We start from the raw sequence: 72,089 nt of genomic DNA, 5'->3' as shown, positions 1-72,089 counted from the left end.
TTACATCTTATTCTGTGCAAGCACAAACTCTTATGCTTATCCTGAGTTACTCAAAACTCATTACATTATTGATGATAAGCATGAACTGATTCTAGAGTGCTCAGCATCTATTACTTTCCTTATTTGCTGGAGACCTATTAAACAATGTATTGCTTGGCATATGTATGTTCGGTATTGTTCAACACCTGTTAAACACTATATTGCTTGGCATATATATGTTTTTTATTGCTTGGCACATGGACATTTCCTAGATCACTTGACACATACTACATTTTGACTTGCTCGAGACCAACTATGGCTCAACATCTATTGAAATTCTGGCTTGGTATACATTGTGTACTTGGCATATATAGTGACAATGGTTAAGTATGTTGACACTCAATTGTCAAGACTATTCTTTTGACCAACATAGAAGTGGGCACATTTGAAAATATAATTTGTGAATTTTCTTGGCTTGATCTTACGTAATAAAGTGTAATGAAATATTATAATATGAGGTTGGTCTACCTTAATGGTTTTTGGATTAGTGTCTAGAACCTTCTCGACTGGTAAAAAGTGCCTATATAAGGAAGGTCCATAGGTTATCTAGGGCAGTTTGAGGTGATAGGTGCAACTATGACTTGTAGGTTGTTGTAAGGAAGACACCCATGTGGGTTTGCATATTGTAATTCTATAATTTTTTATTTGCTGTGATAATAAGAAGCCCATATTTTGTTCTTACAATTTTTTTTGTTCTCTATTTCTATTGTTTGTTGTGGTATTAAGGTGAGCACCATTAATCATAAATATATAATAAATTTATCAGTAACCTCTTTCCAAAAACTTTTCTAAAAGACACCTTCATAAAGCATCACATAACTCTATCATATCTCAATATTTTTATCTACACTCTTAATTGTAGTATCTTAGTCATTAGTGAATATGTTCCCAATTACGCATAACTAAACTAGTTGACTACACCAAATAATTCTTCCTTTATAACTCTAGTAATATTCATAGAAATAGCTTGTATGTTGAAATGAATGAAAAGCACTACCATGAATGTGACACATGTCTCCAACACTGTTATGATACTCTTCCACCAAAATATCATCAACATTCATGTTAAAAATCTCCCCCTTTGGCTTTAATGGAAACATAAATGAAAAAATATAAGTTCAATAATACTAAATATATTTCTTCCTCATCTTCCTTTCCTCACCCATTCATGCAGCCCATGAATGTCAATATACATCTCAATCTCAGATAGTACACTTTTGCATCCTTTACAATTTCATTCCAATCTTAGTCTTAGATGAGTTCTAAAGAGTTTTTCATGTTCAAATCACAACCTTAGAGTAACCATCATGCACAAGGAAGGTATTCATCTCCCCCATACATATAAATATATATACTTCCCCCATAAGGAATAATATGTCTCTCCCATAAAAAATGTATCAAAATAATGTGTTTCATGTAATAATATCTCCCCTGTTAACATTAATAATGAAGCTTTCATTATTTCAATTCTCTAAATTCAATCATTTCTAAAACAATATGTTCAATCTCAAGTGTCCAAAGACATTGTTAAATGCTAGTACCAATAGTCCTCAATGACTCAACCCAAACACATATACTCCCCCATAGGAGAAACATCAAGTATCCAATCCAAATAAAGACATAGTGCCCTACTAAAAATTGGATTGATTTAATCTCTTCATTAACTAATCTAAAGTGCATTGGGTCGTAACCCCAAGAATATCTCTTAGGTACTCAAACTTGTTCTTATCCAAAGGTTTGGTGAAAATATATACTATCTACTCCTTTGTGCTAACTTTGGAATTACAAATGGGAAGAAAGTAAACTTTTGGGGGGGGGGGGTGTGTATCATGATTTTAAACTTTGTAAAGCATATGCATCAATTATGTAAACATGTAATCAAACACACACATAGCACTAGATATGATTACCCAGAAACCCTCCAAGTGAGAAGGTAAAAATAGGGTGGGGATGACATCCACAAATCTTCACTACTATAGTAATAAAGTATATCCAATGAAGGTTACAATGGTTTGACCATGAATCATGGTCTACCCTATGAAAGGCTTGCCCAGTTAAAGGCTTACAAAGACTGTTAAGTCCCATCTTGTTAGAGGATTTCAACACCCTATTAGAAGTGTGTTTGGTTAGAGGACTTCAACTTGTAATTAAGTAAGGACCTTGTTAAAGGATTTCACATAGCTTATTAGGACTACTCTGTTAAGAGATTTAACTAAAATAACCTATTAATATGTCTTAGCATGGATCTTGCAATTGAAACTTGCTTGCTTGATAAAAAATCACCTCTACACAATCTCTAATTGATACTTCATGATCTAATGTATCAATGCTATATCCTTCTCTAACTAATTATGCAATTCACTCTTACATCTAAGTCACCTTGAATGCTTTGCAAACTATCTTGTTCATTCTTCCAATTTGATCATTCATCCCTTGTACACTTGCTAAGAATTTAGGGCTTCATCCTCCTTAAGAAGACTTTGGTGGCTTAGGGTTAGGTGTGAATCTACAACTGAGATTCATTCATTTTTCCACTTAAACCTTCCCATTTTTTGATTGGCTACATGTAATTACATAGGGAATCAACATATAGATTCATAATTATCTCCAAAAGATCATAGTCTATTCTTAAGTCAGCTTAGAAATGGTTTACATAGTTGTTTAAGGCATTACAAACAAATATGTCCAAACTGTGTCACTCAGCACATGAAGTCATTGATGCTCAACATATATTTTATTTCTACTTCTGACTCAACACCTATACTACTCGGCATCCACTATTTACTTGGCACTTGAATTCACTCGACATGGTCTATTTGCTTGGCACTAGAGTGACTCGACACTCATTGAAACTCGACATGGTCTAACATTTACATGTTGTTCTTGACATGCATTAGAAATTCAACATGAACTAAGTAAATGGTTTAAGTGTGTTGAAACTCACTTATCAAAACCAATCTAAGATCAACAATCTCCCTCTTTGACATGAGTATCAAAAACACTTAAATATACAATGTTCTACTTAACTTCTTGAGCATAACATATCCATGACTCAACTTATATATATTAAAATTCAAAAATTCAAAAGTTTGCAATAACCTATATACCTCAAAATTGATAACTCCCTCTAAGTTAATGTTTTTGTTTTGTATCCAAAAATCTGTGTTCCTTTCTAACTTCAATGCACTGTATCTGATACTCTTTCATATAACATTGGAAGAATTTGCCTAAGGGAAAAATTCACCGAGGAACTAAGAACTCAAACACAAGCACACAATAGACCAAAAAATGGATATGATCAATTAAGCAGAGTATGTCCAAATACATTGCTCTATTCAAAATGGGATGTTCAAACACACTAGGAGTGCCTGTATATAAAGACCTCTTAGGAAGCACCTAGAATGTCTCTAGAAACAACTAGAAGATAAGACAACTAAGCAACTTATCCATCACTCTAGATGAATGGATAAGAATGACAAAGTGTCATATGTGTGTAGAAGATTCCTATGTTGTAGACAACATGTGCTTAAAAGAGGTGCAAACCCCTATGATGTCATCAAGACAACTCACAAGAGTGCACAAACTCCTAAGTGTCTCACAAATAAAAATAATAAAATAATGAAAAATAATTAAATAATGCATAAACCTAAGTAAAATTAAGTGTAATAAGTAAATACTTATTTACACCAACACCCCCACTTAAGTGCAACTTAGGGGAATGCCCTTAAGCTTACGAATCAGAATGAAGATGCAGAATGGGTCCCGGCTACTAGTCCATGTAAGATACCCATGTACATAATGAAAATGCAAATCTCTCATAAAGCAAGGAAAGAGGGAAAACCTCATGGGAAAAACTCTCCCCCAAAAAGAAAGATGAATAAGGATGCATCGATGGATGGAGTAATCAAGACCCCCCCATTACGACATACATCCATGTATATACAAGAAAGAATAGAGAAGGAAAAAACCTCCTATGAGGAAAAAGTCCCCCCAAAAAGGAGAAGAAGGAGATGAGATAGTTCCCCCCCCGCCTTAAAAGTAGTGTGCTGATTAGTGAAGAATGCTCTGATGTAGAAGCTGATCCATGACCTTTGGATGATGTTCCTCCCCTTTGGAAGAAACAAAGGCAAGGGTACCTTTGAGATGCATCCCCTAGATGGGGAAGGAATCTCTATGATGACTGGTATCATTGAAACCTATTGAAAAGTCCCTATGTTGATACTAATGATGGCTTCCTCCAAAACTACTGAAGAGAAGTATAGATCAAACAAGGAATGTGGTAAAACCTACTTTAGGAAACCAAAAATCTTCTCAAATGTGAAAGAGATCTCCTATAGATGTTGTACATAAGAATCCAAAATCACACTAACCTGGAAGGATTGATCATGTAGAGCATGGAGTTGAGGGTTAGAGTGGACCCTTAAAAAAACTGTAAAAGAATCTGCTTTAGCAAAGAGAAGTGAGAAATCATCATAAAAGTCTCCCATATCTACTGTGTGTGATTCCAAGAACAAAAATAAAATGTTTGGCAATAAATCATCACCTTGAAGACCATGAGTACCCTGTAGTGCTGAAGTACATGAATTTATCACTGTGGCAAATAATGGAATATCCACCTCAAAAAGAAGATAAATGCCATCAATAATGTCTCCCACATCTTCAATGTGAGACTCCACAAACAACTGTGCAATGTCTAAGAGGAAGCCTTCACATGAAAGTAGAGTAGGAAGACATAAAGTATCTTATTGCATTGATTCCAAAGCATCTATGGCTGAAATAGGATCAGAAGGAGCAACAGGAGCTAGAGGTGTGATCTCATCTAAAGAGGAGTCAGCTACAACTAGAGGAATAATATCTTCTAGGAATGGAGGAATAGCTGGATCTCCATAATGCTCCCAAAGATACACCCAAAAAATATATGGATCAGATGACTTAATTTTGATTAGCTTTTTTAGAACTTTATATTCCATATGTAAATAGAGAGTACGCCAAATGATGTCATATTAATTAAAAGTAAACTCAAGATCTGGTGCATAGGGCAGTACATTGTGCTGATGGAGATATCTAATAGCAAGTTGACTCCATTCATGATAGTTGGTGGGGTCAATTCGATCAAATCTAACTCTTCCATGATGAACCAATCAAAGAAACCTCCAAAAAAATCAAGAACCCCCCCTAAAAAAGATGTTGTGGGCACTTGAAAGCCACTTGCCAATTTAGGGCCTACTTTTGAAAGTAGTATTTCTCTCTACAAAACCTATAATATGATTGCAAATCTGTAAAGTAGACAAAAAAATGCACTTTCAAAAAAAATGAAACCTGATTTGGAGTTCGGATGAGCCCGTACCAAGCATTTTAAGTGGAAAAATTTGAGATTTTGGAGTTACAAAAAAATTTAGAAACAAAGATTTTCACTGAATCAACATTCTGGATGCACTGGTGAGAACAGATCTGATGCTTGACACTCCCAATTTCTAGAGTACTCTAGATTCAGGCTAAGGTGATGAAGCAAGCATGGTCTCAAAATGGCTATGTGATGAGAAAGTCTCCAAGTTGCTCTGATACCATGTAAGAATTTTCCTAAGGGAAAAATTCACCTAGGAACTAAGAACTCAAACACAAGCACATAGTAGACCAAAAAATGGATATGATCGATTAATCAAAGTATGTCCAAATACATTGCTCTATTCAAAATGTGATTTTCAAACACACTAGGAGTGACTGTATATAAAGGCCTCTCAGGAAGCACCTAGAATGTCTCTAGAAACAACTAAAAGATAAGACAACTAAGCACCTTATCCATCATTCTAGATGAATGGATAAGAATGAAAAAGTGTCATATGTGTGTAGAATATTCCTGTATTGTAGATAACATGTGCTTAAAAGAGGTGCAGACCCCTATGATGTCATCAAGACAACTCACAAGAGTGCACAAACTCCTAAGTGTCTCATAAATAAAAATAATAAAATAATGCAAAATAATTAAATAATGCATAAACCTAAGTAAACTTAAGTGTAATAAGTAAATACTTATTTACACCAACAAATATGCTCTATCATAGCTGATATCTATATCTGTTTATTGCTTTTTCTTTCCAAAGTATGAAACTCAAAAATATCTCAAAAATATATATCACCCTAATGATATGACTTAATTACTAGGCTCCCCCTTTGTTATTTCTTCCTTTCTTTTATTCTCTACTCCCCCTTTGTTCATACTCTATGCTCCTTTGCTTTATCTTCCTTTCTATATTTCTCCCCCTTTCTTTTGTTAGGAATAAGGTGTCTCAACCTTGTATAATTCCTATTCTTATTATTTGTTTTGTAAAATGCATTTCTTGCAAATAATGTTGATGTGTTGACATCTTGAATTGTGTGTAAGGAGATCATGACTAAAACAGTTATGACGGATTCTTATGACACGTAAGAGCTATGTTAGGAAGATTCAATGATAGGTGAAGACATGTGGCAACTAAGATATTTGAGTACTATTTACCTTTGGGAGTAGCCCTAAAGTGAAGTGCAGGTTATAAGCATTTTTAGGGTTGCAAAGAGATGCGATGCGAAAAAGATGTATTGTTGGTACTACGAGTAGCTACTGGAGTCTTCTGTTGTTGATGTTTGAGCTTGCACTGCAAGTGTATTGTAACCTTTTTTTGAAGATAATACATTGTGTAGGTTCTGAAGGGGTGGGGTTGTTTTATTGAAAGGTTTTTCCCCACCAAAAAATCCTTGTGTTATGTGTTCCTTTCTCTGTCTATTTTTTGTATGCATGGTTGGCTACAATATTGTTGTTTACATGATATTGAATCTATAAGTGTAGAAGATTTTAATAGGATTTACATGATATTTTCCTTATGAGATTAGTGTAGGAAGCTATTTCCGCACCTGAGTTTCCTTACATCTTTATCTCTCCCACAATGTCCAATGTTATTTATTCTCCCCCTTTTTGACACTTATGTCAAATGGGCTATACATATATAGTGTGTTTGTCCAAAAATGATTTATGGACTTCCAGTATGATTTAAAAAGCTACATCCCAATTGTCACATGCAACATCCAATGACTTAATATAGATAGCAAGCTCAACAACAAGGTGTACTAGGCCATCTCGAGTAGAAAGATTGGGGTCTTTCTTCAATAGAGTCTCTACATAACCTAGTTCCTTGTGTAGTATTTCCATGTGTGGGGTGGGGGAAACCTGTATACATATCAATTTGACTCTTATGCTAGCCGCTTCTACTGTTAACACAACTAATTGACTTTGTGACTAAAGCAATTTATGAAAATGCTTCTCACTCTGAGTAGGGTTTTGAGGTAACTTTGTACCTAATATGTTGATATTTCTCTCTAAGCTTAGAATATGATGTCTGGTCTCTTGGGTGAAGAGTGTAAGATCACACAATTTGGTGTACAATGAGAATATATTCTCAAGTACTTTATTCACATCCTCAACCTTTGTTGCCAATGCAACTTGAGTGAGTGCTATATCACTAGATATCTTTTCATTTACCTTGCTCTGGAATTACTTTTCAAACCATTCTAAGAGTTTAGCATGAGTATCAATGTCTTCATTATTGAATTTTCCACTATATTTGATAGTTGCTCTAGTAGTGGCTTGGTTTCTCCAGGAGTTGGTAGACTAAATGCATCCAAAAAGATGTCTTTGATGTATTGAAGTGCTTGCTTCTACCTATGTTCTCTCCTAAGCATTTCTTGATGCTTTTTATTCTCTAAGGCTTGTTGCAAAATGCCTATTTGGTCTATTGTCATTGTATCATAATCAAACTTAGGTATAGCAATTTCTTCATCAAGAATGATATCTCCATAGTGAATTACCTTTTCAAATTTTGAAGAGCTAGGGCTTGGCATTGAGATTTTCAATGGTATGGCTTCTGTGCTCAACTTCTAAAGTAGGTGGAGTGCTAGATATTGGTAGAGTTACTAATGTTTGGATCACTTCCTACTCCTTTATATTAGGTTTTTGCTCATGTCCTTTATATTTTCTCTTGTCTATTACAATGACATGATTAGGACCTTGTTCTTGTGCTTTAAGTATAGATGAATCTATCTATCTTACTTCCTACTATCCAATAGTAATGTCTTTTTCTTCTTCTGTAGTCTACTTCTGCTCAACTATGTTAATTTTAAAAAATGTATCAACCTTAGTAGATATATCTACTATTGTTTGGGTCAAAGGATGTACTTGAGTAAATGAAGGGATGCAAGAAGGTGGTTCTTGTGGATTCACCTTGTCCCTTGTGACATTAGTTATTTCCTTTTGGAGCACATCTATACTAACCAAAACTAGATTATCACATAGCTTGGTTTATAGTGTAGATTGGTCCAATATCTTCTTCAAGTCTTTTGTAGTCAAGAGATTGATGTTTTGAGCTGAAATATCATAGACATCCTTAACAATCATAGTTTTAGTAGAGTTGACTGTGTTATGTGGGGGACTAACACTCAACACTTATGTGTCCTGCACACTCTATTTATCTTGCTGTTGTTCAGCTATTGCCTTGTCATCATTCTACTTTTTAGTTTTCTTTGCCACTATATCATCTTCCTTATCATCCTTTTGTTTTTTATCATCATCATCATCATTGTCATCCTCTTTATCATCAAGTTTACCTTTAGATAGATCAACTTCTCCTTGTTTAATAGTGGTCAACCCATAGATAAGTTTCCATAATTGGGTTGATTTCTTTACCACATCTTCAATATTATTTTGAAGGATGCCAAAGGATCTATACCTAGATGTGAAACTAACTCCATATTTCTTAGTAGCCTTACCAATTTTCCCTTTTGTCAGTTCTGGCATTACTTGAGCTAAAGTAGTTTCCCTTATTTGTTTTTCCAAATTTAAATAATAATGCCATTTTTGCTCAAACTAAGTCATATAGTTTCTCAGGTACCGAGTTGGCAAATTCTAATGGTGCTGTCTTAAATTTTGAAATCATTGCATATAGGGCCTCTTCCACTATATTCTTTCTTCTTTTCCAAGTTTCTCAAAATCAATATGCTTTAAGCTAGATAAATATGCATTATTCTTGACATTTTCACAAAAATTTTCAAGATCAAAAAGTGGTTTGTGACTTACCACTTTTAATTGGCTTATATCATCTAATTTAGTCCTTTCTTCATCTAAATCAAGCTGTGCAACATATTTTCTTCTTTGTTTCTTTTTCACTTGGCTACCTTGCTCAATTTGCTTGGACTTCTCCTTAGCCTTCTATGTTGTTGCTCGTGTGCTTGCTCTGGTGGTAGTGGCTTTTGACTTGGCTGGACTTGGTTTAATAGTTTTCTTTGCCTTAGCCATTTTTTGTTTCTTAGCCTTTCTCTTCTTTGGCTTGACATGAGTGGGTGCTTCCTCTACTTCTTCTCCCTTGGCACCTTCTGTTTCCTTTTCTTCTTTGTCCTTTCCCATGCTTTGAATGAATACAAGAGGTGCTTGATTTTATTCTTGTTCCTCCTCTTCATCCTCTTCATCTTCTTCCTCATCTGCACCTTCTCCAAATTTGGCTTTTAGCTTCTTGACTAGGTCATCTTTCATAGCTGCCAAATATCTTTGAATTTTTGTCAATTTCTTTTGTTGGGAGTACTATGATGGCTGCTGATGCTTCATCAACATTAATCTCATACCTAAGTGGCCTTAACCATCTAACCCTTTGTGTGGTAGCTTGTACCAAAGTATAATCAACATCAACTAGAAAACATATATCATTATAATATTTCTCAACTAATTAAACATGTATCCTCATTCTTTGCTTGATTAATTTCTTGAAATCTTCATACTAGTACAATTAACCTCATCTAGACTTTCAATCAAAGGAAACAACATTTGATTTCTCCCATTCACCCAGAGAGTATATTGATTCAATCTTCCATCATGTGTACCATATCTATCATATTTCTAAGGTCTACCCAAAAAAATATGACAACAATCCATAGGCATAATATCACACAAAACTTCATTGAAATAATGTGCAATCTTTTAACTTCACACTACATTGTTCACTTACTAATATCTTATGCTCATATTTGATCTATGAAAAATGACAGGGTTTAGGATGCTTCGACCTCTACAACTATAAATTTTTAACCAATCCTTCTGATGCAAAATTTGTAAAATTTCTACTATCTATGACCACCTTAGAATATTTTCCAGCCATCTTACATTTGGTCTTGAAAAGACTTCTCCTTAGGATAGGTTCCTCATCACTTCCCTTCTTACATAAATTTCTTCTTAACATCAAATTTTCTTGAGCCTCAGGTCCACTAGGTGAACCCTCAATGTCTCCTTGAACCACAAAATTTTTGTTACCTTTCCCATTTTCTAGGGATCTACACTTAAAGGATCTATGCCCTTCTTTTCCACATCTGAAACAATTACCATTAAAACCACCCCTAGAATAAGAATTACCTCTTCCTTGGTAAGAACCAATACCTCTGTAAAAATAACCACCTTTCCACTCAATCTTTCCTTTGTCATCATTCTTCCATTTAGATTTTCCCTTATCTTGCAAAGAATTATCAAATCTACCACATTCTCCATAAGATCTACCTTAGCCTCTCTGGAATCTACCACATCTACCTTTTTGTCTTTGTTCATGATTCTTTGTGAATATCTCCTCATCTTTCAAGGTATATTGATATGATTTCTCCACACTTTCAAATTTGGAAAAACTTATCTTATCTTGAATCCCAAATTTCAATCCATTTATATACCTTTCAATTTTCTCAACATGGTTATCTACATGTTCAAAGCTTATGTCCAATCTATAGAATTCCTTAGTATATTCCTTCATAGTCATGTCTCTTTGTCTCAAATTTTTTATCTTTCTCTACAAGCTAAATTGGTAATCCATAGGAAGGAAGTTGTTCTTTGCCTTGTTCACCATTTTCACCCAAGTCCTGATCTTCTCCTTTCCTCTCCTTTGTCTATCAGATTTCAAATGCTCCCACCACAATGAGGCATGACCATTCAACTTAGTAACTACAATTTTCACCTTCCTATTATCTAGAGTATTTTCATACTCAAATAAATATATATGGGAAATCCAATCCACATTGGTGTCCAATTTTCCATCATAAGAAACAAATTTAGGCTTTGAATTTTCCCTATACAATACTCTCAATAATCTTGCCTCATCTTGATCTTCCTTAGGTTCTAGATTAGGGTTTGGTGCTACTTCTTCATCATTACTCACATCATCAAGATGCACTCCTCTTCTCTGGTCTATCCATATAGCATCTAATCTAGCTATAATTTGTCTCAATGTATCAAATACAATATTGTAAGCATTTCCTCTACCTTGAATCATCTTTACAATGAGGTTCCTACAAGATTGTAACCCTCTGTAAGTTGTAGGTGAAATCCTTAAATGTGCTACCACACAACAAAATTAACTCAGGGTTCTACATAATCTAGTCTTCCACAAGAATGAAACCTCAAGCTTTGATACCACCTAACATAGGTAGAACTTGGAAAACTAGGGCCAAAGACACACCCAGCTACCAAAGTCACATGCAAGAGTAAACAAAATGGAAACATAACATAGAGATCAAAAACCAAAGGAGATAGAAGAGAAAATGAATTTATTAAATCATCAAATCATCCAAATAAATGCCTAGCTATAAGGCCTTCTAGGTTATGAACAACATTACAATTCAAAATTTGATCTTCAATGATGATCTTCACATTCTCACTCTACTTCTTCTCTTCCTGATTCAGCCAATCATGTCTAAGACTCTACCCAAGATCCCTTTAAATACTTTCATGGCCACAATTTGGCCTATTAAAAATTACTAACTAAATAAACACTTACATTAAATGAAAATCAATCTACAAGTTGCCTCTCAAAAAATAAAAACCACAAAATTAAATACACAAGGTTGACTTAAACTAGAACAAGACACAACCAGCTCTGCCAAAGAAAGAATGGAAAAAATATTGACATTCAAAAATGTTTAGCACATACATGAACTTAGCACAAACAAAAACTCAAAAACCAAAGAGAACTTGGCATCAACCATGAACTCATCATCAACTATGAACTTGACAACAACTACAAACTCAAAAAAGACTAAGAGCTTGGTAGCAACAAGGAGGTTAGAAATAACTAAGAAAAAAAAAAATGGAGGATAGCCATACAACCTAGGATACTCTTGCATCAATGTTTGCAAAAGAGAACAAGTCTACTGGTAATCAAAAATAACTTTTTATGTATTGCCTACTTGCACAATTAATGCAGAGATTGATTCAATAAGATTTAAAGGATACAAACTAGATATTATGTATCATTTGAGAGTGTAAAGTGTTAAGGAGTAGTAAAGAATGAATTTAAAGTGAATTGAAAGAAAATTGAAGGCAAATTGAACTATAAAGTTTAGAGAACCCTAGTTATGCATAGAATCAAGGTATTTTACATTTTACGAAAGAATTGAGCTATGAATTGAGTTCAAAATTTTATTATTAAATTGGAAAAGTCCTTAATTAATAATGTTGAGGAAGAAGCAAGGCCTAAGATAAGAATCAACATAGTGAACTCCCTAAAGGATGAACCTAGCATTGTATTTTCCAAAGTTCCAAAAAGAGTCATTCACTTAGAAGATGTGAGTAGCTACATTAGAAGCATGTTTGAATGGGTAGGAGAACATATTTGCAAGAAATTTAGTCTAATCTACAATCAGGATATGAGTTTTAAACAAGGGTTTAAGCATCTAAAGGACAATGACCAAGTGAAATTTCTTTCTATTACAAATTTGATAATGAAGAATGGACTAAGGTTATACACAATAGAATTCATGATGGAAAGTTTTGGTTAAGAGATAATGTAGTAGAAATCTTAGCTAACCTAATGTTGATATTCAGTCAAGTTTGTTACTAGTGACAACACTTATTTAGATTTTGTATGAATATTGAGCTCATTGAATAGTCTATAGTGTTTGCCATGTATTTCACTAGCCATCGATCTCTATAGTTGCTATCGAGTCTTCTAGACTAATTATAAGTGGTCACCAAGCATTCCAATGGTTACCAAGGGAATTTAGTTAGTGTGAAGTGCAATAGTTCAAACTGAGTAGAATTAGGCAGTGCAAAGTCTAGTAGTCCAACTCAAGCACTTTAGTGGTTACCAAGATTTGTAGTTTCTACTGAGCTAGCAGTTCATGTAAAGTGAAGTTAGTGTTAACCAAGTTGTATGATTATTATTGCACTCAACATGTAATTTAGTTTCTACTGAGTTAAACAGTATCTATTGAGTCACTAGTGAAGACTAAGTTCAAGACTACATTGAAGTGATTAGTATGGACTACAATTCTACTTCTATTGAATGCATGATGATGCTGAGTAATGATAGTGGACACCGAGTATCAAAACTTCACCAAGTTAGTCTTCGAACTTGAGTGTCTTCATTTGGGCTATCTTTGTAATATTGTTGTTAACTTGTATATTGGCCAACTTTGTAATTATGTAAATTGGATTGATATATATGTAATGTATTGTATCATATCCAAGTGCAATAGTAATAATAATGTGAAATAGAAGCATGTGAATATGAATTAGTAGTAAGCAAAGTGTATTATAAGGCCATATTAGAAAAGGAGTAGTAGAGTCATATCTATCATATAAAGGTGATCAATACTTCAAGGAATCTCTATTAGCAATTCAGTTGTAAGTCAGAGATCAACAATTTTATTCTAATAAGTAAAATCAATCCAAATCCTTTCACAAGGTAGACTTAACAGTTTTTCTAAATCTCTTAATAGAGTGCATACTTCATTGTGTGTTTGTAAAGACTCTAACAAGGTGGACCTAGTAGTTCTAATTGCTCCTAATAGGGTAGATCATTAGAAGTGATCAATATAAGCCTTAACAAACCAAATTTATGCTGCAGTATTGAAGTTTTGTGGGTATCATCCCCACCCTAGTTTTACTTTCTATTTGGAAGGTTTTTGGGTCACCAAAGTATTGTGTTCAAGTGTTATGAATGTTTTATATTTTTAATTTCTCATGCATGTAATTAAATCAGTAGATTATAATTGGTATATTGCTATAAATTACTAAATTTGATAAAGTTTTAGAGGTTACTGATTCACCCTTCCCCTCTCAGTAACCTAGCATAGTCTTGAATATTTCCAAAAATTGGTATCAGAGCTTTTTGGTTCTTAGGAGAAAGTTTAATAGCTTGAGCAAAGATCAAGAATATGGAAACATTCAGACTTGATAAGGCAATTTACAATGAAAAGTTGGATCTAGAAATGGCCATTATGCAACTCAAGAAAGCTAAGGAGCTACTTTCCAAATCCCTAAAAAGAAGGAAGGCACTTGTAAATCAAATGAATGATCATCAGTACATTGAAGAAAGAATTAAAGACTTTTTCCCTTCAAGCAGTTTAGATGAAGCAAATGATGCAATCAAAGAACTCTTAGAGAAGAATGGTTCCCTTCAAGAAGAAGTAAGAAAGCTCAAAAGAGAACAAGAAATTTAGTCACTAAGGCTATGTGAAATCTTGGAATAGAGGAACAAGATCAAAGAAGAAATGGATGGAAGAAACAATGAGATCCAGAACCAATCCCTTCAACAAGACAATCTTATGGATCAAATCTCCAATGCAAATGAGGAAATCATGAGCCAAAGAAAAATGAATGAAAGATTAAGAAATGATCTAAGTTTGGAAAGACAAATCAATGAAAGATTAAGAAATGAGCTGAGATTGGAAAAGCAAATTAGTAAAAATTTAGGAATGATCTGAATTTTGAAAAGTAACTCAATGAAAGGATAATGAAATCCCAAGTAGACATGGATCAATTAAATCAACTGAATGAGCAGAATCTTTATAGACAAAAGGGTAAAGTAGGAATTGGATAAAAAGAAGAAGGTGAATCCTCTAAACAAGGTGCCCAAAAGAATAAAAAACCTACTTGCAATCACTATGGTAAGATAGGTCATACATTAAAGAAATGTTGGAGTAATGGTAAAGCAAAATTTAATGGTAAAGAAAAATTCAATGGTAAATCCAAAGGTACTACTCATTAATGATATCTAAATGAGATTCTTAAACCTAAGCAAAACATTTGGAAGACAAGGGTTTAACCCACATTCCCCACTTGCCTTGAAGTTTTCAAATAAAATGGATCAAATACTTCCTAAGACAAGTTCACAATGGTCAGCTATGGCTTGAAAAACTTGTTTTGATTACCAAAAAAATGATTCATTGTATCATCAGCCTCCCCATGCTCACTAAAGCCAAAACCACCAAAACCCTAGGTCAGGTGGAGTTAGAAAAGAAAACCCTAGCCGAGTGGGATGAAAAAGGTACAAAAATTAGTAGTGTAATTGATGTAGAACTAAAATTTGGCATACATGTGATAGCTTAGAAGATTTATAGTTCTAGCCATCTCAACAGTGTGTCATGTGAAGCTGTTGACTTGGTGTACAAGGTTGTGAAGAACAACTTGTCATATGATCTTGCAGATTTGTTGTTAAAGTAGTTCAACAAAAACATGGAAAGTATCAAAACTTCCAAAAAAAACCCTTGCAAATTTGGTTCTCTGCTAACTTGTTTATTTTTCTATGTTCAAAAATTTTTCCCTTCAAAAGACACAATAGTATGGAGAAAAGATGTGCCAGTATTATATCCAATCAATGAATATATTTCTAAAATGGGAGAGAATTTTGTTAGCATAGTGGATAACTATTTTGATGTTTTCAAAGAGAAAATGAATAACAGATTCAGAATACCTAAGAAATTGGTAGAAGATTACAAAGATGATGTTTGTTTTATGGTAGACTATGATAGAGTCTACATTCAGGCAGTAAAACCTAGAATTGTACAGGTAAAACCTCTTCCCTATGAGGTGAATATAGATGAAGCAAAGGACATAATTGAATCTTTGATTAATGAACCTGTTGATCCAAAGGCATCATAATTTGGAACATATGATGAGGAAAAGGCAAGGATAGAGCTGGAGATAAAGCTCCCTCAAGCAGCTAAGAAAGGAAAGAGGAGGATAACTAAACTAAATAAAGCACACCTCTAATGTTAACTGAGGGCAAAGGAGAAGATATGTATGAAGAAGCAGAGGATGAGTCTGAAAAGGAAGAAGAACCCTTGATGAAAAAAGGCAAGGTAATCATCACCAAGCCATCCACTATAATTTTTACAAGGAGGTCTAGGAAGAAAGGTAGTGAAATTGTCTTTAGCAAACCTCCTCCCACCTTCCAAGAAAAATTGAAACAATTAGAAGAAGGTGCATATATAAAAAACTACAAATCTTTGAAGTATGAAACAAGATTAGAGGTAGAAAAGAAATAGGTTGAAGAGCTAGTGTTATCCAAAATGGAAAAATGGAAGTATTCGACAAATCAAATAGCCTCCCAAATCTCTAATGAATTATTAGAGAAAATAAAGCCAAGATGGGACTTTTCTATGCAAACAACAAAATATATCTATGCACAAAACCTAAGGTAGTTGTTACCTAGCATGAAAAATGCTGAGGTAAAAGAGTCCTTAAAGAAAAATGAAGATAAGATGACTTTTAGATTTAATACTTGTTTAATTTTGATTAAGGATATAGAGCACGTGGTTAAGAATGTCACAAGAATGTGGAAGAATGTTTATCATTAGCATAAACATAGTGACCTCCCAATAGATGTTAAGGATGATGATAGTGATGATGATGAAGAAGAAACTTACACTTAGCCCACACATTTTGACAATGAGAAAGTTGAAGAATATAAAGAGGAAGAAGCTACTATGAAAGGTAAAGAAGAAGATGAGGAGACTGACCCTATGAAGATAGCAACCATAGTCATTGCCTCACTTCCTCACTCTCCAATAAAATTGGCAGCCATATCAAGCTCGAAGATAGCTTCAACAAGTTTGATTGTGACCATAGCAAACACATCAAATGTCCAGTCACTCTTTGCTCCCTCACAGCTCAACACATCATTGATAGAAGTAACTACCACTTCATCAACCAAGCTATAGCATCCCTCTTCTTCAGCTACCAAGTTAACATCATCAATAATTGATACAATATGTTCTACAATTTTGTGTTCTTTTGCAGTAAGTACAATTTTGGATTCTATAATTTTGACTACTATAATTTTGGATACTTTTGTAAATACTTCAGTTTTGAATTTAGTAAGCATACCAATTAGTATTCCATCTATTGGTATTGTAAATTTTTTTACTGTTAGTCCTACTATCTCTACTATTGTTTCCATTTTGAATTCAAAGGTATTAAGTACAAGGATAGTTGAACCCAAGGTTCAACTGAGTACAAGATTTTTTGGTAGAGGAAAGGAGATAGAAGGGGATATAGACCTAGATGAGAAAATATAAATTTCCAAATGGGACTTTGATAATCTCACTACAGATCAAATGCATATAGCTGGTCAACTCCTCCAAAAGAAAGCAAAGAAAAAGAGATTGAGAGAGGAAAGAGATAGGGAATATAAAATTATTGATGATACTAAGAACATTTTGTTTGAGGCAATAGCTAGTGAGATAGATCATTCTCAACCTATTTTATTACAATTAGAAGAGGTAGTTCAAAAGTATAATGAGGATTCTAGTGGTCAAGACAAGTTAATTGAGAAAGCTGAAAACAAATTTGATAATAAAGTGCTTGAGCACATTGCTCATCAAATTTCCATTCAACAAGTTGAGCTTTCAACAATTTTGACCAATCTTGAAACCTCTTGCACTAATGTGACATCACTTTTTGTGAAGTTATGTGATGTTACCAAGTTCATAAAGGAGATAAAGAGAAAATTGACAAAGATTGATGAAGATCTGAAGGCTAGTGCAAAGCAGTTGCAACTTGACTCAAGTTAAAGCTCTGCACATCATATGAAAATCAGATTCTTGTTAGCTATGTAGGTAGAGTTGTTGAGAGAAGAAGCAAGGATCTAGTATACATTGATAGATATTTAGAATATGATCCTTCCTATCATGGATACAATGTAGAAACATACTGTCTATTAAAAAACCTTGATTCATGACAACAACTTCTCTATTGCAAACCATATGATAGAACTCAAGAGAAGTGAAAATTGCTCTCCATACATGTAATATTTTGTAAGAGAATTGGGATAAAACTCTAGCACTTATACTGAAGGTACATTCTGAGTTTCTATCTCATATTGATGTCTCCATGTAAATAAGTTTTGAATAAATCTTTTGCATTATTGTCAAAAATGGGGAGAGACACTTAGTATGCTATATATGGGGAGAGACACTTATTATGCTATGTATATTGTATGGGGGAGAATCATGCAAAGGGAGAAAGTGTATATAGCAAAGAGTTTGTAGATATAGTATAATATATATACTTACAAAGACAAATTTTGAAAAATCTCAAAAGTAGTATATTCTACCAAGCCAGTATCGCATGGTGATGTATATAAGTTTTGGCTAATAAGTATTTTTGTCACTACTACCAAAGGGGGAGATTGTTGACATTCAGTCAAGTTTTTTATTAGTGACAACACTTATTTAGATTCTATATGGCTACCGAGCTCATTGAATAGTCTATAGTATTTGCCATGTATTTTAGTAGCTATTGAGCTCTACAGTTGCTACTGAGTCTTCTGGACTAATTCTAAGTGGCCACTGAGCATTCCAATGGTTACCAAGGGAGTTTAGTTAGTGTGAAGTGCAATAATTCAAACTGATTAGAATCAAGTAGTGTGAAGTGTCATAGTCCAACCTTAGTAGTTTAGTGGTTACCAAGATTTGTAGTTTCTACCGAGCTAGCAGTTCATGTAAAGTGAAGTTAGTGTTAACTAAGCTGTATGATGATTAGTGTTTACTTAGTGTAGTCATGGTAAACATGTAATTTAGTTTCTATTGAGTTATATAGTATCTATCAAGTCACTAGTGCAGACTAAGTTCAAGAATACATTGAAGTGATTAGTATGAACTAAGCTTCTACTTTTATTGAATGGATGACAATGCTGAGTAATGATAGTGGATGCTAAGTATCAAAACTTCACCAAGCTAGTCTTCAAAACCTGAGTGTCTTCATTTGGGCCAACTTTGTAATATTGATGTTAACTTGTATATTGGTCAATTTTGTAATTATGTAAATTGGATTGATATATATATATATATATATATATATATATATATATATATATATATATATGTAATGTATTGTATCATATCCAAGTGCGACAACAATAATAATGTGAAATAGAAGCATGTGAATGTGAATCAACAATAGACAAAGTGTATTATAAGGCCATGTTAGAAAAGGAGCAACAGAGTCATAACTATCACATAAAGGTGATTAGTACTTCAAGGAATCTCTATCAGAAATTTAGTTGTAAGTTAGAGATCAACTATTCATTCTAATAGGTGAATCAATCCAAATACTTTCACAAGGTAGACTTAACAGTCTTTCTAAAATCTCTGAATAGAGTGCATACTTCATTGTGTGTTTGTAAAACATCTAACAAGGTGGACCTAATAGTCCTAATTGCTCCTAATAAGGTAGATCATCAAAAGTGATTGATGCAAGCCTTAACAAGCCAACTTTATGCTACAATATTGAAGTTTTGTGGGTATCATCCCCAACCCAATTTTACTTTCTATTTGGAAGGTTTGTGGGTCACCAAATTATTGTGTTCAAGTGTTATGTGTTGGTCTGATTTTTCACATTGCAAAAATTATGGAAAAATTTAGTGAAAAATCATTTGAGTTTTTAAATATTGCATGAATTCTGATTTTTAAATCATTTGAGTTTTTAAATTTTGTTTAAACCTTATGTGGCCATGCTTGGCTTGCAAATTGGTTTATCATTCTATTAGGAAATATCCCTGATGACACAAAGTTTTTATAATCGTTGATCTTGTTTAGATCAATGCATATCACATGCCCGCAATTTTGAGATGCAAGGTTTTTAAATAATGTGGGCATGTGACTTGGTGACACGTAGCCCTTGCCTTTCTAAAATTCTACCGAACTATGAAAGGAGTCATAAGTTGTCAGAAACTTTTGCATGTTTGTCAGTACTTTTCATGCACGTTCTAGATTTCCTGCGATATCATTGGTTGAGTTACCAACAGAGATATGCTTTTATCACCAAGAAGCGTCAATCATTGATTTCATTTGAATCAAGGGCTAGAACTTTTCTACAAGAAGGAAATGCTCTTTAGATAAATAATGCGAGCAAGCAAAAATTGGACAAGTGGCAAAGTCTGACAAGATGGGCCCACCATTCTCAATGATGATGTTGAGATGTCTTCTATAGCAAGTGTCAGACAAGTTGGAATGGTTGGAGATTTTTATTCATCACTTTAGCCAAAATGGTGATAAGGATATTTGATTCTATAACTGTTGATCTATCAAGGATCAAAGGCCAACACATACCCACAATTTGAAGCTGCACGAGAGATAAATAATGCGGGCAATCGATTTTTTTTTGATGTGTGGCAAGGTGGGGTCGAGTAATTTTAATTGTATGCTGTAGTGTGCCATACTGTAAAATGATTACTAACATGTACTGCCAAATGTGCCATTGAATAAGTTTGACTACAAATGGAAGTGAAGTCTTATCAGCTATAGATCTTTCAAAGATCTATGGTTAGTGCAATCTCGCATTATGAAGCTGCAAGTCAAATAAGAAAAGCGGGTATGTGCCTTTGCAACGCATGTCACAATGGGGCCAAACTATGGAAGAAATCTAAGTCATTCCATGTGGTTTGCCACTTGTGCTTAGCTAGAAATACTTATGATGTGGGCACAGAAAGTGTTAGAAATTAATGCAATAGTCAGATGAGTTAGAACACACAGATTGAAAGCAGTCATTTCATCGGCCCAAGTCAATGATGCAAGTGTAGAATGTAGAGTTGTTTTTGATTGTTGATCTTGTCCTGATCAACGAAGGGTTCTTGCTCATAATTTGAACTTGAGTGAAGTTTAAACAAAGTGGGAATGCACCATGCATACACGTGTCCATGGTGACATCTAAAATTTTAACTCAGAAGCTCTACAGGGTATAATCAGTGTTGCCGTTGATCTTTCAAAGATCAACGATTGGCGCAAGCCCACAATTTGAAGATGCTTGTTAGATAAGAAAGTGGGAATGCACCAGCTTGACATGTGGAAATAATGACGTAAAGAATCTGCTCGCTCAGAATAAGATATGGGACCCACTGTCGTGGAAAGTTGTCAGAAAGCACAAACTCATGTAAAGGTCCCATTGGTCAATATAGCTGACTGGATTTTGTTCAAAAGTGAATTAATCTGATTGTCAATCTTGTCTTGATCAACGAATGATACTTCCTCGCAATTCTAAGATGCAAGAAATTTAAGGAATGTGAGCAAGCACTATTGTGACACGTAGCCTTATTTTTTAAAAGCCATAAAACTTGTTGCCTTTTAAATTAGAGCCATCCGATCTAGTGAAAATCTATGGATAGGATTCAAATTTGGTTGTAATTTGGAGGTAACGATTACTGAGAGTAAATATGATTCAGATTTCATGTGTGCAATTTCAATGTATGAAAAGAAACCACAATCTCACCATTAATGAATCACCAAAGCGTAGAAAGAACATCTAGGCATATTAAATTTTCAGAGCTAGGACACAGAAATTCTTAGCTAGCACTCCAGTAAAATTGCAAAAGATGTCACATAGTGTAGAAGTGCGAGTTCTAGTGGGTAAGTACTTTGTGACTTTTTAAGAAATTCAAGTATTTTCTGTTGTAAAATTTCTAGGGTTTCATTCAAAATGCCTCCCCAAAAAGAATTCACCGAGCAAATAGATTATTTGAAACGTTCTATGCATGATGATTTTCTTGAACAATTCCCCTTATCTATACATGAAATAAATAAGGGGAGGGAACTCATTCCAAAAGATCCAAGAGTAGTTGTAGCAGAAGGTTTTTATGACAAAGCTAATTGGGTAAGAGATGCCCAGGTTTCCATGGGGGTTTGGAGTTGTTTAAGAAATGGTTTTCAGAGAGAAAACTAGACACTCCTATGAGAAATGTATGGGAGTTTGATATTGGTAAATTAACAGTCTCCACAATTTTCTTTGATAGTGATTTATTGATGGATCTGGCAAAGAAATATGATCCAATTACAAGGTGGGTAAAAAACCATGCTGGAGTGAATCTGTTTAGGGTTTGTCCTGAATTATTTAGTGAGGTTTTCAACCTCAATCCTAACCATGTTGTACATGAAACTATTGACATATATGATCTTAAAGCAAGGTATGATGCACAAAGAATTTATATAAGAATAGGGCCACTACAAGAGCATGCTGCTAAATTGGTACTTTGCCTGTAATTACAACCAGTACCCCAGAGCCATTAAGAAGAAATTTCCACCTAAGATCTCAAGAATCATATTTTTCTCTTTGAAATATTTTTGGGATAGATGAAGTTGATCAAATTCTAAGCTCTATTGTCCTTATCATGGCTCAAACTCTTCAATTTGGGATGAGCACTATTCTAGATTTTGCTACTTTTCTTGCAAAAGAAATTCACAATGGTTTGGTGGGAATAGCACGGGGAAAGGTGGACAAACCATTATGTTGGTATTCATTGCTTATGCATGTATGCTTGTACAATAGATTTACTTTCTTTTCTAAGGGTATGGAATTGGAAACAACTAGGGATGGAGAGAGGAATCTAGTGCAACTGTGGAGTGTAGATATGACTTCAAAAGCTACAGATGCCACCTATGTGAGATTTGATAGATACTTTGCTTCAAAGCTTAGGTTGCTCTTGAAAGGTGACAGCCCCAGAATCCCACAAGCATTGTTGGAATTGGTTAGACCTAAGGACCATGCACAAGGACTATTGGTTAGTCATAATTGGGGGGATATAATCCCTTATAGTGTTTCAACTATAATAAGAGTATATGGTTTTGTGGGAAAGCCTCATGTTCTACCTTTCCATGTGCCTTTGAAGATAGGGATAGTTGAGCTCTTATGGCAGATAGGCACTATAGATGAGAGGGAATTTTCTAAGAAGGGTACCTTCTTTCCAATTGTTACCATAGTGCATGATTTTATCTTTGTCAAGAAAGGGTGGAAGCACCTTAATTTGTTTCTAGATAAATATAATATGGAAGAATCTCATGCCAGATTTATTGATCCTGAGGGATTCTATGACCTCTTAAGAGAGAGGGTGAAGGCTTCTCACATGGTTAAACAATTTTACTATCCAGAGGATATAATCAGAAATATTTTCACTTTGCAAGAACAAGAATTGAGGAATGAAAAATGGACAGTATTCAGTAAGACCTTAGAATTCATTAATTCTTTTGACCCCTAGTATGACCCATTGAAAGATAAGAAATACTGGGGAGCTAAAATGCAAGCATTAATGAATAATTTTTCTTTAATAATCCAAACCATGAATGAGAAGAAAGCCATATATGTTGAGATACATCCAGACAAGGCTACAGAGGTGCAAAGAAGGATAAGCAACATAAATGTGGTGGCTCCTATCTAGTATACCTTGCAGAGAAGGGTGAGTTATGTAATGGTTCAAAGTGTACAATAGACACCCCTTCATCAAAGGTTAAGACCAAGAAGTCCCTCTACAATTAGCTCTCCAAAAAGGTAGAAATTAGAATAGGGATCTTCTTTTTCTTAGGTAGAATAGTACTCCCCAAGCTAGTCCCTAATCTGGATCAATGATGAAGCATTTTTAAGGGAGCAACTTAGACAAATGGGTGGAGAAGGGGATGTGGTTGTTACTTCTATAGATTTGGATGTTGGAGAGCCACAAGAGCCTCCTACACCTTCCTTGGACCTAACTATTGTTGATTACCAAGGTAAGGAAATTAATCTGATAGTTGCCCAAGCTTTTGAAAGGTTTATTAATGATGAGAATTTTGTAAAATCTAGGGCTTTTGCTTAGTTTTTGTGGAGATTAAACATGAGCAATTTTGAGAAAACTTGTAAGAAGATAAAAGCAGAATAGCTAGACAAACTTGATTTAGATATTAAGGAAGAGGTAAAATCTAAATTTTTGAATGATTTTTCCCAGTTTACTCCTAATTCTGGGAGGCAAATAGTTAGATAGTTAGGAGTCCTCCTTCTATCGGAATGGGATATAGCAAATGCCATTGTTTTTGATTCAGTGAGGAAATAGAAGGATGTTCAACTTAGTACTGCTGAAGAAATACTATAGGCTCATAGAGGAGTCAAATTTACTAATGACCACCAAGCCCTTGTTATATGGTCCATGAAAAAAAGGGAAAATACCAAAATGCATGAGATTCCTATTACAGAGCATACTGGTGCATTGATAGTGTTCAGGGCTGGTGAGGTAGGTAGTAAAAAAAAATTGGAATGACATTAGAGATGCTAAAATTTGGTAGCATACTATCTGGCCAAGAGGAAGATAATTTTTTCGAACTCAATGCTAGGTTTGAAAAAGTTTTGAAAGCATATGAGGAAAGGGGTATGCAAATACAGTCACTAGAAAACAAAGTATCTCAAATGGAGAAGGTCCTTAGGAAAAGAAAAGTAGGAGAATCTAGTAGAACCAGGATTGTATACCCCTCTAGGCCACCTATTGAACCTTTCAAGTCCACTCCAATTATTGAGATACCTTATACTCTAGAAAGGCCTCAGTTCTATACTACAGAGGATTTTGAAGAAGAAAATAATAACTTGTATGCAATGCATGTAGAGCTTAACAATCATCATGAAGAAAAATTGAGGTAGGGTATCATGTATTTAGAAGACAGGATAGAATGGACCACATCTTATGATCAATTATCAAGGATTTCAGCAATCAGGGATGAATTGAAGCAAAATGAAGCTATATTCAGACCCATTGTACAGAAGTGGAAAAAGAGAAGTTCAGATATCACTGCTATGTGTATATCTGTTATTCATCTAATATATAATAAGATAGAAGGAATTTTTGATTTACTAAATAAGTTGCAAGGTTTTGATGATAAGAAAGATTCTTTCTATAGAAGATTAACTAATTGTTTTTCCAAGTATTTTGTGGAAGAATTTGATTTATTCCCTTGTTCTCTAAAGTCAGTTGATAAAATAAAGGAAAAGGAAGAATGGAAGAGGCAGCTAGATGAAGCCTTCTGTGAGAGAATAAATAAGGTTATAAATGAAACAAGCCATTTTTTGTGGGCAATGACAAATGAGGAGTTGGTAAAAGTACAATTATACTATAATATCATCAAATTTTTTTTTGTTGATTTAGAGGCAAATGCAAATTCTTTAGTAACTATATAAAGAGAAATTCTAAGTTTTGATTGGTCGGAGGACACTATTTACAATAAATGGAAGGAAGAATTTATGTCTACAAAACAGACAGAAGGAAATGATGAGGTGGAAGATGATGACAAAGAAGAATATACAAAAGTAGAAGCCACCTCTATTACTGATGATAAAGACAAGGAGGACTCTCAGGTGGTAGGAGGTGACTCATCACTGTCACATTTGATGGCCACCTATCCTAAGGAACAAGAAAACTAAAGGAATCTGATCAAAGTCTTCTTTCCTTTCCAAAGGAAATAAAAAAAGCAGACCCACAAATGAAAGTTTGATGTATCGATTTTTCTATTATTCATAGTTTTGTCCTTTTGTTATAGATGTATGTAAAAATCTTTTTGAAGGACACTTGTCAGTCACATTTTCCCTTTGCTTGTTGCAACTCATGCCTATATAAACAAGTTTTCCAAGCAATGTGAGGGTCCAAATTTGGTACAATTCTAAGTCTTTGAGAGAATACAGTCGGTCCAATAGGGTGTAGCTTTCTGAGTTTATTTTCTAGTTGTACTTTTTGAAGATATATTGAAATGATAGAACCAACAAGTTGTTCTGGGCTGTCCTTTTAATTCTATTGGTCATTGAATTAGTCATCTAAAAGGATAATACAAAGGGGTATTTACACTATATTTGTGTCATCAATTTCTATCTCCTTTTTATGGGTTTGTTTACTTTGAAGTCATTTTAAATAAGGTTTAATTTGGCCGAATGCAATCTGGATGGGTTGTATGCTGATATCACTGTTGCTTTTAATTCAAGGAATTATAGAAATGCTTCAATGAATCAGTAGGGTTTATGAGTTTGTAGAAATGATATTTCATAAGAATGGAAATGGGTGATTACAATTGATTAATTCATTTACAAGTTAATTGAATTAGATCTCTCACCAATAGTTAATTTTCTGCCCAATGGATAAGGCACTGGTCATATAAATCAGAAGTGAACAAGGATAAATTCTATTGCTGCATATCATAACAATTATAAAATCAAAATAATTTTTCATTCAATTTTGTTCAAAGTTATAAATTCTGGTCTATACTCATTTATATCTATTCTCTAAGTCTTAGGTAGCTGCTATTGTCAGGAATATTTGTAAATTCAAGGAGAATGATGACCAGATTTGTTGATAAGGGATGCATATAAGTTTGAGAACATTAAAATAAGTGAAGTAAATTGCTCATGTGTTAGTGGGTAATAGATGAGAACCAAAATGAAACTAAAAGAATCTCTACATAGTAGTTTGCACTAGAATCATCCTTAGGTATACTTGCCTTGGTTTAGCAGAGCCAAAAGAATAGGAGACCATCCTTTGGTTTTTTTGAAGTTGGGTCCAAATGGTTTACTTGTATAATTGATAATAGGAATTGGTTGATCCTTAGGTTATATGAGTGTTATCATTTTGGTATTGAACATTTTGTTGTTCAATAGTTTTCAAACACCAACATTATGAATGTTTTATGTTTTCAGTTTCTCATGCATGCAATCAAATCAATAGATGATAATTGATATATTGCTATAAAGTGCTGAATTTGATAAAGTTTTAGAGGTTACTGATTCACCCCTCCCCTCTTAGTAACCTAGCATAGTCTTGAAAATTTTTGACACCTAATTCATGAAGTGAATGGTCTTTGCATTGAGGGAAATATAAATGAGTAGAATATTAAGAAGATAATTATGGATAACACAAAATAATTTTATAATAGAAGAGGAATAGTCATAACTAGGATCAAACAAGATGATGTATGGTTCTTGAGTAGAATCATTGCGATGATTATATGTTAGGTAGATTCATTCAAACAACCTATAAAGTATGTATTGAGAAAGAGAAGATCAATTTGAGTGAAATCCTAAGAGCACAACTAATTGAGAATCTTGAAAGGATTATGAAGGTTAAAGAAATAATTTAGAGTCCAACCATTGATCACACAAATGTTTTTCCATTTGATTAAGAGATTTCCTTTTATGTTAGTAGCTAAATTGATCAGTAGTGATAAGTGCATTATGGAGAAGATAATAGAGATGCATAATAGACATCCTATTGATAAAATCAATAACAGAGTAGGACTTATTATGAAATTTTTTCAAAATGAGATGAGAAGAGGATTCATAATACCACCCGCTATGATAGAAAATTTCAAAGATGATATTTATTTCATGATGGATACTAATTTATCATACATTGAAACAATAGAACCTAGAATGCTATATGTTGAGCCACCTGGCTATGAGATCTTAGAATAATAAATTGTAGCATATGAAATGATAATCCTTAAATTAGACAAGGATGATGAATTTCATAGGCTTGGAACATATGATGAGCTAATTGAATCAGCAATTCAAGAAAATATAGTAAAGACTGCTAAGAAGAAAGTTGATTCAGAAATGAAGAAATCATTGCAGGAGTTAGGCATGATAGAAGAAGAGATGAGTGTAGTAAAGAAAACTATTATAGGAATAAGGTAGATGGGTCAACAAAGAATTGTTAGGAATAACCACATGCATAAATAATAGTTACATGCAAATATAAATAATATTTAAAAATAATAGATCACTCAAAAGAGAACATAAGACACCAAGATTTAACATGGTTCACCCAAACTTTGGACTATGTCCACCAAATAGCAAGTCTAATATTATTTTGATCTAGTGATTACAACCTGATTACAATCTATAATCCCTTACAACTCAAAACCATTGCAAGAAGCAATTTTTGCATCACACATTATTAAACAATCCCTAACCCTAAGCCCTTATATATAAGTATTTTTTTTCTTTAGGGTTAAAATTAGTTATAGCATGTCAGCCATAAATTGGTGAATAATTGGCCATAAATTGATAGCATGTCGGCCATAAATTGGCCAATAATTGGCCATAAATTGGCCAAATTTTTTTTTGGGGTGATGCTTTGAACCCCAAATAATTTATGAATTATGTATAGTACTTCCCTAATCAGTCACCACAAACTAGCAATCTCCCACTTGGGAACTAATTAGACTCCACACTAGACAATAATCTCCCACTTGGAGACTGATCTTGTAGCTATACTACTACTCCTTGAGGCTCCCACTAGATCATACCATCTTGGATCATGCTATTCTTTTATTCTATTTAGTCTAGAAGACCAACCAAAGCTGAAGAAGAATTTAGCTTCTCCCTTGTGACTACATTTGTAAACATATCCATTGGATTGTAACTTGTATGTATCTTTTCCATCTTTAACTATCCATCTTCAAAAGTTGATTGAATGAGATGGTGCTGCAGCTAGATGTGTTTTGTCTTTGACTACAAAGAAAAATTCTTCACAAGATAAATGGAACTTTGACTATATGTAAATTTTTTTTATCCTTTTATGGATGTGATGATTCTTATAGGAAGAACTAAAACAATATCATATCCTCAGCTACCTCTATTGATGTAGGAGAATCCAAGGTTGCACTGGTATCCTACATGTTTTCAATTTTTTTTTACCTTGCTACTGGAACTATATTTTTCTAGTTTTTGGATGCCTATTATAGGTCATGTAAATAATTTTACACAATTATTTAGAGGCTAAAAATTGTAGGAACTGAAGAGGGCCTAGGTTAATCCCTTCTATCAAAGGAACAAGTCCTAAAACCTTATAAGTTGGGAGATATGGTAATTCTCTTGGAATATCAATTTCTAGTAGTATTGCCTAACAAGTTTTTGTGCGTGACTTTTGGGATGGATGTGCACTTATCCTTTGTGAATACACCTTTGTGCCTTTAAGGGGTTGTAGAAGACCTAAAATAATACCCTCAATTCAAATAACAAGTTCTAATCCAATTGGGACTAGGAGATATATTGGGCATCAATTTTTGGATATTTAATTTCTATTGGAGCCTAACTTGTAGCTCTTCAAGTATTTAATTTTAGTTTTTAGCATTCTAGGACAACTTGTGGCTTAGATTAGTATAAATAGGGGTCTTGGGTAGAGTCTTAAGGAAAATTATAGATAATTTTGATAGAGGATGGTAGGAGAAGGATGGAAATATAAACTTGAAGCTGGATCTTGGATTTGAATGTATCTTGTATCTGGCCGTAACATAGAAGGCCTTATAGATGGGCATGTACAATGATATTTTCATGAATCAATAAAGAATATTGTTCTCTCCCTCTCTCTCTCTCTCTCTCTCTCTCTCTCTCTCTCTCTCTCTCTCTCTCTCTCTCTCTCTCTCTCTATCTCTTTGGTGCTATTCTCTTTTATGTTTATTTCCTTTGTCTTAACTCTCGTATGGTGATTTGGGTAGCTTAGTGTGCCAATTGGCCTTAGTTACTCCCAATCTCCCTATGTCAGGTGGTACTAGAGCTTGGGGTTCATCTTATGGAGATTGGATCATGTATAACCATAATTTGGATTTGGTTATAGGATTTTATATCTACAAATTTGACCTATAACTTGCAGTGGGTTGTGATCTTGCAGGAACCTAATTTGTAAAGATGGTTTTTGGTAGAAAAAAAAATATAATGCTGTATTGGATCAATTGAGACAAATCACAACTAGATTAGATATTGTGTAGATAGTCCAGATTAGAGAAGCACATATTGATTATGTAAGCGATGATGAAGTAGTAGTACCAAACCATAATCCAAAACCTAAAGAAGATCAAGATGAGGAAAGATTGTTGAGAGTATTATCTAGGGCACATTTGAAGCCTACTATAGAAGTTGTTCCTTATGATGGAAAATTGGATACTAACGCTATGTTATATTAGATCTCAAATATGGATAAGTTCTTTGAGTATGAAAACACTCTTGATAATAAGAAGGTGAAGATTGTAGTTACTTGGTTGAAAGGTCATGCTTTAGTGTGGTGGGAGAATTTGCAAACTGATAGACAAAGGAGAGGAAAGGAGAAGATCAAAACTTGGCCAAAGATGGTGAACAAGGTAAAGAACAAATTCCTTCTTTCTGATTACCAAGTTAGCTTGTTGAGAAAGATGCAAAATTTGAGACAAAAGAACATGACTATGAAGGAGTATACCAAGGAATTCTATAGATTGGATATTAGATTTAGACATGTAGATGATGTTGAGAAAATTGCAAGGTACATAAATGGATTAAGATCTAGAATTCAAGATGAAATAGGTTTTGTGAAGTTGGAAGGTGTGGAAGAAGCATATCAATATGCCTTGAAAGCTGAGGAGATCTTGACAAAGAAGCATGAACAAAGACAAAGAGGTAGATGTGGTAGATTCTAGAGAGGTAGAGGTAGATCTTATGGAGATGGTTGTAGATCTAATAGTTATGTACATGATAAAGAAAAAATTGAATGGAAGAATGATGACAAAGATAGGACCAAGTGGAAAGGTGGTAGTTCATACTGAGGAGGTACAAGATCTTACTAAGGAATAGGTAATTCTTATCCTAGAGGTGGTTTCCATGGTAATTGTTTTAGATGTGGTAAAGAAGGATAGAGATATTTTGAATGTAGATCATTTGAAATTGGGTAGAATAATAGAAATTTTTTGATTCAAGGAGACATTGAGAGTTCACCAAGTGGTCCTGAGGCTAGAGAAAATTTGATGTTGAGAAGAACCTTATGTAATAAGGGAACTGATGAGGAACCTATCCTTAGAAGAAGTCTTTTCAAGATTTGATGTAAGATGGATGAAAAATTCTGCAAGATGATCATTGATAGTGGAAGTTCAAAAAATTTGGCATCAAAAGAGCTGGTTACAAAGTTGTAATTGCAAAGGTTGAAACATCCCAAACCTTATATGTTTCATGGATCAATGATGAGCATAAGATATTGGTAAGTGAGAAATTTATTGTTAAGTTCAAAATTGGACATTACTTTGATGAAGTTTTGTGTGATATTATGCCCATGGATTGTTGTCATATTTGTTGGGTATACCTTGGCAATATGGTAGATATGCTGTGCATGATGAAAGATTGAATTAATATACTCTTTGGGTAAATGGGAAGAAAAAAATATTGTTACCTTTGATTGAAAGTCTAGATGAGGTTAGTTGTATTGCAATAAAAGTTTGCATGGTTAATGTAAAGTAATTTGAAAAGGAAGTAAATAAGAATCAAGTTTTTTTTTGGCTATAGTTCCTAAGGGACCGAGTTTTGGTAGTAATGATTGAGCAATAGAAGTTGGTAATGATAGAGTGATAGCAGATAGTGGTAGCTGAGTACTAGAAGGAATTGTAGAATTGCTAAATGAGTATATAGATATTGTTGTTGAGGATAATATTGATGGTTAACCTCTAGTAAGAAGTATAAGTCATTGTATGGATCTAATTCCTGGAGCTATTTTTCCAAAAATAGCACCATATAGATTGACACCTACAGAGAATAATAGACAAGTGCATGAGTTGTTACAGAAAGGTTTGATCAGAGAAAGTTTGAGTCCATGTGTTGTACCTACTATATTAGCACCTAAAAAGAATAGAGAATGGATAATGTGTATTGATTCCAGAACTTTTAACAAAATCATAGTGAAATATAAGTTCCCTATGCTAAGGATGGATGGCATAATGGATTGTTTGAGTGGAGAAAAATATTTTACCAAGATTGATTTGAAGAGTAGCTATCATTAGATTAGAATCAGAGAAGGTGATGAATGGAAGACTACTTTCAATACAAAAGATGATTTGTATGAATGGTTGGTTATGCCTTTTGGTTTGGCCAATGCACCTAGTACTTTCATGAGGTTGATGAATGAAGTTCTAAAAATATTCTTGGTTAAGTTTGTGATTGTTTATTTGGATGACATTCTAATATTCAGTAAGACCAAGGAAGAATATCTTGAGCATATTAGACAAGTATTACAGAGGTTGAAAGAGGAAATTTTTTTAATTAATCTAAAAAAGTGTTCTTCTATGCAAGAAAAGATTGTGTATTTGGGATTTGTGATTTTAGTTAATGGATTGAAGATGGATCCTAAGAATGTTAAAGCAATTTTGGAGTGGTCTACACTTGAGAATGTGGGTGAGGTAAGATCATTTTATGATTTGGCTAGTTTCTATAGAAAGTTCATAAGAAATTTCAGTTCTATTTGTAATGCTATGACTAAGACAATTAGAGGAGATAAAAAGGAATTCAAGTGGACACATGGAGCTAATAAGAGTTTTGAGACTTTGAAACAAAATGTTGCTGAATTACCTATATTGGATTTACCTAATTTCAAATAGGTATTTCAAGTTGAATGCGATGTAGGTGGTAATGCAATAGGAGCTGTATTAAGTCAAGAAGGTAAACCTATTGCTTTCTTTAGTAAAAAGTTGAATGATTATAAAAAGAAGTATTCTATGTATGATCAGAATTTTATGCTATTGTCCAAGCATTGAAGAAGTGGAGACATTATTTGATTCCTAAGGAGTTTGTGTTGTATACTAATCATAAAGCTTTACAATACTTGGGAAGTCAACATAAATTGAATCAAAGACATATGAATTGGGTTGAGTACTTACAGAGTTTCACATTTGTAAATAAGCACAAGAGTGGAGTTACTAATAGAGTTGCTAATGCATTGAGTAGAAGACATTATTCGTTGACTAAAATAAAGGTTGAAGTTCTTGGTTTTGATGAAATGAAAGAGTTGTATGATGCTAATCTTAATTTTTCTAAGGCATGGAGAGAGTGTAGAGCACCAAATTCGATAGATCACATAAGTAAGTATGATGAGTATTTCATTCAAGAAGGTATGCTATTCAAAGGTATTCAATTGTGTATTCCTAAAAGTTCTATGAGGTCAAATCTGATTAAGGAAAAGCATAGTAGTGGATTGGATGGGCATTTTAGAATTGATAAGACATTGATTTTTATGAAAGAGAAGTATTATTGGCCACAACTATATAAGGATGTTAAAAAATTTGTAAAGAGTTGTGGAGTTTGTTAAGTTGCAAAAGGAGTGAGTTAAAATACTAGTTGTTATACACCTATTACTATTCTTGAGAAACCTTTGAGTGACATTAGTATGAATTTTGTTCTTGGATTACCTAAGACAGTGAAGGGGTATGATTCCATATTGTTGTAGTGGATAGATTTTCTGAGATTGCTTATTTCATACCATGTAAGAAGACATTAGATGCTAAGCATGTTGCTGAACTTTTATTTAAGGATATTGTGAGATTGCATGGATTACCAAGAAGTATTATTTCTGATAGAGACAATAAGTTTTTTGATTATTTTTGGAAGGCTTTGTGGAAGAAGATGGGTATTGAGTTAAAGTTTAGTTCTACATTTGATCCATAAATAGATGGACAAATAGAGGTTGTCAATAGAAGCTTGGGTAATTTGTTGAGATGTTTAGTTGGGAATAAACCAAGTAATTGGGAGATGGTATTGGCACAAGCTAAATTTGCATATAATAATTCTATGAATAGAAGTATAGGGAAGAAACCTTTTGAGATTGTTACTAGAGTACAACTTAGAGGTATATTAGATTTGATAGATATTGCTGATGAAGAAAAGAGAAGTGCCACAGGAGAAGAATTTGCTGATTTTATAAAATCTTTACATAAGAAAGTGAAGTTGAGGATAGAAAAAAGTAATCAGAAGTATAAGGAGAATACTAATTAGTCTAGAAGACATCACAATTTTCAAGTTGGTGATGAGGTGATGGTTCATTTGAAGAAAGGAAGATCTCTTGTTGGAACATATAGCAAGTTGAAGATGAAGAAGTTTGGACCTTGTAAGATCTTGAAGAAGTTTGACAATGGAAATGCCTATGAAATTGAGTTACCTAATGACATGGATATATCTCCTATATTCAATTCTATTAACCTATATGAGTATCATGAGTCAAATGATGAAGTTAATGTATCAAAGGACTATTCTAAGAAGAATATTGAAGAAGTTGAATAGATATTGGATCAGAGAGTTGGTAAGAGCACAAGGGGAAAAGATTATTATAAATATCTGGTGAAGTGGAAGAACAAACCTCTGGAAGATGCTTAATGGATTTATCAATTTGAGTTAGATTCAGCTTAGATTGTGACATCTCAATGATTTAAGAGAATAATTTCTTCCAACCTTGGTTGTCTGATGCAAGAGAATCCTGGGTTGCACTGCTATCCTGCATGTTTTTCATTTTTTTTTACCTTGCTGCTGGAACTATATTTTTTCTAGTTTATGGTTTCATGTTACGGGCTATGTAACTAATTTTGTGCAATGAGTTAGAGGCTTCAAATGTTAAAAATTAAAGAGTAACTAGATTAGTCCCTTTTATCAAAGGAATAAGTCCTAATTCCCTATAAGTTGGGAGATATGGCAATTCTCTTAGAGTATCAATTTATGGTAGTATTGTGCAATAGGTTTCTATGCATGACTTTTGGGATGGATGCACACTTATCCTTGGTGAATAAAACTTTAAAACTTTAGGGGATTGTAGAGAACCTAAAGTACTACCCTTAATTTGAAGCACACATTCTAATTCAATCAGGGCTAGGATATATTGCAATTTTTCTCGGGCATCAATTTTTGAATATTGGAGGATGACTTATGGCTATTCAAGTATTTAATTTTAGTTTTTAGCATTCTAGTCCAACTTTTGGCTTTGATTAGTATAAGTAGGGGTTTTAGGTAGTCTTAAGGAAAATTGTAGAAAATTTGGATAGAGGATGATAGAAGGAGGATGGAAATCCAAACTTGAAGCTAGATCTTGGATTTGAATGTATCTTGTATCCATCTATAACACATAAGGCCTTACAAATGGGCATGTATGATGATATTTTCATGAATCAATAAAGAATATTGTTCTCTCTCTATGGTGCTATTCTTTTTGTGTTTTCTTTCATTGTGTTAACTCTCACATGGTGGTTTGAATAACTGAGTGTGCCAATTAGCCTTAGTTAGTCCCAACCTCCCTACATCATCTATAGAAGCAACATATTGTGCCTCTATAGTTGTTAAAGCATTCACCTTCTATATCCTAGAAACCAAGCTTACTGCTATCGCATCAATAGTAAATACATTACCTGTAGTACTCTACCTAGTATCAATATCCCCTACCAAAGCTGAGTCAACATAGCCCTATAAGTTAGTAGTAGAGCCCCCAAAGTGTAAAAACTTATCAAATGTTCCTCTCAAATATTTGAGAATCCATTTGGCTACATTCAAATGCTCAATCTTGGATGACTCATATACCTACTAACAACTCCCATTACATGTGCAATATATGGCCTTGTACATACCATAGCATACATAAACCTTCCTATAACTTAAAAATAAGGTACCTTGGACATTTTATCCTCCTCTTCTTGTGTCTTTGTACACATTATTAGTTTGTGGTGATTGATTAGGAAAGTACTGCACATACTTCATAAATTTTTTGGGGCTTGGGGCATCACCCCAAAATTTTTTTTGGGGCCCTATTTTATCAGGATTTTGGGCTGACATGTAATTATTAATTATAAACCTAAAGTAATAAAATTATTTGTATAAAAGGGCTTAGTTTTAGGGATTGTTTCATAAGGTGATGTGAAAATTGGTTCTTGCAGTAGTATTGAGTTGTAAGAGATTATAGATTGTAATAAGGTTGTAATCACTAGATCATAAAAATATTGGACTTGCTATTTGTTGGATGTAGTCTAGGGTTTAGGTGAACCACGTTAAATTTTGGTGTCTTGTGTTCTTTTCTGTGTGATCTATTATTTTTTGATATTGGTTATATTTGCATGTAATTGTTATTTCTATTTGTGGTTTAATCCTAACAATTGGTATTAGAGTGAAGTTTTTTTTCAATTATCCTCTATAGAAAAGTCTCACAGTTGAGTGGGAATGATGGAAAATGAGGGTAAGCTAAGGGTTGACAAGTTTAATGGGCATAGCTTCTAGTTAAGGAAGATGCAAATGGAAGACTGTCTTTATCAGAAGGATTTATGGAAGCCATTGGAAGGAAAAACCAAGAATCAAGGATCTATGTCAAATAATGAATGGGATCTTTTAGATAGAAAGACACTTGTAAACATTCGATTATGCCTAGCACCATCAGTGGCATTTAATATTACAAAAGCCAATATGATAGAAGAATTGATGAAAACCCTAGAAAAATTGTATGAAAAGCCCTCCACTTCAAACAAGGTATTTCTCATGAAGCGTTTATTTAATATAAAAATGGTAGAAGGTAGATTTTTTACAGATCATTTAAATGAGCTTAATATTGTTACTATTCAGTTATCTTTTGTGGGTATCAATTTTGATGAATAAATTATGTCTCTCTTGATTTTGTGTTCTTTTCTTGAAAGTTGGAATGGCTTGGTAATAGTTGTGAGTAATTCTATTCCTAAATCTAGTACACTAAAATATGATAATGTGATTGGAGTTATTAGTAGGTATATGAGTCATCCAAGAATTGAGCATTGGAATGCAGTTAAATGGATTCTCAGATATCTAAGAGGAACATCTAATAAGTGTTTACTTTGGGGGCTTTACTACTAATTTATAGGGCTATTTTGACTCAGATTTGGTAGGAGATATTGATACTAGGTGGAGTACTAAAAATTATGTCTTTACTATTGGTGGGGTAGTTGTGAGCTATGTTTCTATGTTACAAAATGTTAATGCTTTATCCGCTACAAAGGTAGAGTATGTAGCTATTACAAAGGCAACCAAGGAGATGATATGGCTTTAGTTCTTCTTGGAAGAATTGGGACACCTTTAGAAGGATAATTATTTGTTTATAGATAGTCAAAGTTCCATTCATCTTGCAAAGAATTCAGCATTGAATTCAAAGACCAAACACATACAATTGCAGTACTATTTCATTTAGTTAGTTTTAGAGGATGAACAATTAAAGCTAGACAATATACATACAAATGAAAATCCAACCAATATGTTTACAAAGGTAGTAACAAGGGATAAGCTGAACTCTTCTTCGGCTTCAATAGGTCTTCTAGATTAAACATAAATAAAAGAATAGTAGAGTCCATGGTGGTTTGATCTTGTGGGAGCCTCATGGAGTAGTGGCATAGCTATAGGACTAGTCTCCAAGTGGGAGATTGTAGTTTAATGTGGAGCTTAGTTAGTCCCCAATTGGGAGATTGTTAGTTTTTGGTGACTAATCAAGAAAGTACTGCACATACTTCATAAATTCTTTGGAGCTCATTTTTTTGGGCCCTATTTTATCAATATTTTGGGTTGACATGTAATTATTAATTTATAACCCTAATGCAGTAAAAATACTTGTATAAAAGGGCTTAGGTTTAGGGATTGCTTCATAAGGTGATGCAAAAATTAGTTCTTGCTATAGCATTAAGCTATAAGGGATTACAAAGTGTAATCAGGTTGTAATTACAGGGTCATAAAAATATTGGACTTGCTATTTGGTGGACGTAGCCTAGGGTTTGGGTGAACCATGTCAAATCTTGGTGTCTTGTGTTCTTTTCTATGTGATCTATTATTTTTTGATATTGGTTATATTTGCATGTAATTGTTATTAATATTTGTGGTTTAATTCTAACACACATCTCCCTAGTCAACTTCAAATGACTAGGTAAAAGGTGTGCTAACAACTTTAGCATTTTCCATAGAGAAACAGTGCAACACCTTTGTAATATAATCAACCTGAGATAATATCAATTTCTTATTCTTTCTATCTTTGAAAATATTCATAGCAAGGATTTTTTTTGCTGCCCCCAAATCCTTCATAGCCAATGCATGTGCTAATTGACATTTTAGCCCCTTATTGTGATCCATTTTAGACCCAACTTCAAGTATATCATCAACATATAAGCATAAAATAATGTAGTTTTCATCATTCAAACTCTTAAACTAAACACAATGATCTAAATGACACCTACTATATCCATGCCATGCATAAAGCTATCAAATTTTAGATACCATTTCCAAGGTGGTTGCTTCAAGCCATATAAAATTTTATTCAATCTGCACAGTAAGTTCTCCTTACCTTTGACCTCAAATCCTTGTGACTATGCCATATATATCTCTTCATCCAAATCACCATGATGAAAGTTTGTTTTAACATCAAGCTGCTCTAAATGAAAATCTTTAGTAGCCACAATACTGAAAATGATGCAAATAGAAGTCATTTTAACAATAAAAGAGAATATCTAATGAAAATCAATGCCCTTTTTCTGTATAGATCCTTTTACCATTAACCTAGCATTAAATATTTTCTTACCTCCATCCTCTTCTTTCAACCTATTAACCCATTTATTTCATAAAGCCTTTTTACCTATAGGCAACTTGCATAAATCCCAAGTCTTATTTCTTAGCAAAGAGTCCATTTCATAATTCATTTCAAACTCACACTAAATCTTAGTACCTACTTATACAACTTCATCACAACATTCAGGTTTAAAAACATCTATTAGTAAAATAGAGTACAAAGAAGGAGAAAATCTTTTTGGAGGTCTACTTAGCCTTGTTGACTGTCTAACATTCACTGGGGTGTGTGGTATTTGTTGTTTTGGTTGTTGCACATCATGAAGAATTGCTAGAACATCATTTTTTGGAGTATCATCCAACACTACATAATCATCTTCTTTCTTCTCATGTTGTTGCAATAGATATTTGTACAACACTTTCTCATTGAATATGACATCCTTGCTTCTTACAATTTTACAATTGTCAAAATCCCAAAGCTTATAACCAAATTCATCATTTCCATATCCAAAAAATATATATTTCTTTGACTTAGTTTCCAACTTGGTTCTATTTTCATAATCTAGATGAGAAAATGCTTCACAACCAAAGGTTCCGAGAAAAGAATAACTCACCTTCTTACTAGTCCATGCTTCTTGTAGAATACCACAACCCAAAGGAGTAGAGGGACCTCTATTAATCAAATATATAGTAGTATTGATAACCTCCACCCACATGTATAAGGGAAAGCTTACATGCAACCTTATGCTCCTTGCACATTACATTATAGTCCTGTTTATGCGTTCAACCACTCCATTTTCCTGTTGAGTCCTTGGAATAGTTTCCTATCTATGAATACCCTTAGTGGAGCAATAATCTTCAAATTCATGACTGCAATACTTACTACCATTATTAGATCTAAGACATTTTAATTTCCTACCAGTCTCATTTTTAACCAAGAATTTCCATTTCTTAAAAGTTTGAAATATAGTAGACTTCTATCTAGGGAAACAAACCCATACTTTTCTAGTTGTATCATTAATAATGTAACATAATAATAAGAGCCACCAAGGGAAGATACCTAAGTTGGTCCCCATACATCTCTATGCACAACCTCTAATTTCTCACTTTTATTTTCCTTTGTAGTCTTCACGAAACTCACTCTCTTTTGTTTTCCATACACACGACTTTCACAGAAATCCATATTAACCCATTTTAGACCTGGTAAAACTTTCCTTGAGTTAATTAATTTTATACCTTTCTCACTCATGTGATCAAGTCTATTGTGCCATAATGCTATATCAAAATCTATAGTAGCTATTTGTTCTCCCTACTCAACTACAACAACTGTTCCTTAACATTCATTTTTCTTTGAAACAATGAAAGTAGAATGAACAATATGGCTTGTACAAAGATATAAGGTGCCTACTTTCACACCTTCTTCTACTATAAGAGAACCTTTTGAAATCTTTCAATTTTTATCATTAAAAGTAACTACATAACCCTCATCACCGAGTTGTCCTACTAAAATTGAATTCCTACTTAGACTTGGAACATGTATTACCTCATGTAGTAGCCAATGATTCTCATTCTACAACTTAATCTTAACTTTTTCTTTTCCAACAATCTGACAGGGTTCATTGTCCTCCAAATAAACAAGTCCAAAATCCCCTTGGACATAATCAATGAAACAACCTCTATGAGGTGTAGCATGAAATGAAGTATCAGAATCTAAAACCCATGAATCATCAACTCTTTTTGAATATAGAAGAAAAGCATCATCTTTGGATTTGGTACTTACAAGATTTACCTCCTTGTTCCCTTCTAGCTTATCTCCTTCATTTTCTTTTGAGTCTAGCAATATGTTTTCTTATGCACTGGTTTCTTATAGTACTAGTAATCATTTGGTCCTCTCGATTGAGACCTTTTCCCCTTTGACTTTCCTCTTGATTTCCCACGATTTCTAGAATTATTTCCTCTTTTAGTCATGTTACCTTTGTTTTGTGTGTTCAAAGCACTTCCTAATGTAGATCCACCTAAGGTTTTCCTACGAGTTTCTTCACTCAAAATAACATGGATCACATCATCATATTTTATGGTATTAGATCCATAAACAAAATTACTCACAACCATTACCAAACCATTCTAGCTTTTAGACAAAAAATACAAAATCAAGAGAGCCCTAATTTCTTCATCAAAATTAATAGCCACAAAAGATAACTAACTAGTAACAACATTAAACTCATTTAAATGATCTACAGTAGATTCATCTTCTTCCATTTTCATATTAAATAAATGTGTCGCGTGAAATACCTTTTTTGAAGCGGAGCCCTTTTCATACAATTTTGCTAGGGTTTTGATCAACTCTTCCACCATCTTTGCTTTTGTAATGTTAAATGTTACTGATGGTTCCAAGCATAATCAAATGCTTCCAAGTGCCTTTCTATCTAAAATCTCTTAGTCCTCATTTGTCATAGTTCCTTGGTTCTTAGTTTTTCCTTCTAATGGCTTCCATAAATCCTTCTGATAATAATAGTCCTCCATTTGAATCTTTCATAACTAAAAATTCTACCCATTAAACTTGTCAACCCTCAGCTCTTTGTCTACCATCACTCCCACTCAACTGTGAGACTTCCCTGTAGAGGATAACTAAAAAATAACTAGGCTTTGATACCACTTGTTAGGATGAGCCACAGATAGAAATAACAATTACATGCAAAGATAAAAAATATCAAAAAATAAAAGATCACTCAGAAGAGAACACAAGATACCAAGATTTAACATGCTTCACCCAATCCTTGGGCTATGTCCACCAAACAACAAGTCCAATATTATTACGATCTAGTGATTACAACCTGATTACAATCTGTAATCCCTTACATCTCAATACTGCTGCAAGAAATTTTTTTTGCATTGCACATTTAAAAAAAATCCCAAACCCTAAGCCCTTTTATACAAGTATTTTTGCCACTTTAGGGTTAAAAATAGTTACAATATTTTGGCCATAAATTGGTGAATAATAGCAATTTTTTTTTTGGGGTGATCCCTTGAACTTTAAAGAATTTATGAAGTATGTATAGTACTTCCCTGATTAATCACCACAAACTAACATGAATGATGTATGTGCTACCCTTGGCATCAACAAGACCATCACAAGGTGTTACTATTGCATTTCCATCTGTGAAAACACCTAGAGCACCTTATGCAACATTATCTTAGGATCAACCACCTATTACACCTGCTATTCCATTGTCTAAGCTATTTGAAGAAGAAGAAGAAGTGGAAGTTTCTAAGGTCAAGATAAAACTAGTCATATTGGTTGAGGTTAAAAAAGAGTCTCCTAATTCCTAAAGGAAGAAAAGAATGAGGGCTATGGTAGTAGGACCTAGGAAGAGACACAAGGACATAATGCCAAATATACCCAAGAAGAAGATGAGAGGACAAAAAAATCCTAAAAAAATAACAAAGAAGCAACCTAAGGTTGCAAGCATATGAAGAGAAACATGGAAGCAATAGCACAATCATAGATGAAGCTAATTTTGTGAAACTAAATAAGTTTTATCATCTATTAAATAAAATTGATAGATTGGAGCTTAAGAATGGAATTATTAGACATTTGATTTTGCCTAATAAAAGATTTGGAGATTTTAAGGATGAGATTTCTAAAGATCTCTACGAGAGGTTGATAAATATAAGAAAGAGAGTAGAATATAAGAAAAAAGGAATTAGAGAAAACCAACTCAAAAAGTATGTAAGATTGACTATGATGAGCACCTTACAAGTCTACTAAAGAGTTTTGAGCCCTATCTTAGGAACAAGACTAGAATTATACTAATTATGGGAGATAATTATCAAGAAGTTAATAAAGAAATAGAGAAATTCATAATACAAATGATGGAAGATCTAAATACGGCAACACCACCACCACCATAGATTATCATTGGCACTAACACAATGTAGATTGATAGCACAAATATCACAATTGATACATCATAAGATCTATTCTAGGATTTTGGCACTAATGTTAGCAATTTGACCAGCTATACTAGCTTTAAAGAAGAGGATGATGAAAATAAGATGCTAGAAGAAGAAGAAAAGAGAAAAGAGGAGAAAGAAAATAAAAGATTAGGGAAAGAAGAAAATAAAATATTAAGGAAAGAAGAAAATAGAAAGAAAGATGAAGAAAATAGGAAAAAAGGAAGAGGAAGAAAAGAAGAGGAAAGAAGAGGAAGAAAAGAAGAAGGAAGAATAAGAAATGAAAAGGAAACTTGAAGAAGATGAGGTAGAAAAAAAGAAAAAGAAGGAAGAACACAAGAAAATGGTGGAAGAAAATAAGAAAATATAGGAGGAAAGGAAGAAATTTGAAGAAGAGAAGAAGAAGAAGAAGAAGAAGAAGAAGAAGAAGAAGAAGAAGAAGAGGAGGAGAAGTAAAAGAAAGAAGAAGAGAAGAGAAGAAAATACGAAGAGGAGAAAGAGAAAAAGGAGAGAGATGAGAAAAAGGCCAGTGTACCTAGTTCTTCTATGACACCCCTTACATTAGCAACACTAACAGTATCATATAAAGATGATTAGATTGAACCAATCTCATCAATAAACAAGATCATTGAGAAGAATAGAAAGGTGAAAAGACTACAAAGTCCTCTAATGGAAGTAATAGAGAGACTTTAGAAAATATTAGCTATGAAGATGAAAAATTGAGATCCATAAAACATAGAAAAAGATGTAGTACAAGATTTTGATGCAAAACTTATAAATTTGTCTAATATTGCAAATGTTCAAGCACTGGCCAAACATGATGCACAAATATTTGACACTATCTATAAAAATACCATAAATGATTTAGGAGCTCTTGATGCATGTATCAAGGAGCTGAGAAGATGTAAATAGGATGAAAAGTTACTATATGCAAAGTTCTCACTATCTTTTAAGTTCACTAGAGATAGTGATGAAGAGATGAAAAATAAGCAAGAACTCCAAGTACTGGTAAATCAACTTCAATAGTTTGATAAGAAGATAGAAGACATTGAGGATAATATTTGAAAGACTTATGATGAAATAAGTCTTATTGAGATAAATAAAGAGAGAATTGCTAAAATATTTTTACTTCTCACAAAAAATCTATCTTTGAAAATAACAACTTTGGAATGAAAAGTAGAGGAATGAATTAAGGCAAAGAAATCTTTTGAGAAGTTTTTCTATTCAAACCTAAATGTAGTTGAAATTACATCCTATGGAATTTGTATCCTTCTTAGCATATGTGAAGAAGTTAGAGATTCATGGGATCTCTCTCTCTCTCTCTCTCTATATATATATATATATATATATATATATATATATATATATATATATATATATATATATATATATATATATATATATATTGACACCTTTGTCATTGATGTCAAAGGGGGAGAGATAAGGAAAATTGTATATAGGTATATTATGATTAAGGTATATGAAAGGGGGAGTTATGTAATATAATTAGGAGTTATAAGGAAGGATGGTTAAATACAATGATTCTTGAATTTTAAATTTTGAAACTTTTTGATAAGGCTAGATTTTTTTGTAAAGTTTTGATGATTAAAAGTTTTTGAGACTTAGCCAATTTTCCCATATGTTTCCATCAATTCCAAAGAGGGATATTTTTGGAAATTTGGCTAAGGTAGATATTTAATGTTGTCATTTATGGAAACATATCTTTAGTATGAAGAAGGAAAACCTTGAAGATGAAGTTATGACATGACATTCATACTTAGAAAATTGTCTAAGTATCATTTGGTAGAGCAAATACAATTTTGATATCCATAGTTGACAAAGACATTATTGGTATGTGCATAGTTGGGTATGGATAAAACATAATTTGAGGATGGCATGTTCAAGTGTGCGATTAGTATGATCAATATAGAAGGAGATATAACAATTTTACCAGTCATGACAATATACATACAGGAACATAATATGACATGAAATGGATAATTACAGATTAAAGAATTATTTTGTTATAAAATAATAAATAAATAAATTAAGAATGACATCCTATATGTTAACCCTAAGATTTTTTTAAAAAATTATATATTTTGTCAAGCATGTAGAAGCTTGAAGGCTGACTAGATAATATTTTAAGAATTATAAAGTTATAAAGGAAAGTTTGTAAATGTAAAGTTAAGTGTGCTTTTAAGGAATAAAATGAGAACTTTATGTGATGTGAATTCTAATGTATGATTAGAGGTATGCAATTTTTTGTGAAGATCAAGAAGAATTATATCAAATATTGAAGATATCAACAACAAGCAAAAAGGTTTATATATCTATCGTTTTGTATCAAAGAGTTACATTATATATTTCATGTTAGTGTAGTGGCCTCTTCTTGCATACAATTTGTATTTGTATATAAAAACTCCTAACTAGGTTGAGACTTCTAATACGGCCTATGTCTTCTAACAAGGATTGAGACACTATATGCATGTAACATACTACTAACATGGTCAATATCTTTAACCAGATACTTTTGATTAGTAAATCATTTTGTGGTTACCATCCCCACCTAGGTTTTCCCTTGGTTAGGGTTTTCATAGTTAACAAAATATGGTTTTATGAGTTCTCTTATTGCATGGTTATGTCTACTATTCAGTATAATTAGTTTTCTTTTGTTGTGATGTGGAGCCTAATAAAATTCAAAGGTTTATTTGGTGCAGTTTCCCTCCATATTATTTCTATGGGGGTTTGGGGGTAGTGCCCTTGTGAGGTCCTAGGGTAGTGCCCCAGGTGTGCTTCCTATCACAATATAGGGTGGGGTTGAGGGGCACTACCCTTGTGGGGGTTTTTAGGGGTAGGACCCTCGAAGCCAAAAATGCCCTTATATTATAAAAGGCATCAAGTGCTATTTTTCTATTTTTCTAGCCCTAATTTTGTAAGAAAAAAAAAACTTGTATAAAAGGGCTTAGGGTTAAATATTATCATAATGTGTGATGAGAAAATTGGTTCTTATAGTAGTATTGAGATATAAGGGATTGTGGATTGTAATTAGGTTGTAATCATTGGATCATATTAATATTGGACTTACAGTTGGTGGACATAGCCCATGAATTGGGTGAACTTGCAATCTATTATTTGTTGATATTGGTTATATTTGCATGTAACTGTTATTTCTATTTGAGGTTAATCCTAACATCTTTCATATGCAAGTTATAAGGCAATTAGTAATATCCAATTTTGGGCTAAAGTTTGTAGAATACTAATTCACCACCCCCTCTCAATATTCCCTATCTATAACATATATATGTATATATATCTATGTATATATATATGTATATGTATATATATGTAGATATATGTACATATATAATTGTATATATATATATATATATATATATATATATATATATATATATATATATATATATATATATATATATATATATATATATAAACACACATATACATACATACAGACACACACACACACACACACACACACACAAACACACACACACACACACACACACACACACACACACACACACACACACACACACACACGTATTGTTGGAAACTTACAATTAGAACAATTATTTTTTTATCATTGATGTCAAATCTAGGGATGAGACATATTGCTACCTAATCTAAATATCATATCTATTTGATTGATGAAGAGGATTTGAGGGTTACTCATAAAAATAGCACCTAGAGGAAAGGTTGAAGTTATGAAAAGAAAGTTGTAATGGATATTTGATTAGATAGACTTTGATTAAGAAAAGTAATTATTTATGATAGTTTTGGAGTACATACTGAGCAACAACAAGTTAAGCAGAATCAACAGAACATTGATGTGTTTAATATTTAATAGTTCAAGTGGTACATATAGACCTTTAGTAAGTGATTCACCCCCCTCTCAGCTATTGTAAAAATGTCTAACAATTGGTATTAGAACTAAGTTCTCATAGATAAAAGTTTGAAGGTACTTAAAGCTAAAGATCAAAAAAAATAAGAGAGATGTACCTAAGTTGAATAAGGAGAACATTCCTACATGGAAGACCCTAATGAAGCTATACATATCCACTATCAGTAATGCTACTATATATTTACTAAGCACCAAATATGAAGTGATAACAACTACTCCTCTGATGACTAAAGAATTGATACAAGTTAGATTACAACCAAGCAATGTTGGAGATTGCCTCATCCCTAAGCTATGCCAAGTTTGATGATATAAAATATTGCAATACTAAAAAGAAGATGTGGGATAGACTAAGGACCATATATGGAGGTGATGAAAATGTACTAAGAGCCAAAGCAAAAATATTGATAGGTAAATTTGATGATATGAGAATGATGGAAGGTAAGAACATAGTACAATACTACAAAAGAGTTAAAGAGGTAGATAATGCTATTCAAGGAGCAAATGGAACAATTGAAGATGAAACAATGATAAGCAAGGTTTTGAGGACTCTACCCCCTATCTATGCCATTAGAGTATCTACAATTTATGAGCTAAGGTGAACAATAGGTAAAAATTTGACCTTAGAAGGTGTAGTTGGAAGAATTACATCTTTTGAGATGTCTAATTTTGATAACTACGTACATGCTACCATTGAATTTTCTTTCAAGTCATATCTGATTCTTACTAAGAAGAAAGGAAAATATGAGAAGAGTGAAAGTGATAGTTTTTATGGCGAGATTGATGAACTTAAAGCCCTCATTGCAAAAAGGTTTGGAAGAGGAAGAGGTAAATACAAAAGTAAATTACTTATCATTTGTTTTTAATGCAACAAAGTTGGTTATATATCTACTAGATGTCTTGATAGAGAAGATAAGGATGAAAAGAAGGAAAGAAAGCACAAAGGAAGAAGAGATGACAAATACTATAGAAGAATAAAAAATGAAAAGGTAAGAAATCTTGTTATATTACTGAAGAAAAGACTGATAGTGAATTTGAGAGTAATGATGATGAAGTTGTCTATGTTGCTATGAAATAAGAATCTAATGAAGATGAGAAAATTGCATTAATTTCTTATGTGAACAAAAGTGATAGATGGATAATTGATAGTGGATATTCCAATAATATGATTGGTGATAAAGAAAAATGTGAAGATATTGGTCCATACAATGGAGGATGTGTTAAATTGTGTAATGATATCCCATGTGCTATAAAAGTTAAAGGCACCATTCAACTAAATAAGAAGATAATATTTGAAAATGTTTACTAGATTGAAGGACTTAAATACAATTTGTTGAGTGTTTAATAGCTAAAAAAATTAGGTTGGAGAGTTGAATTTCACAATAGGAAGTCCAAGATACATGATAGTGATGGTAAGCTAATCGGAACAGGCAAGTAGATAAGATGTAACTTATTCTATCTAGACCTATCAGAAGAGACATGTATGTTTGCACAAAAAGAATAATTTTGGTTATGACAAAAAAGATTATGTCATGTGAATTTTGACAATTTGGTGAATATCAGTAACATGAAGAAAGTAAGAGGATTTCCTAAACTAAAGAAGCCTACCAATGCTATGTGTAAATTGGGAAAGATGACCAAGTCTAGTTTTAAGAGTAAAACATATACTACTAGTGATATTTTGAAATTTTTCATACTAACCTATGTGGACCCATTGGTGAAAGTTACCATGGAGATCAATATTTCATTCTATTTGTGGATGAATACTCTATAGTAATGATTTTAATGTTTCCTAATGTTAAATATGATGCCTTTTAGTTATTCAAGTGGTATTTAGCTAGAGTTGAAAAAGAAAGAGGGAAGAGTATGAAGTGTTTGAGATTTGACAGAGGTGTTGAATTCATTTCACATGAGTTCAACACATCCTGCTATGATAGAGGAATCAAAAGAAAGATGTTGACACCAAGGATGTTGGAAATATAGTTAGTTAGATGTATTGATGGTTGTCATTTATGGCAAAATATACTTAGTATTTCATTTATGCATTTAGAGATAGAAAATTATCTAAGTATTAGACAATTTGTAGGAGTACAATATACAAATATTAACAATATGGATGATATGAAAATAGTTAGTTTAATGCACAGTCAAGGAAAGGTTGTAAAATTTTCATGATGACACGTACTAGTGTGCATGTGTGTATAGTTAGTATGATGCAAGTTATATTAAGATTAATTGTGTTGGTATTTAATAGTGTAGAATAGAGCATTGCAAAAAATAGAGTTGTACAACTTTAGGAATTGTTTTGATTTCAAAATAATTACTAAGTCATGATAATTAGCCAACTATGTGAATATTATTTTATATTATGTCAAGCATGTGAAGACATGGAAGTTGACTAAGCAATAATTTGTGAAAGCACAAGGTATAAGTAAAGATATTGCGCAACCAATAGATGTGATGTGCAGATATTGTGGAAGTTGCATGATTAGATGTGATATGAAAACTATTTTAGGAACCATATAAAAGGCTTATGTGATGCAAAATATGATGTAAAGATTAGAGAAAGTGTGAGTTACAATAGTAAGCAAGTATTATATGTATATCTATTCTATGAAGAAATTGAATTGTATAATTGCATGTTAGGGTAGTGGGCTCTTCTTACATACATTGTAATTGATCTAACAACTCCTAATAGGGTTGAGGCTTCTAACAAGGTGTAGTCCTCTAACAAGGACTTGAGATACTATATGTACTTCATAAACTCCTAACAGGGTCAATATCCTTAACCAAATCCTATTGTTTAGTGAGTCATTTAGTGGGTATCATTCCCACTGGGGTTTTCCCTTGGCCAAGGTTTCCCTAGTTAACAAATAATTGGTGTCATGATTTCTCTACGTGTATGGTTATATATACTATTCATCATTGTTGGTTACTTTCATATGCAAGTTATGTAATAATTAACAATATTCAGTTGTGGGCAAAAGTTTGTAGAATATTGATTCACCCCCCCTCTCAGTATTACCTATTTCTAACAATTGATATCAGAGCATAGTTACTTTGAAGAGGCCTAAAAACCTAAATAAGATCCCAATGAATATGGAACAATTGAAGAAGAATATTGAGGAAGCTCTTGAACATATTGACCTTCTTATTGAAGAGAGAGACAACTTGAAAGATAGATACAAAGATGAAAAAGTTTACATCATAAAACTAAAAGATGATATTGATGATCTAAAAAATGGAAAAGAATAATTTGTGTAGATTGACCTGTCAATGATGATAGAGAAATTCTCAAGAAAGAGAATGAGATCTTGAAACATGAGTTGAAAATTGTTGAATTGAAGCTGAGTCTCAAGACTAGTGGCAACAAGAGTGAACTTGATCTAAAATCTAAGAATGTAGATCTTAGATCCTAGTAAGTCAAGTGACATCTAAATTAGATTCTATTAAGATAGAGCATGTAGAGTTGAGAAAATACAAAATCATCATGAAAGAATAATTAACACAAGAAACATAATAATTAGAGAAACTTAACACAAGTTTTGAGAAAATTGATGAATATATATTTCATCAAGACCTTCTTTATGAAAAGATAGGCCTTGGATATCTTCTTGGAGAGAAGTTAGAAAAGAAAAATAAGTATAGGATAGAACTAGATTCTATAGAAGAAATCCCTAAAGAAAAATTCAAGTGGTCAAATAAGGTTGAGAAAACTGAATTGACAAAGAAATTTGATGAACATAAAACAAAAAAAAAAATTGAAGAACCTAAGCAAGATGATTCATCCAAAGAGGTAAGACATGAATTAAAACATACAATGAAGTTGAACATATAAAGAGAGATTGTAAAGATAAGTCTTTTAAACCCATTACTAATTTCTATTGTTATAATTGTCATGGTTATGGACATAAGGCAATAGAATTTAAGAAACCTAAGTTTGTTGATGATAATAAGAATAGTATAATGATTAGGAATACTAACCTTGTAGGTAATGGAAGAAGTATATCACATAGAAGATCTAATAATGGAGAGAAACCTAATGGTGAGAGAAAGCATTTTTTTGTTACAAATATAACAATCCTAGACATATTGAAAGGAATTGTAGAGAACCTAAGAGTCAAAATGGGAACAATCAGAGGAGGAATACACTTGTATGTCAGTTATGCAATAACTTTGGACACACAAAAAGATTCTATAGAATGGATAGAGGGAACTTTAATAGGAACCCTAATCATAGAAGGAACAACAATAGGAATAATAGAAGGAATAAAATGGAGATAATAATAGTTAGAAAGAAGTAGTCAAGGAACATGTTGAGGAATTCAAAGAAGCATTTGTGAAAGCTTGTAATCCAAAGGGTTCACATACAATATTGGAAGAGAAATTCTTTGATGAACCTAATGGAAAGTGGAAGTCATAGATTGTTTGTGACTCAACCGACCTAAATTAAGCTATTGTAGTAAGCAATAGAGCATCAGTGGTTAGAATTGATGTTAGAGAGTGAGTTAGAGATTGCATAGTTAACAAAATGTACAAAACATAAAGAGAAAGCTACAGTTCAATGTGCAAGTCTTGATGTGCTTATTGTAAGTGACAATTGTAAGATCAAGGTCACTGGTAAATAGAGAGTATTATGAGTTTGTGGTAGAAACGCATTTATTGCATAGTACAATTTGAAATGATTTAAGGATCACAAACAATATAAGATGTACCATTTGTCCATGTGAAGTGTCTTGAGTGAATTGAAGAGCAATTTGATAGCATTTGATGTGTGAAGCAAGTTTGTGAAAATAAAAGTTGAAAAAACCCTAAAATTAGAAATTTTAGGCATTTTATGATGTATTGAAATCAATTTCTTAAAGCATTTATAGTTGTTGAGGAATGACTATTCAAAGAGTGCATGATTTTAGTGATAGACCAAGGTATGAGTTTAAGAAACATCGATTGGTTTTGTTACTAGATGATCTTGTAGGCACATTTTTGCAAGTTTTAGAAAATGTGTTACATGTAGAGGATATAAGGAATTATATAAATTACAAAATTGAGAGTATAGGTGCTGAGGAGATTCACAAGGACTTAGGAGTCATGTGTAATAAAGACTTATCCTTGAAGTCTGAGTATGCACACCTTGAAGATTTGAATTTGGTGAAATATATGTTCTACATAGAATTTGACAATCATGAGTGGACCCAAATTATACTGAGTAGATTTCATGTGTCATGCCCAAAATTTATAGGAAAAAATACAACTACAACAATTATTACTATTATTTTCTATATAGGTGAGCCTAGGTTACTTACTCCTTAACATAACATGTTACAATCAGGTTATCAACTAGATGTATGATCAAGGCACAAAAATTTAAGATCTCTATAGTACTATTATGTTCATTAAGTTTCTAAATGTTTTCATCTGAATCAAGAATATTTTCCTTGTGCTTGGATTAGAATGATTACATTACTCCTCGCTACTCCATGAAACAAATATCCTAAATGATAATTAGAGTGATGGTACTAACATGTTTAGTAACATATCTCCAAACATAATCCTATCTTGACACTAACTCTTAGCACAAGGTTACTCATATCCTAGCCATGAGCGAGATCATCTTTACTAAGGCACATGATGTCAAGACTTCCATTGATGTATTTAACTAGCCTTATGCACTAGTTGGAGAATGTGAAAGACATATTGGAAGGTCTTTTGCGATAACCACTTACCCTTGCTTGCATCCACTAACACCCACACTCACTTATTCACTAATAATTGAATAATAGAAAGGTATACAATACTTCAGTTATAAAATAATAATAGATTCCTCAACCTATATCTATATAAAGGGGACTTGTTTTACATCTACAATGTAACATCTATAGGCATAGAATAATTATCACATTTCAATCTTCATTGATTTTTTTTTGGAATAAAAGGATATCTATATATGTTTATACATAATAATCTTCTTTCCCTAGTCAATAAATATTTAGTTGCTACAATTTGATGATTCACATTACACAGGTATTATTCAAAAATGCCCCATATATAATCTAATCTACACTACTCTTTAAACTAATCTCCAACACATATATAACTCCATACTCTACCACTTCCTAGTTACCATAAGACAAGTTATATAATCATTTTTAAATATTTATTAGCATGTAGCTACACTAGTCTACATCATTAATAAACTACTAACTCATTAATAAGAATTTTATCAATTGATTATATTTTAACTAGCCTACCAATACTTACTATCTGATTAAAAATAATAATAAAATACTAATAAAAACCAATTACCTAGTTAACTAATTTATTTCCATTAGTTACTAACAACCTATTTACTTTTTAATACTTTCTACCCTAAAACATACAAATCATCCCACAATAATCTTATCTACTCTCATTCCAAGCACTAATTTCTAACAAAATACCTAACAACTACGAATTATTACCACTATCCCAAACACTCTCTACTTTGACATTTCTAACTAATTTCTAACCATTATGCAAGACCCATAAAAAAAAAAAACAACCTAAATACTATAATATCTACACCTGTTTCCCCAAACACTTTTCTCCTTAACCCATAACTCCTTAACTATACATACTAACTTACCTAACCCTTTCCCCCTTATTTCCAACATAGCTCTCCCATGGCTCACATGATTTACATGGGAGAGAATCTAATTTTAACATGGTCCTTTTTTGCAGTGCTCCCCACTAGATTCTAAGGAAAGGTCAAGTCTACATTGACCTAGGGAAATAATTGGACTTTTTTCAAACTTCTTTTTTATTTGTTTATTGTCTTATCCACCTTTTTCATTCCCTATGAATTCCTTGGGAGGATGGGACCCTTCCCATGTGTGAGGAGAGGGAGGTGAGTGGCATGTAGAGGTTGGTTGAACTTGGTGGAGGGTTTCCTAGCCCGCTCTCTTTTTTAAATATTTACTAATGATTTTGATTTTTTTTCCTTCAACTTTATATAGTATGCAAGTACATTGGTTTAGGATGAAGTTAAATGTACTTTATTTATTTTTGTGGGGGCTATGTTTTGACATAGGTGTATACTTTTTCATTTGACATGAAACACCTCATTATGGGGGTCAATGCCTTAGGAGAATTAGGTAGTTAGATATGAATTTTATTTATTTTATATATTTTTTTTAAAGGGACATATTGTATGTATTTCCTAAGGGTCACATGACCCCTCTTGGGAAAATCTTTAGGAATGACATTAATGTTTTAGTTTATATTATTTTCTTTCAAAGGGTTTGTTATTTTGAGTTAGAAGTCAAAGATTCTAGGGAATATTCTAGGGGCTATGATTATTTTAATGGGACTAAAATGGATAGAGGATTATTTCCCCATCCCCATACAAAATCTAGATAGTTATTTTGCACTTACAGGCTAGTGTTCCTAAGGTGGATTTATGCCATATTGCATATTGGTTATTTTTTCTATGTATCTATGATGTTATAAGTCTTTATCTTGATAGTTACCTTACATCCCAATGAAATGTCTAAGTAATTATTCTTTTAGACTACTTATGCCAATAATTTGAAAACAAGAATTTTTACTTGACCAAGTTCAATATATGTGTTCCAAAAGATAAATGGTCTCATAAATAGAGTTGTTTATTACTTGAAAACATATTGAACTATTTTCCATGCATACATATGAGCTATTATAATATAGGACCCTTTATTTCTACTACATCATAATAATGGAATCACCCAAAATCTATAAAGGTTAACTATTGATTCATACATGAATCTACATGAGGAGAAGTGATTCAATACATAACTTCAACATAGACTTCAAAACAATGGATATTACTTTACTCATGAAAGTATTTATTTTTTTCTTAAACAATTATGAATATGATACCCTCTTTTCTTATAATTCCATTTATCTACATAGCATCAAACTTAAATTTCTACTTCACATATTTGTACAATAGGAGGTAACCTCTTCTCACATTGCACAAAATAACAAGGAATTTTTCCATCTTAACATATTAAAAATGACATGAGAAGGATTGATTCTTCAACAATTCCAAGGGTGAAACCCTAATCTCTTCATGGAATCCATCCTCACAACCTATAAAACACCACAAAACTAGGAACCATTGAGGCTCACCTCCCATCCTAGGCTTCCAAGAAGCCACCCACTGAGCTGGGGAAACAAGGCCCAAATAGGCTTCACACACAACATCTACTGATGCATACATCTACACAATAAAACACATAAAAAACCCTTCCATGGCTTGCAAAATGATTCAGTATTGGAATCATGAACACATTGGGTGAAGGTGGGCTCTTTGAAGAGGAGAATGCCATATCCATAACACGAAAATAAAATTATAATTACATTTTTTTCCTCCCAAGGCTATCATAAAATCTCATCCTTCTTACACATACACTTAGAACTCCAAAAGAACAAAAGGCATATGGCTTCAATGGAGCCCATACTCCATGATAGAAAGAACAACTCCTCATCATGAGGTAAATTTTCTCAACTAAAATGTTGATCCCAACTAACCCCTTTACCCAAGGCTTCTCTTCCCTCCCAAGAGTGAATGAAGCCTTCACACCCATTAACATTCAACGTTCAAAACAAAGTGAAGAGATCAAGCAAGAAAACCAAGAAAATACATGAAGCACAATGCACAATCTCAACAAAATACAAAGATTTACAAAAACATGATCCCATAACAATGCTAGATGTCTTTAGATTCATTATGCAATGCTAAAATAGTCATGGTTGAGCACCAACTTTGGTCCAAGAAAAAATTCAATGATATTTGATGAAGAGCTCCCTTAGCCTCCCTCCAAAACCTTAACTATCTCTAAACTTAGTGAGTGGGTGAACACTTCACTAGTTCGTCCAAGTCTCCCTAAAAGGCTCTCTCACTATCTATTTTGGTAAAAAATACCAAGCCACTCCCTCTTAAAAACTTGTCCCCCCTAAGTTTGCTATTTTTGACTTAGGGGAAACACGGGGAAGAACTCATTTGACAACTCCATTTTCGAATTGGTGAAAGAATGCATTGGTAAAGTGGACCCCTAGGCTATCTAGGCATTAATATGGTCAAAATTAGGGCCCTAGCATGATATACTATCATATGGGTAGCTTATTTTCACACCAAGGACACTCTGTGACCACTAATGACCTTTCAAAACCCTAGTAAAGTGTAAATTCGAATTTTCTTTTGATAATGACCCATCCTATCCCTTGTCAAGTGAGTTTACTTAATCTTTAACAAGGTAATTAGTTTAAGGATAAAGTTCTATCATGACCAAAACCCTAGGTGACATATCATTAGCACAAAAAAATCTACAAGTGTCAAGTGACACATTAAAGTACATTACATATCATCATGAAATGCCTCTAATGCATCTTTGAGAATAAAATTTCCACACATACACAAGAAAGCTTACTTTTATAAAATAAAATGCATCACAGTGAGGCTTTTGAATCTTCCAAAGATTCACCTTGGTTAAACTATGTTTACATGGGTTTGGACCTTGTTCCTCCAATAAAATTTTATAGTTCAATTGCTTGCACACTAAACTTGAACATCAATAGCCCAATGAAAAATCATATAAAAAGAATGTATATAGGTGGATGGAAATTTCATATTGAATAATTCACATTAACATACTCAATTATCCTAATAAACTTTATTTTATAATCATTTTCATATAGAGCATCTAACACATTAAAATATCAGAATCTACATATCAATATCACTCTCTAGTTAAATGATCCAACTAACATTCCGAACCACATCATAATCCATTTTTGATCATATTGATGAAATGCTGAATTTATACTATCAAATTAGCCAACATGAAAAATATTTCCAAATACATATTTTAGGTCAAAATCATCAAAATGAAAACATCTCAACTAATATCCTTTGATTTAGTTAAATATCATTTGGTTGCTGATAATATCCGATTATCATTATGAGATAATTATAAAGTGTATCCAATCATAGAATAAATTGATTATATTTTATTGGTTTGTAAAATCTTTCCTTATAAATACCAAGATATCCACCTAATTGACTCACATTACATTATATCAAGTTCTTTTGTGTAGACCTTTATCCAAATTTGATAACAATTTTCATCTTATGACTATTAATGTTATTCATAAGAGCGGGTGTCAATTCATCTTTCTCTACTAGCCATCTTATTTAATTATCCTAATAGATCATAAAATAACATGAACCTATTGACATAGTTTCTAAGCTATGACATCTCAAGGCTTTATTCCATAGGGTCTTAGCTTATCAACCTAATGTGATACTGAATAGAATACTTAGCACACTTATACATTAGTCCCCATAAGATCTCAAGCTCATTATTGGTAAGGAAAATGAAAATCATTGCATACTTAGATCCTAGAACCTTCTTACCATTGACCTATCTTAAGGCACATGGTAACAATATATAATTCACATTCTATACACAAGAGATAAAACATGACATCTCATCTCCTTACACTTCTATCTTTGACCATATTTAGGTTATTAAGATTCATGATGGGGTATTGGGGAAGGGACTTACATCATTATGACATGTTTTGGTTGGGTGATGCACAGATTATCATTGACAATGATCTAATCCACAAGGTCACATGAATAAGAAATGAAGGTTGCAATCCTATTAATGAGAAAAGTGTTAGGAAATTAGTAGAGAAAAATCTAAAAACCAAGTTTGATGGAAGAAATATGAGGGTCGATCCTATTCAAGATAAAATTAGTCAAGTTGTTGACTAAAATCTTAGTACAAGTTGAACCATCTATTAAGGGTAAAATCTATACCAGCTAGATTCATTCATACACTATATGTGATGGCTGTTGAAAGGAGAAAAGTTAATTTGTACAATATTTTTAGAGTGTAGCTTTTTGAAAATATAGTAAAGATAAAGAAAAATAAGAGCACAATATTTAGATTTGAGTCCCTATTCACTCATTTATTCTTTTATGTTTCTAAAAAGTTTCCTGGAGTAATTAATTGGGATAGTAGCCAGTGCAGAATGAAGATTGCAACTCAAATCTATAGATCTAAACTTGAGAATGTCAAAGACATTGAAATTAATAGAATGATGAAGAATTTTCCATCTAAGATGAAATTGAGTTATATGATACCTCCCTCTATGGTAGAAAAGTATAAGGATGATTTGTGCTTTGATGAAAATTGATAGTGCATGCATGGAAGTATTTATACCTAGAGTGAAGTTCATTGAGCCTATGGGCTATGAGATGAGCACATAACTTATTGAAGGGTATGCATAGATTATACTCAAGTCCAAGTAGGACAAAAAATGTCCTAGATGGGGGACATATGATGAAAGGTCAAGAATTGTAGAGTCTGAGCTCCATAATAAGGAGAGTAAAAAGAAAGTAGAGAAGGATATAGGTTCCATACTCAAGGAATCTAGCATGACTAGACAAGAATTCAATGAGATAAATAGAATTGTGTTGGAATAGACATAAGTGTTGGCAGGAACACCTATTGTAATAGTAGGACCTTTTAAAGGAGTAATGGTGGCACAAGCATGCGTGCAAGCACCCATTGCACCATATACAATAGTTGTGCTATTGAGATCTGATTGAAAACATCATTGTTGAGAAAGATTATTGAAAAGAAGGAGATTGTTGAAGAAGACTTTATGTTTCAATCATTGTTTTATCACTGATGTCAAACCTACTATTTGATGGTAAGACAATTCCTTATAAGGATTCAAGTACTATCACTTAGTTGATTGATGAAGAGGATTTGATCAATAAGAGGTAATAATAGTACCTAGAGGAAAAGTTGAATTATGATTATGTCATGAAGTACAAGGATTAGTTAAGATAGCGATGACATGATGTATTACTAATCTACTTAAGGTTACAAAGGTTGGTTACACTTACAAAGTTTAGAAGAATATGTTACACAAAGTTTGACTGCCAAGCTTGACTGAGTGGATAGTAGGTGCTGAGCACAAAATTAGTTGGACCCAAGTAAAAGTTCATTCTAGTGTATGTCAAGAAAAATAGTTGATGCTAAGCATCAGTAAAATTTAGTAGGCACTAAGTAATTTCATATTGGATGTTGAGCAATGTAGTATGTGTCAAGCATCAGAAGATTGATAATGTCAAACTACTACATTATTTAAAAGATCAAAGATTCGATGAATCTAAGCTAACAAATTTATTTTCTTGGATTTTGTGAACCAGGTGGAAGATAAGGTTGATGAGCTGGTGGCATCAAATTTTAGGTAAACTATTTTTAGGGGAATTCAAAGTGGATTCTAGAAGAACTTTCTAGAAGAGATATGAGATATGGGGTAGATATATTGTATCTTACCTAATCCATATGAACCCTAAATTTGGACAATGGAAAATGAGTAGGAAAATATCTTAATTTCCTACTTATAGGAATATTTGGTCATGAAGAAAAGTCATCATGTTTGAGAACCTAAGGGAAACAAGGAGACAAGGGTTTTTCTTCATCAAGTGACCTAAGAGAAGAGCTTGCAATGGCATGTTAAGGAAGAAGGCTTGAGGAGATGAATGCTTGAAGGATGAACGAGTTATTAGAGCTACAAAGTATGAAGGCCAAGTTGAATTAAGGACTATATAGAGATCTATAATTTGCAAGATAAGTTTTAAGTTGTATCAGATCAAAGCTCTACTAGTACTCTCTAACAATTGTATCAGTCTAGGGTAAATTCTTTAGATTAAGGTTAACCTAATAGTCATTTGTAAATCTTTTAATCGGGTGGCATTCCAAGTGAATGGCCTATAGTCCTCTAATAAGGCTCACTCCTAATAGGGTGATTGAAATCCTTTAATAGGGTCACATTTAACAGTGTGTATTGTAACCTTTAACAAGGTTGGCCTTTCACTGGGCATCCCTTTAGAAGAGTGAAAATGAGTAGCATGTTACTGGTGTTTTTTATCAAGTTGGATTTCCACATAAATCATTGTATCAAGTGTGTTGATGAATCTATTATGTTTCATTCTTTACATTTCTACAAGTTGATTTGATAGTAACCTACAAGTTTTTAGTGATTGCATAATCTTATGGATACATGCATGAGAATGGATATTTTATGGGTTCACTAAGCTATGAAAAGTTTTATTTATACATCTAGACCTTAGATAATTGATTCACCCCCTAGTTATTCTAAATTATTCCAATAATTGGTATCAAAGCCATTTAATTAAGAGAACTAGTTTGAAAGCACTAGAAGCACAAAGATTGAGATGTCTAAAAGAGAAGTACCCAAGCTCAATAGAGACAACTTTCTTGCATGGAAAAGTTTGATGAAGCTACACCTTGGAGATCATACATAATCTACCATTTCTATGGAACATGTTGATCCTACTAGTGCCCCAACTATAGAAGATATAAGGAAGAAGAAAGAACATAATCAGGCAATGATGGAGATTGCCTCTACCCTAAGTTAGGCCAAATTTGATGATATCAAAGGTCCTGATAGTGCAAATAAAATGCTACCATCTATGGAGTAGAAACCAATGTTCTTAGAGCCAAAGTTGAAAGCCTTAGAGGTAAGTTTGTTGAAATGATAATGGAATAAGGTGAGACTATTACTCAATATGTTGAAAGGATAAAAGATGTGGCTACTACAATAAGGGGAGAAAATGGTAAACAAGATGAAAAAACTATTTTAAGCAAGGTTTTGAGAATATTGCTACATATATATGCTATTAGTGTTTTTGTAATTCAAGAACTAAGATGTATTCTAGGGAGTAAGCTATCACTTGAAGGTTTGGTAGGTAGACTCACTACTTTTGAACTATCTAACTTTGATAATTACAAACTTGAAAAGATTGAATCTACTTTCAAAGCTAAGGTGTCTTTAAAGGAACCTGATGAGAAGAAGAAGAAAAATAAGAAGTATGTGTCCAGTGACAGTGATACAGATGAGGAGGATGTTGAACAACTTGAAGTACTACTAGCAAGAAGATTTCATAAAGGTAAATCCAAGTTCAAAGGTAAGTTACCCATCATTTGTTTCAATTGCAATGAGGTTGGTCATATTGCTGCTAGATGTATAGAGAAGAACTATAGAGGTGGTGAAAAATACAACAGTAGAAGAGATGAAGACAACAAAGATAAAAAGGCAAGAAGTCTTGCTACATTTCTGAAGAGAATGATTCTAATGAACATGATGATGAGATGGTATATGTTGTAATGAAGGATGAATCTAATGAAGATGATGCAACTACACTTGTTACTTGTGTGAACAAGAATGATAGATGGATCATTGATAGTGGATGCTCACATCACATCACTAGAGACAAACATAAATTCATTACCCTAAATTGTTATGATGGAAATAGTGTAAGATTTAGTAATGATGCACCATGTTTGATAAAAGGAAAAGGTTCTATCAAACTTACAAATAAGATTTCATGTGACAATGCTTATTGTGTTGAAGGACTAAAGTATACTTTGTTGAGTGTATCATAACTAAACAATTTGGGATGTAAGGTTGAATTTGAAAACAAGATTGCTAAGATATATGACACAAACAGGAAACTGATTGGAAAGGGTGATCAAACTAGAAGTAATCTATTCTATCTTGATATAGAGGATTCTACTTGTCTTGTAAAATTTGATGATGTATGGCTATGGCACAAAATGTTATGTCATGTTAACATTAATAACTTTGTTAGTATAGTAAAATGAAGAAAGTTAGAGGTTTGCCTAAGTTGAAGAAGCTTGATAATGTGATGTGCAAATAATGTTAGTTAGGAAAAATGACAAAGTCAAGTTTTAAGAGTAAAACTTATACCTTTAAAGGAATACTAGAGGACATAATTCTATTTGTTGATGACTATTCTAGGATAATAACAATTATATTTTTGAAATAAAAATATGATACTTTTTAAATGTTTAAGTGGTAATTAGCAAGAGTTAAAAAGGAAATAGGTAAAAGTCTAAAATGTTTGAGATTTGACAGAGGAGGAGAATTCACATAAAATGGCATTGAGGTAATCTGTAATGATAGAGGAATCAAAAGACACACATCTACCTTGAGAACCCCTACACAAAATGAAATAGCTGAAAGGAGGAATAGATCTATAATGGAGTATGCTAGAACACTCATGATGGAGAAGAATATTTCTTTGAAATACCAAAGAGAAGCTATAAGTAAAACTATCTATACCTTGAACCATGTGCAAATCAAGAAAGATACTCATTCAACACTTTTTGAACTATGGTATGGATACTCACCCAATGTAAAATACTTTAAGGTAATTGGAAGTAAGTGTTACATTCTTAAAGATGTTAGGAATGTCAAGCTTGATGCAAAAAGTGAAGGAGGTATATTCCTAGGATACTCCATAAGAAGTAAAGCTTATAAGTCTTTGAATACTAACACTAACAAAATTGTGGAAAATGCAAATGTGAACTTTGATGAATATATAGAAGTATATGAGGCTGAACCTATGAAAGAACTAAAAGAATACAAATCATTTGTATACTTTTATGAAGGAATTCCTACTGAAGAATATGTTTTAAATCAAGTTAGAAATCAACAACAAGTTACAATGATTGCCAAGTCACACCCTATGAATGCTGATTTGCATTTAGGAACCGAGTTACATTTTGAAGCCAAGTTATAGAATGAAGTGGATGCAAATTCTAATTTTGAGATAAGTGTAAATGAAAGAGATGTTGAACTACCTGAAAGAGACATACACAATGATTCTAAAGTTGAAAGACACAATGAAGAAATAATAGCTGAACCAAGATTGTCTAAGTATGTCAAAAGACATCATGCTACTGCTCAAATCATTGGAGATAAAGATGCTAAAATGATGAAAAGAAACAAATTGAGAAGTGAAACATATTTTTTGAGCTTGAAGGAACCAAAAATAGTAAAAGATGCACTAGAAGATATTAATGGGTACAAAGAAATGGAAGAAGAGATTGAACAAATAGAGAAGAATAAAACATGGAATCTAGTTCCTAGACCAGAAGAGAAAAATGTGATTAGTACCAAGTGGTATTTAGAAACAAAATAGATGAAAATGGTGAAGTAACAAGAAACAAAGAAAGATTAGTTTGCAAAGGATACACACAAGAAGAAGGAATTGACTATGGAGAGACATTTGCCCCTGTTGCTAGATTGGAATGAGTAAGAACTCTAGATAGAATTTTAGATGCAAAAGTTTAGATAGAACAACCAAAAGGTTTTTTTGATGCTAACAATAATAACATGGTATGTAGAGTGCACAAAGCTTTATATTATTTTAAACAAGCACCAAGAATATGGTATGAGAGACTTCATAATTATCTTGTAAAGATTGGAGTTGATAGGAGTGATGATAAAAATGATCTATAAATAAAGACAAAAAAAGGAAAAGGTATTTTATTATCTAAAATATTTGTTGATGATATCAAATTTGAAGGTCAAGATTCTTTATGTAAGGATTTTACAAATCAGATGAAGCAAGAATTTGAGATGTCCATGTTTGGAGAGATCAATTTTTTGTGAGTTTGCAAGTATATCAAATGAAATATGGTATATACATCACTCAGTCAAAGTATGTCAAGGAAATATTAAAAAATTTTGGATTAGAGGATTCCAAACCAGTAAGTACACCTATGGTGATAGGATACAAATTGTTAAAAAAAGATGATTCTATCAAGGTGAATCAAACAATGTACAGATCTATGATTGAAAAATTGCAATATGTAGTACATAGCAGACTTGATATTGCATTATCTATAGGGATAGTTGCAAGATTCTCTACTAATCCTAGGGAAAATCATTTAATGCCTATAAAGAGAATAATGAGATATCTGAAAGGAATAGAAGAGTTTGGTCTATACTACAAGAAGAATGAAAAATTTTAATTGAGAGTATACATTGATGCTAATTGGACTAGAAACATTGATGATAGAAAGAGCACTAGTGGAGGAGAAGGCAAGAGATTAGTTACATGGACTACTAAGAAGGAAAGTTGTTTGTCACAATCTACTGTTGAACCTAAATATGTTGTTGTTGCTATAAATTGCACAAAAATCATATGGATCAAATAGCTACTCCAAGGAATGAAGGAAGAAATCATATATCAAAAAATCTAGTAATGCACACAAAAAAAAAACACATTACATTCAAGCATCATTACTTGAGAGAGTTAGTTCAAGATAAAGAGGTGAAGATGGAATATGTTAACACAAAGGAGAAAATTGTTGATATCTTCACAAAACTATTACCTAAAGATGCTCATGAGTATCTAAGAGGTAAATTAAGGGTGATACCCCTATCAAAGGCTATCTAAGTAACAAGAGAAGTGACCTACATCAAGCAAGTTGATATTCATATGTTACACATTGATGTAGAGGATCTTACTTGAGGACCTACCTAAAGTAATCATAGAATTGATACTTCAAATTAGTCACAAGCAAGGTGATAGAGGGAGAAACTAGAGAAACTACAAAAGTCTATATCTACATGTTTAACACGACAAGTTTTCGGCATATCTCTTTAGCATTATTGTCAAAGAGGGAGATATTCTATTGATCAAGAACTAGAATATATAGAGGGAGATATTCTACTTGTCAAAGAGGGAGGATAGATCAAGCTAGTATCAATATGATTAATGAGAAAGAGAGAGATGTCAGGAGATTTCTGATTCAAGAGATAGAGAAAAATTCAAGATAGAGGAAGAAATCCTAATCTACCTAGTGAGAGGGAGTTATAATAAAGATTGAATTTTGTAACCTAATCAGAAGATGGAAGTTGATGATAGAGGGAGAAATATAATTATAAGTTTTCATTTTGGTATTGTCTTACTATTTAACCTAGTTAGTTTGGTTGAACAAAGTTCTTTACCATTTTTTTCATTTGGTTGATAAATTTGGTTTTCCATAAATGCCAAAGAGGGAGATTGTTGAGATTTGATTGAGAAGATCATTATTGAGAAAGATTATTGAAAAGAAGGAGATTGTTGAAGAAGACTATATGTTTCAATCATTGTTTTGTCATCGATGCCAAACCTGCTATTTTTTGGTAAGACAATTTCTTATAAGATTTGAGTACTATCACTTAGTCAATTGATGAAGAGGATTTGATCAATAAGAGGTAACAATAGCACCTAGAGGAAAGGTTGAGTTATGATTATGTCATGAAGTATAAGGATCATTTAAGATAGTGATGACATGATGTATTAATAATCTACTTAAGGTTACAAAGGCTAGTTACACTTAGAAAGTTTAGAAGAATATGTTATACAAAGTTTGACTACCAAGCTTGACCGAGTGGATAGTAGGTGTCAAGCAAAGTTAGTGCATTAGTTGGAGCCGAGTAAAGGTTCAATCTAGTGTATGCCAAGAAAAATAGTTGATGCTGAGTAAAGTTTAGTTCATACCAACCATTAGTAAACTTTAGTAGGTACCAAGTAATTTCATAGTGGACGCCGAGCAACATAGTATATGTTGAGCATGAGACGATTGATAATGTTGAGTTGCTACATTATTTGAAAGATTGAAGATTTGATGAATCTAAGCTAACAAGTTTATTTTCTTGGATTTTTTGAACCAAGTGGAAGATAAGGTTGATGAGCTAGTGGCACAAAATTTGAGGTAAACCATTTTTAGGTGAATTCAAAGTGGATTCTAGAAGAGATACGAGATATGGGGTAGATACATTGTATCCTACCTAATCCATTTGAACCCTAAATTTGAATGATGGAAAATGAGTGCGAAAATATATTAATTTCCTACTTATAGGAATGTCTAGTCATGAAGGAAAGTCATCATGTGCGAGAACCTAAGAGAAACAAGGAGTCAAGGGTTTTGCTTCATTAAGTGACCTAAGAGAAGAGTCTACAATGGCAGATTAAGCAAGAAGGCTCGAGGAAATGAATGCTTAAAGGGTGAACAAGCTATTAGAGCTACAAAATATGAAGGCCAAGCAGAATTGAAGATTGAATGGAGATCTATAATCTACAAGAGAAGTTTTAAGTTGTATCAAATCAAAGCTCTACTATTACTCTTTAACAATTTTTTCAGTCTAGGGTAAATCCTTTGGATTAAGTTTGACTTAATAGTCATTTGTAAATCCTTTAACTAGGTGGCATTCCAAGTGAATGGCCTAGAGTCCTCTAACAAGGCTCACTCCTAACAAGGTGATTGAGATCCTTTAATAGGGTCACATTTAATAATGTGTATTGTAACCTTTAACAAGGCTGGCCTTTCACAGGGCACCACATTAGAAGAGTAAAAAGGAGTAGCAAGTTACTAGTGGTTTTTTCCAAATTGGGTTTCCATGTAAATCATTGCATCAAGTGTGTTGATGAATCTTTTATGTTTCATGCTTTACATTTCTACAAGTTGATTTGACAGTAGCCTACAAGTTTTTAGTGATTGCATAATCTTATGGATGCATGCATGAGTATGAATGTTTTATGGGTTCACTAAGCTATGAAAAAGTTTTATTTATACATTTGGACGTTGGATAACTGATTCACCCCCCTCTCAGTTATTCTCAAGTATTCCAACATGTGCAAGTGCAATCTACAAGAGTAAGCTATAAGCAACCTAGGAGGCAGTCAGAGGTGGAAGCACATACTATGTAGAGAAAGTCAAGAAGACTGGTGAAGATTAAGCAAGAATATACAACCCAAACAAAGAAATGAGTGAATTAGATCAGCAGTGGGCTTGAAAAAAGGAGGAAAAACCATGTAAGTGAGCAGTTCTAAAAGCTTAGATGATGATGATGAAGATAAACCTATTGAGAGAGATGTTTAGGAAGCTAAGACAACCACATGCAAGAAAGCATGGAAACCAAAGGTAGATAATTTGAATACATAGATTATGACAATTTTTTTATTTCAATACATTTTATAGTATGTATAATAGTATGGATAGGAGGAAATTAGAGAATTCCTTAATTAGAAATGTGATTTTGAGAAATGAAAGATTTGATAGTATTCATAATAAGATTCTAGAAGACCTATACAATAGGTTGATAAATAGGAGGAGAAGGGTAGTAAAAGAAGATCTGAATATGAGGATCTCATCCATAAATGAGTTATGTGATGTTGGATCAAAAGAGGAATTTGGGAGAATTTTGAAGGATATTGAGCCCTTGTTGAGGAAAAAAAGAAGAAAAATTATTTTGATGGGAGGCAATTATGAGGAGGTAAGGAAAGAAACAAAGGAGGCTATAATGAAATATGTGTCCTCAATACCTAAGGAGAGTGTGGAAGCAAAGACTGATAGTCTAGTGTATGTATAGGTAGACACACCTTCTAGTGAAGAGGAAGAGGTAGAAGGGACACATCAAGCACTATCTCCACCTCAAATTGTTATTAATATTGAATTCGTGGAAGTGAATAGTAGGTAGATAACTATGGACACAAAGGAGAATCCATTTTTAGCATATGGGGAAAATATTGTTGGTAATATCATTTCTTATACTAGCTCTGATGATGAAGAGGAAGAGAAAAAGAAAAGAAGAGAAAGGAACTTGAAGAGAAGAAAAGAAAGGAAGATGAAGAAAATAAGAGGTAAGAGGAATAAGAGAAGAAGCAAAAAGAAGAAGAGGAAAAAAAAGTTAGAGGAAAAAGAGAAGAAGAAGAAAGAGGCTAAGTTAAAGAAGAATGTAGAGGAATAGATGAGAAATACTATTATATATTCAATAGTATTAGCACCTAGAACATCAAAAAAAATACCTATTCCATTTGATGATGAAGACTTGCAAGCTAAGGCAAAAGAGTTGGTGAAGACTTTTGATGGGGAATTCAAAACCTTAGCTGAAGTAGTAGCAGCGGAAGTACAAAGTAATCATGATGTAACATTATTCATCATAGTGTGCACTAATGCATGTAATGTTTTGAAGATACTTGATGGAAACATAAAGGAATTGAGACATTGTGTTGATGAAGGTAAGAAGTTATATAGATAGTGTGCAATGTCTTATACTTACTTATCTAATTTTGATGTAGAGATCAAAGGCCATATGAGTGAGCTTCAGTCACTCACTACAAGATTGCAGCAAACTGAGATCAAAATCAAAGATTTTGAGAATGAGATTGAGAAGATCTACAATGCTATCAGTAGTATTGAATTTGATAAGGTGAAAGTAATAAGAAGATTCTCTATTCTCAGAGAATATTTGGCACCCAAAGTTGTAATTTTGCAGAGGCAATTGGAAGAATGTCTTTCAACAAAGAATTCCTATGATAAATTCACCTTTACTAACTTGAGCATAGTTGAAGTGGTAACCTATGTAATTTTTACACTCATTAGTATATTAGATATAGTAAAAGGAAACTAGAAGAAGAACTTTGATAGGCTAAAGATTGATTTTGCAGATTGCATATATAGAATGATGAGTTGATCAACAATAGACAACAATTTTTGTGATACAATTTTTTGACACCTTTGCATTGATGTCAAAGGTGGAAGTATTATATAGAGAAAATTGTATAAATATAAATATATATGTAAGGGGGAGCTTATGTATGTATAAATGTAAAGGAGTGATAAGGAATGTAATGATCCATCAAAACATAAATAAAATTGTTATGTTTTGAAGGAAAATTGTGTATGGTTATTTCATTTTTTTTTTTGTATGACATCATTTTGGGACTTAGGAAATTTTCTCAAATATTTCCATCAATGCCAAAGGGGGAGATTTTTGGAAATATAGTCAGTTAGATATATTGATGGTTTTCATTTATGGAAATATATACTCAATAAATCATTTATGCATTTAGAGACAAAAAATAGTCTAAGTATTAGATAGTTTGTAGGACTAGAGTGTATAGATCTTAACAATATAGATGATGAAGAAAAAAATAGCTTAATGTGTAGTTGAGGAAAGGTTGTAACATTTTCATGATGATGTGTGCCAGTTTGCATGTGTGGATGGTTAGTATGGTGCAAGTTACAGTAAGCTTAACTATGTTGGTATTTAACACTACAAGACAAAGCATTGCAAAAAATAGAGTTGTACAACTTTAGGAATTTTTTTGATTTCAAAATAATTACGAAGTCATGATAAGATAACTATGTGATTATTATTTAATATTATTTCAAGTGTGTGAAGACATAGATGCCAAATGAGCAACAATTTGTGAATGCACAAGGTATAAGTAAAGATATTGTGTTGCAAAGTGAATAGATGTGATGCACAAATATTGTGAAAGTTGCATGATTAGATGTGATATATGAACTATTGTGAGAACCATTTGAAAGGCTTATGTGATGTGAAATATGATGTAAAGATCATGTCAAGTGTGAGTTATAGTAGCAAGTATTGTATGTATATATATTCTATGAAGGAAATGAATTGTATTATTGCATGTTAGGGTAGTGGGCTCTTCTTGCATACATTGTAATTAATATACCAATTCCTAACAAGGTTGAGGCTTCTAACAAGGCCTATTCCTCTAACAAGGACTTGAGAAATTGTATGTACTTCATAAATTTTTTCAATATCCTTAACCAGATCTTATTGTTTAGTGAATCATCTAGTGGGTATCAGTGGGTTTCATTCCCACTAGAGTTTTCTCTTGGCCAAGATTTCCCTAGTTAAAAAATAATGGTGTTATGGTTTCTCTATGTGTATGGTTATATTTACTATTCAACATTATTGATTTACTTTCATATGAAAGTTATAAAGTAATTAACAATATTTAGTTGTGGGCAAAAGTTTGTAGAATATTGACAATTCACCACCCCCCACCCCCCCGCCCAACAAAGGACCCCTCCTCAGAATGGGATAGCTAAAAGAAGGAAAAAATAAATTATGGATTGTGCTAGAACACTAATGATGGAGAAAGGTGTATCACAAAAATATTGGAGAGAAGTGGTAAGTACTATTGTCTATACCTTGAATAGAGTTCAAGTTAAGAAAGGTACACATGCCATACCTTATCAACTATGGTATGGTTATGCTCCTAATGTTAAATATTTAAAAATATTTGGAAGTAGATGTTATATATTGAAAGATAATAGAGATGGAAAACTTGATACGAAAAGTGATGACGACATATTCCTAGGTTATTCCACAAAAATCAAAGCTTATAAGTGTTTAAATTCTAACACTAACAAAGTTGTGGAAAGTGCAAATGTGAGAATTGATGAGTTTGTAGAAAAAGGTGATGCTTCATGTAATAAAGTAGTCAAAGAATCTAGCACATTCATCTATGTGGATGATGGTACTCTCATCACTCAAAATGAATAGGAAAATCAAGCTACAAGTTCTCATGAGATAGGAAATGATGGAGTGGAAATACAAATTTCCAAACAACAAAGAGTAGGTGTGGTGCAATAGATTGTGGATTCTGAGTAATAGACATGAAATATTGATCATTAGATAATGAATGAAAAGTGTTCATAACCTAAACCTAAATTAGAATAAAGAAGAGTAAATGAACTTGAGATTATTTTTCTAGAAGAACTTGAAGAAGAGCAAAGAAGAAAGCTACCTATATTAGAAAAATATGTGAGAAGACATCATAAACTTGATCAAATAATTGGAGATATTGAATCAAGTGCTATGAAAAGGAGAAAACTCAAAGGTGACACATGCTAATTATGTGAGTTCAAGCCTAAATAATAAAAGATGCTTTAGATAATGAAGATTGGGTACATGCTATGAACAAAGAAATTGACTAGATTGAAAAGAACAATACTTGGAATTTAGTGCCAAGACCTAGAGAAAAAAATGTCATTGGGACAAAGTCAATTTTCAGGTTCAAGCTCAATAAAAATGGTGAAGTAACAAGAAAAAAAGAAAGGCTGGTATGAAAGGCTTATGCACAAGAAGAAAGAGTTGACTATGGAGAAAATTTTTCTCTTGTTGCCAGAATTGAAGGAGTTAAAACTTTTCTTGCATACTTATCTTACCAAAATTTCAAGGTATATCAGATGGATGTCAAATTTGCATTTTTGAATAGTATACTAGAGGAAGAATTATACAATGAACAACCTAAAGGATTTTTAGATCCAAATAAGATGAAAATGGTATGTAAACTAAACAAAGATCTTTATGGATTGAAGTAAGCACCACGAGCAGGATATGAAAGGTTACATTACTATTTAGTAAAAAATAGTTTTGAGAGGACAAATGACAACAACAATCTATACTTGAAGAATGGAAAGAATAATGAAATACTATTATATGAGATATTTTTTGATGATATCATATTTGGAGGAAGAGAAGTATTATGTAAATAATTTGCTAATAAAATGAAAAAGGAACTTGAAATGTTTATGTTTGGTGAGATCAATTCTTTGTTGGTTTACAAGTTTGCCAAATGACGTTTGGTATTATCATTTCACAAACCAAATACATCAAGGAGATATTGAAGAATTTTGGTATAGAAGATTCAAGACTAGTGAGTACACCTAAGTCTATATAGCATAAGCTATCTAAAACTGATGATTCCACTAATGTGAACCAGAGCCTATATAGATCCATGATAGGAAAATTACAATATTTTGTTCACAATAGACTAGATATTGGATTAGCAGTTGGGATTGTTGCTAGATTTTTAGAACATCCTAAAGAGAATCACATAATGGCTATAAAAGGGATAATGAGATATCTAAAAGGTTTGGAAGCCTATGGATTATACTATAGAAGAAGTGATAGATTTGAACTGAAGGTTTTCATTGACCTAGACTACACATGAAATATTGATGTTAGGAAAAGTACGAGTAGAGGTGCATTCTTTTTAGGAAAGAGATTGGTGTCATGGACAAGCAAGAAAAAAATTATATTTCCCAATCAATGGCTAAGTTGAGTACGTGGTAGCTATAGTGAATTGTTCAAATATAATGTGGATTAAGCAACTATTAAAAGGAATTAAATAAGAGATTAAAGATCCAATAGTTATCTATTGTGATAACACAAGTTCTATTAACATTTCAAAGAATCTAGTGATGCGTACTAAGAAAAAGCATATTGCTATCAAGATAAAGAAGTGAAGCTAGAATATTTGAATACAAAAGAAAAAATTATTTACATAATACCTAAGATAGAATAATTCAATACAAAATACAAAGATTAGTCATAGTTAGATGACAAGTGTCAACTAGACTTGCAAAATATACATAATCCAGATGTAAGAAGAATTTTTAGCTGAGACAACTATGCATCTTTGTCATTGTTGTCAAAGAGGGAGAGATTATAATGAAACTAAGAAAAAAGAGGGAGAAATGACTAAGGAGTCAAAAGATTATAGTTTGAATAGATGAGGATTAGAATAAAACTAAGGATAGTGGTCACTCATGGAAGTGAAATCTTTTGGATTGTACAGTAACTAAGTTATTAGTACTTTGGATATTTGAGATGTTGCCATCAATGCCAAAGAGGGAGATTGTTGGAAAGTTACAATTGGAATAATTATTTATTTGTCATTGATCAAATCTATGGATTAGACATATTGCTACCTAATCTAAATATCATATCTATTTGATTGATGAGGGGGATTTGAGAGTTACTCATAACGATAGCACCTAGAGGAAAGGTTGAAGTTATGAAAAGGAAGTTATAATGGATATTTGATTAGATATACTTTGATTAAGTCAAGTAATTATTTATAAAAGTTTTAGAGTATAGATGAAGAAACAACTAGTTAAGTAGGATAAACAAAATATTGGTTTGTTTAATATTTAATAGTTTAAGTGGTACATATAGACCTTGAGTAACTGATTCACCCACCCCCATTATTCTAAACATTTTTAACAACACACACACACACACACACATGTTAGCATGAATGATGATGGTGTT

The sequence above is a fragment of the Cupressus sempervirens genome, chromosome 5 (assembly GCF_028749045.1).
Source record: "Cupressus sempervirens isolate cs-2001-9-10 chromosome 5, ASM2874904v1, whole genome shotgun sequence".
Classification (NCBI taxonomy): Eukaryota; Viridiplantae; Streptophyta; class Pinopsida; order Cupressales; family Cupressaceae; genus Cupressus; species Cupressus sempervirens.
Note: the sequence above shows the minus strand (reverse complement) of the source record.